General features: G+C 42.5%; 1 protein-coding gene across 1 annotated transcript; it reads right to left on the bottom strand.

Moving 5' to 3' along the window:
- Positions 1-18,383: 18,383 nt before the first annotated feature.
- Positions 18,384-67,999, bottom strand: PCDHAC2 (protocadherin alpha subfamily C, 2). Its single transcript, XM_077790692.1, has 5 exons — positions 65,483-67,999; positions 57,263-57,321; positions 55,067-55,155; positions 20,666-20,767; positions 18,384-20,227 (listed from the first exon to the last, which is right to left on the bottom strand). The coding sequence occupies exons 1-5, from the start codon at positions 67,997-67,999 to the stop codon at positions 20,157-20,159; spliced, it is 2,838 nt and encodes a 945-aa protein (XP_077646818.1). The 3' UTR covers positions 18,384-20,156.
- Between the last annotated feature and the right edge of the window lie 4,090 nt (positions 68,000-72,089).

Here is a 72,089-nt window from a genome sequence, read left to right as displayed (position 1 = left end):
CCACACCATTTCTCCTTGATTAACCCCTCTTTTTCTCAAATCTCATTTACTTGATGCCCACCATAGTGGTATCTATCATAGCCAGTGCCCAGACTAATATCAGGGAAAACTTCCCATTTGTCCAAAATGCCTTGATGTCTCAGTTGGCCCTTTGTAATATTTCTATAATCATTCCTTATTTCCCTCTACTTACGGAACCTTGTGTGCCCTTGTGTGTATGTCTGAAGAGCACCTACCTTTCCTACAGCTACTTATTTATGCACAGAGACTGAGTTTGTGCTGACTGGTGCCCCAGAAAGCAGAGAAGGACATCCTAAAGGAAGGCTTCAGCGAGTTAAAATTCAGATTCAACTCTTCCAGTTCTTAAACACAACTGAACTAGAGCGAAGCATCAAAGAGAAGGAGGATGTAGATTTCTTTAAGTAAGAACAAAACGCCCTTGAGCAACAAAGGGATGCAGAGTGAAGGAAGCATGAGCAGAAGAGAATGATTCCCACATGAGAGATGCTGGGAGCTGTGCAGCAAAAGGTGCTTTTTGTGCACAGCAGCATCCAATTCCACGGGCACCAGTGGGCTTGGCTCACCCCACTGTGCTGTCAGCCTGGCTTACACAGAATTTTAGTGACAGGAAATGTAGAGGGAAATCCCAGACTGCTGTGCCACAGAGAGATGGCACAGGAGGGGATTGCATCATGGGAAGTGGTTACCCAGTAAGTTTTTGATTCTTTACACATACATACAATTTTAAATACGTCTGCTGGCAACAGTGCTGACTGGGCTCTTGACAAAGAGGTAAATCAAATACAGCTTCTTCAAGGGTTAAACTCCTTAAAATCTCCATGGTTTAGCAGACAGCTTTGAAAAACCCTGTGTGAGTTAAGCTTGCACTGTGCATAATCCATCTCAATTCCCATGTTTGCTATAGTGAGCAACATCTATTTTTGGAGAAGATAAACAAGTATCTATTATCTCTTACTGCTCTTTCCCTTCATCTGGTTGCTTACCTGCTATCCACAATTTCAGTCTCCTCTTAGAACCCCCTCCTGCCCCGTCACTGAGGTTACTGCCCTGTTTTCTCTGTTCTCCTTCCATCCAAAAGGGAGTTGTTTCCACAAGCAAGACTTGGGATCTACATCCCAAACACATTTCTGCTGTAGCTCATGATGTTTGGCAGTTCTGCAAGAATTTGTCTTTTGGTGACATTGTCTGTCTGCATTTCAAATTCATTTTGTTCTTCAAATCTGGTCCACTCCTGACTAAAGAAAAGTGTGTCTCTTTTCACATTTAATTCTCCACCTCCAGTATGTTTCTTAACTGTCTGCTAATATTCCTCTGTTCCTCTTCTTCCACAAAACCTTTGTGAATCCTTGTGCCTGGCCTCATCTTCCTTTTCTCCAGTACACTTTCTTTTCTTCTTTTTTGTTGACCATGTAGGTCAACAGTCCTTTTAATGACCTTTTCCTCCAGCTCTGACTCCTTCCTTCTCCTCTCCTCAAACTGAAACTTAAATCTTATGTACTTGAATTTGCAAATGGATTTCAGAAGCAGCCTGGTTATATCCTAGAAATGCTGTGGATTAAATCACTACCATGCTGATAAACAACTGGCTCTGAAAAAAAACCCAAAAAACCAAATCCAGTGTTTAAACCATAGTTTCTGTCGATCTGGGATGACATTTCATGCATAGTCCTACGAACATCTGTCATGCATCTGACTCTAAAAAACTATTTTACTAGCACCTTGTATGATACTTCCATGCACACAAAATCTTGGCTGATGCCAAACTAGGACATGGAAATAGGGAAACTTTCTGGAATTGAAAATAGCCGTGTCAATTTGGAAAGGAGAGTTTGAAATAAGACAAAAAATTCATAATGACACATTCAAAAAGGTACAGTAAGGAAGAGCAGAACAAATAGAGCAAAATAAGGAATTAAATGAGTGAGCAGTACTGCAGAAAATATCTGGGGTTATAGTGGTTCACAGGCCATAAGATGACACTTCCAAAAAAGCAGAAAATCTCATTCTGGAGTATATTATCAGAAGTGCTGTGTGTAAGACAAGGGAGGTAATTATTCTGCTCTACTTGTTACTAGTGAGAGCTTGGTTCCTGCTGTGAGTACAACATTTAAAGAAGAAAGAACATAAAGAATATCCAACAGAGAGCAAGAAAAATGAGGTTTTTATCCAAAATTAAAGTCCTGAAGATTTGTTTAGATGATAAATAAGGAGGCTGGGGCAAGGTGAGAAGAATCTTCCAGTTTCTCAAAGGTTATTGCAGCAAAACCAGTGGTCCATTGTTCTCTGTGTCCTCTGGAGGAGGGCAAGAAGTAATCTGCATAATTTGCAGCAAAGAGGATTTACATTACACCCCAGAAACATTTGCCACTGCAAGGATACTTAAGCTCTGGAAGAGGCTAACTGGGGAGTTAGCATCCCTTAAGAACAGGTTTAGCTGGTGTGCCAGGGGTAGGATCTGCATGGATTTAAAGTTTCAAGTGAGGCAGGAAAACATTTGGTCATCTCTTGCATCTTCACAGTCACTGTTCATTTTATATTGCATCTCCACATCCTCTGTGTGCTTTGCCACTGGACCAGGCTGTGCTCTGACCTCACACTGATCAGCATTTTCACTGCACAGTTAGCAGGAATTCCTGGGAGAGGCCTGCTGAAGTGTTTGCTAAACTGCATCAAGATGTGTTCCAGCCATCTCTGATATAATTTGTTATTTACACACATACTGACAAGGTTCATTAGCAGCACTGTTTGATGACAACATTCTATTATGAACCAGAACAGAAACAAAAGTAAATTATTAGAGGACAGATCCTGCTAGAGCAGCCTGTGACTGTCAGCAGGTTGCTGCAGGATTTTTGACACTGGACTTGACTAATTTCTAAAATTCTTTTGTCAAGTAATACCCACAGAGTACACCATACCTGTATTTTGAAGTGCAATATTTTCCCTTTTGAAAAATTCAAAATATTGCTTTTAATTTGTAAACCTTAACTGGTGTTTCTTCCCTTGGAAATCCTCTTTTTCCCCATGTGACACTGAGTGAATTCCTGGTTCCTGAGCTGCTTTGACACACACAACCTTTCCAAATGGCAGAAACCCATTAGTCTGATATTTCCTTTTGGTGACCTGCATGTTGAATTCACTTCCTTCCTAGATATGACAAGACACAATGTTAGTCTCTCAACATACAATGTGGTTAGTGGGTTTAATTACACTGAGCCTAGGAGCTTTACATTTGCAGAAGAATAAGGTATTTCTAAGGACAGAAAGTTTGCTGGAATTTTACATTTAACAAACTTATAAAACTGTCCAGTGGTCCAAGTTAAGTGCTTTGAGTAAATTTAATTTAAATAAACATAAATTATATGCTTATACTGAGCTGTGATCATGACTTAACATGTTTAAATTTTCATAGTCTTCCACTTGTCTGCTTCTAGGACTTGTATTTTTTTCATGCCAGTAACAGAGCATTTCAAAATATATTACATGTTTTCTTTCTGAAGGATCAATGTTTTCTTTCTGAAGGATCAAAAATTGCTTGAGTTCCTTTCAAAACCCCAGTTCTTGCTTTTGTGCATTATTTTAGCAGGCAAGCAGTGATGCACACTGCAAGGTGAGAGACCTGTACCTCCAAAGAACACATGATCCAGCAACCAAAACACAAAAGCTGGGAGATAATAGGCAAGAAATAACATCCACAAATTATTATTGGGTAGAGATGAAAGACATCGGGATAGAGATGAAAGAAAATATTGTTAATGCAGACTAAAGATAGCTATTTATCACAAAACAGATCTATTTGGACAAAAACCCAACAAAATCCAAATTCCAAGAATTACGAAGTGAAGCAGCCTGAATGAAAGGTACATAAAACATTCTAGAACAACAGGCTGAACCAAACATAAGCCAGTTAAATTGCTGCAGCAGATAATGACTGAGGAGCTCAGAATTTTATCTCACTCCATTGCTTTAAGCTTGTGAGTAGAAATGCACCCCATCAGGTGCTTTCAAAGGCCTCAGATTTCCAGTAGGAGCAAAGGAAATAAAAATGCTTTTTCCCTACTACTGTAAAAAAACCAAACAGAACAACAACAGCAAAAAAACCACAACCACCCAGAAAAACCCCAACAAAAACTACAAAACCCCCAACCAGCAACAAAATAACACACAAAAAAAAGAAAACCCAAAAAAACCCAAACAAAAAACCAAAACCAAAACAAACAAACAAACAAAAAACAAACAAAAAACCCTTAGGAAACCCCTTTAAATTTTTTTTTCCTCTGCTCTGGGTCTAGGTAGGAAAGGATTGCTCCTTAATGCTGGACTAGCCAGGTAGCCAACTGCCAATCTCTTTATTACATTGAGGAACAACTGCTTCATTCCAACCCAATGTTTTCCACTTTCACCTGGTATTTAAAACTGTTAATTCAGAAAAAGCCACCAGAATCTCAGGCATAAGAGTGGAACATGTTGGGAAGTGTTCTCTGCACTCTCACGTGGTAACAGAGGCAGTTCCAGAGCATTTCCATGGTAGGAGCAGAAGAACACACCAGGATCAGCACAGGCCACAGTGGGTCTCCCCCAGGAGTCCTGGGAAAGGCAGACTGGAACTCTGCTCCAGGAACTGGAATTGCTCAGGGAATCCAAAGCCTGGTGACTGAGAAGGAAAGAGAAGGGGGAAGAAAATGTTTGACAGTATTTTTTGTCTTTTACTGCCTGTACCTTCATGTCATGCTTACCATAATTTACAGAATCACAGAATAATGAGGTTGGAAGAGACCTCTGAGATCATCAAGTCCAACCTATGCCCTAACATCACAACTAGACCATAGCACCAAGTGCAAAATCCAGTCTTTTTTTAAACATATCCAGAGATGGTGATTCCACCACCTCCCTAGGAAGACAATTCCAGTATTTTATTATTCTTTCAGTGAAAATTTTTTTCCTAATATCCAACCTAAACCTTCCCTGACATAGCTTGAGACTGTGTCCTCCTGTTCTGCCACTTTAGATTTGAAGCAAATAGAGGCACCTTGAACCATGTTTCTAATTTGTCTAACACCTTAGGGAGATGGTGGTGGAGCTGGAATACAAGCAAAAGGTACACAGCTATTTTTTTTTCCATTGAGTCAGCAACATGCAGCCAGTGTACACCACTTGTGTTTGTTCCACGCCTTTAATCTGTCTGCAGTCTCTAGAAGAACACATCCCCAGAGTCTTTAGTAGACCTTGAATTCGAGCAGTTGTCACTTTAAATTTGTTTCTTCCTCTGTCTGGGAGCTATTTTAGTGCAAATGCAAGCACACATGCTCTGAGCAGAGCTCCCAGGAGCAGCCACCATGACAGGTACACTCCCACATTTCTGTGTTGTCTTTCAACGCCTTGAAGCTGGTGGCAAATATTTTTGTTTTAGTGTATTTTTTGTCTTCTGTGTATTTTTTGGCCAGTTGTAGTGATCTTTTTCCCCACTGTTTCTAAAATCATCTTCGGTGGCATAAAGCCTTGGGTGCAGCAGCTTTGTAGAGTTTGGGGTGGTGTTGCACTCACAGCAGCCAAAATCTCCTGGGGAAGGGGCAACACAAGGACCTGCTCTAGGGATCAGACCTGTTTCAGGTCTTCTCCACTGCAATCTTCCATGCCTGCATCTCTTGAGGTCCAGCCTGTTCAGTCAGCAATTGCTTTTCAACCATGAGAAAAGGAAATCTCAGCTTCAGGAGTCACGCTGCCTCCTTGCTGGCTTTTTCATTGTTCCCTGAATCCCTACAACCAATTCTCCAGCTCTGCCTCTTTCTGTGCCAATTTGTGCTACATTATGAGAAAGTGACCTCTAGATGAGCCTGGATTTCATTCCATTAGTCATCCTGTCCCACTACTCCAAATAAATTGTGTTGTCATCATCCCTTGCTCCCCAGAATATTTATAGTTTTAGAATTAGGAAGCTAAAGAAACAAGGGAAGCTTTAAATTCCAAAAGTCAACCCCACTTGATTTGTCTGATGATAACAATAACCTTTTAATCTTTTCATCAACCTAGAAACCTGCATTTCTCCCACACTCAAACCATAATCTGCTGGGATTCAAACTGGGGAGCAGAGTAGGGTGTGGCAAGGCTCAGGGAGAAGGGAGGCTGGAAGCAATTTAACCAGGGAGAAAAAAACCCACAACTCATTTAACTTATTCACTTGGGACTTACTAATGACTAATCAATAACTACTTGACTGCAAAAACTGAACTGCTTGAAGAAGATTACAAATAACAACAAGTAATTTTGCTGGGCTTTCTTGCTCTGCCTAAATCAATATTTTAGTAGCTCTGCCCTGTGAAGAGACAGAAGAGGAATCTCTGGCTAGACAAGCTTCCAGGAGCAGACATCCCTAATAGCCAAAGGGTGAGATTCCCCTGTCAAAAAGGAAATGTTCGTGGTGCAGACTGTCATCTCGGATCTCATTGTCTGGGCTGTCTTGGCAAAGAGACAGAAATGGGCCTTTCAAGGGTCACCTCATCTCACTCACAGATAGGACAATGACTAGAATTTCAGAAGAATTTATTTCCCTCCAATGGATATGAAAGGAGACGTCAAGATTAGATCAGATGCAGATATCTGTGATGCAGACTTCTCAGATTAGGTGAGATGAGTCTCAGTAGACTTTGTAAATCTTGCCCACACACTCCCCATTTCTCCCATGTAACATGAAATACATAAGCACTAGATATTATATTAAATATTAGACATTTTAGCCTTTCTCTAATGAGAATAAAATTCCTTAGTAGATCCCTTACCATGCTGTAACTGAATACAACTGTACTAATTAGGGAAAAGAAGACTGCTGCCATAGGAACATTTAGAAGCCAGATAAAAGAAGGCAGCTTTAAATTCTAAAAAATCTACCCCATTTGACTTGTTAGATATTAACAATACGCACAGTGAATGTTTGTTGGTACTTAGTATTAATAACCATCACCACATAATCACACAGGTTATTTTAACAACATTATTCTAATTTAGCTGTAAATGCCAATGCCATGGAGAGGGTGTCATACAGGCAGGGCCAAGAGCTGCAGTTCTTGATGATCTCTCAGCCCATGAGGTAAAGATGATCAGTTCTGAGAAATAATTCCCCCTTCCTTTACAGCCCACAAATTCAATGTTTTCTCCTTTTATAAGTGTTTAATTTTCTAGACAGTTCTAAGCCTGCAGCATGCTGGGGATGGGTCTTCCTCAGTCTACTGAATGTGTCTTGGCCTGTGACTTGTTTCTTGGTTGGTGCTAGTATTTATGCGGTTTTTTATTATTTTTTAATCTCTTGATAAGCTGCTGCACTTGCTGCCCCCACCACCAGCTCACAGCAGCAGCAGTCCTTTCCCAATTTTTCAGGGTGTGTTTAATCACCAGTGTCTGATCAGCAATGATCAGTTTATTGCTGGGGGCTCTGCTTCAAAATGTGCCTGGGTTTTCAAAGCCTTCACTGCTGTCCTTGGTTTAAATTGTGGATTTAGCTGAAGCTCACACAAGGTTCTTTAGGAAGGATTGCAGCCTGGCACAATTCATATGAAGCCTGTGAGCTGTCCCTGGCAATGCCATTATTACTTTTACTGGGACACCAGGTACAAAAATGTTTATCCACTGTTTGATAGTTGTGCAGTATGAATGTCCCCGCATTTGAATTCAAAACAAAGTGGTATATAATTATATCCTGCCTATGGACTTCCTACTTCCAGGGGTGCAAAAGGTTTTCATTTTGGATATAAAATGTTTTGAAAGCTTCATCTTCTCTAGAAAGATCTATCAGTCTCAAGTGCCTTGTCCAAAATACAAGTACTCATTATACTAATGAAGAAACTGTAGCCTTATTTACAATTTAAAAACTTCATTCTTCAAGCTGCTTTGTTTGAATTAGTGGCTCTTACTCCACTTATTTTTCAGTGAGACTTCTATGTTTACTTTAAAAAGGAGCATAAAAAGTTCAGTGGAGATTAAACAAGACTGTTACAGAGAAAAGAGCCTCATCTGGAAAGTCTGCTAAGCCTTCAACAGCATAACTTCATACTTGTGATTTGGAGTAAAACTATTTATGACAGTTTGCAACACTGGGGACTAAGAAAACATGGATAACATTTCACATATTTGAAAACAAGGGATTTTCTTTTAGACTGAGTTTTAAAAAACAGCTAAGATTTTCTTGCCTGGTACTGTTCAGGAAAGAAAGAGCTCCAAAGTCAGCATTTAGACCAACATCCAGCTATGTGAGGTCCCTTCTTAGAAATGCCTTCCTAAAAATTTTCACAGGCAAAGAAAACAACAGATTTCTTGAAGGAAATAAATTTTGCATAGTAAGTATCATAACTAACACCAAATACTATTTGATTTTTTTCTGTATCAGAGAGCTGGTGATTTATTGATAACAATTCTCTGAGCCATTACTGGGAAAAAGTAAATTAGAATAAAAAGGCATAAAGAACAGAAAAGGCCAGTTCTCCTAACAAGTGAGAGAGCATCTTCTCCAAGGCAACATGGAAACTCTAAATACTTTTCCATCTGTTTCATCAGACTCCACTTAGTTTTCTAGACTTCTTAAGCAGACAGCTGCCAAAATTTGCCAGTTCTGGACAATTTCTCTAACAGAAATAACACCACTTCTTGTAGGGTCTGGTGTGGTCACTGCCCAGGCAGGCACATCCAAAGAACAAACACTTTTATTAACATTGCTCAGGTGGAAAAGGAATAGTGCCTGTAAAAGCCTTGAGTCTGCACGAGCCTTTTCTTACCCATATTCACAGTAAGCCATGATAATCTTATATTAGCAAGGGAAAAGAGTGGTCACAGTGACCTTGTTGGATGTGTTTGAGGAAGGATCCCAGCTATGAGGCTGCAGAAAAAAATGTCCTGTACTGACAGAAAAAAAAAGAAGTTTATGCAATAATCCAGTTTTTCCAAAACATGCCAGCAAAAACAAACTTGCCCCCAGCTTTTATTGTGGAATGCTACATTTAATTACTGTTAAAAACTAGAGGTTGTTGAAAGACCTTGTGCCATTTGCCCACTGCATGATCAAATTCCTGTTTTATTTCTGTTATTTCGTGTTTGTCCTTGTCACACAGAAGTGTGTCTCCATTTTGAGGGGTTGTCCTAAGTTGCCAGTCAGCCAGAGAAATGGGAACTGCCACATCTCAAAGAGCTGAAAAGGGTGAAATGAAACATTCATAGTTCAAAAATCAATGCCTTTAACTCTTTCATTTTTACAGAAAAGCTTCTTTATCTACAACTCTCTCCCACATTTTTTCTGTGCTAAAAGCTCCAATTATTCTCTAATAATTTTTGACATTTTCTCTGAGACTATTTTCTGAGAATAGGATAATCAGAGCTCTAGAGAAAAAAAAGAGAAAGTGTGTCATGTATGCAATTTCATATTAAAGGAAGAGTTCAGAAGAACTGTACTGATTATGTGAGCAATTGAAAAAGAAACCACTGCAAAATTTCTAGTCTTTTGCACTAGGGAACTGTGGAATGAGCTGCTAGAAAGTAGGATTTAGGACTCTGTTTGCTGCAGCATGTACATGGCCTTGGCAATTAGATTGGTGACATTTCCCTATCCTACACTAAACTGCAGTTGGCAGTGGCATTATTTTGATTATTACACGTCACTGTGGCCCAAGTAAAAGATTTAATCAGAGTCCAAGCTTCAGTACACCCCACTGTTAATAAAAGGGTGACTTTTATGAGATAAGCAACAGGCCCTGAGAAGCTGTGAGAACATTGAAGGGAATGAGAAATTGCTAGATAAGTATCTGTCAAAAATGACTGCAAGAAATGAGAACATTTCTGGACAGCTTTCTTATGTGCTGTGCATGGATTTTCATTAGTGATTGTTATTTTATCAAAGTATTGCCCCATAAGCTTAATCTAAAATGGCTCTTCTTCTTTGTTAAGTATAAAATAGCCCTTTGGTGTGATGACAGGCTGAGAAAATTGGGGCTGTTCAGCCTGGAGAAGAGAAGGATGCATGGCAGCCTTAGAGCAGCTCTCCAGTGTCAGAAGGGGCCTACAAAGAATCCAGAGAGGGACTTTTCATCAGGACCTGACAAGAAACAGTGGGTTCAAAGTGAAAGTGGGGAAATTTTGGTCAGATGTATGGAAGAAATTCCCCCCTGTGAGGGTGGCAGGCCCTGGCACAGGGTGCCCAGAGCAGCTGTGGATCCCTGGCAGTGCCCCAGGCCAGGCTTGCTGGGGCTTGGAGCAGCCTGGGATAGGGGAAGGCGTCCCTGCAATGGCAGGGATTTGGAACTGGATGGGTTTAAGGTCCCTTCCAACCCAAACCATTCTGTAATTCTGTTCTATGATTCTTCATCTTCATTCAAGTACAAGAATTGGCTCAGGTTCCTTCAGTGACCGAGTATTTTAACACCTCTTGGAGCTCTGGAGAGAGACCTGTGAAAGAGACTGAGCCACTTTGCTAAATTAGTGGGCAAAGAGCCTGAACTTTCTGTCAGGAAAAAGAAAAAAATACTGGAATGGTAAGTAAACAGTAAAAAGCAAAACCATGGTTTTGTGAAAAATGGGTCTTGTCAAATAAGTGCAATACCATTTTTAATTACTCATCGGCCTGATTTATATAGAAAAGTGTGTTAACAAAAACCCAACCAATTTCTGTGCCTCAGTTTTCCACAACAGTGATGATATATAATAAAGCTGTAATTGAATATCCTGAGTTGGATTGTACCCACAAAGGCCATTGAAAGATTCTGGCTACAAAATATCTTACAACAGATTGAATGTGACCAGCGTGAAGTTTTGGGATCTTCTTATGTCCTTAGGGGACTTCTCCTTCACCAAAGGCTGCTACATGAATAATGTGTAAGAAGATACAAAATTATTTAAGGAAAAACATGCAGATGGCACACACTATCAGGAATTGACACTTAGATCAACCACACAGAATAAACTCAACTAGTTTGGAAGGTGGAGAGCAACAGAGACACATCTACTTCATGACATCCAAAGGCATTATATGATCAAGAATGTAGGTCATGTGTCTGACTGGAGGAATCATATCCATAACAGCCACGGACTGAAAAGGGCTTTGGAGAGTCACTGAATGAATCCAGGGGAGCTTGTGCTGAGCTGGGACTGTCCTGGATGTGTAAGTGTTGCCACGGAAGGAAGGAGATGCTGCTTAGTGGAGATAGAGGATGTTTGACTTCTTGTTTTGTGTCAGCCACTGGCCACTCAAATTTACAAATGGCTAAAAATCCATGAGCCAGATGTAGCCAGAAAGGAGGGACATGGCATTTCAAAGCATTTTTATGAGTTTTCTGGAACAGAACTTGGGGTAGGTAGGTGGGTAGGAGAGCAGAAGAGAAGCCAACATGATGGGCTTAGACAGGAAGTGTTTGGACAGTTTTTTCATTTTAAATGTGTGTTTAGACATGGGTAGAAATCCAGTCTTGCTGAATAAGCCCAGTTCTGCCCTTTAGGAGAGCTGGAGCAGGGGAGGAGAAGGAAGCACATAGAAAATACAGGAAGATGTAATTTTCTCCATGCATTTAAAAAAGGCTGCAGGGCTTATGGATGAACTAACTTTCCAGAGCAGAGGAAATGACCTCATCCAGCTCCACAGCCAGGAGGAAACTTGGGATCTTTCAGGATGGGATGAACCAAATCATTATTTGCCCTGTGGGTGGGTAAGCATCAGGTCATCTATCCCATTTGCCACCATAATGCCATCATTGATTAGCTTTATGTATGGATTTTGGGACCAGCCTTATGCCTTTACACAGAGCAGATACCAGCAACCCAAAGCCCACTGGCACCTACAGCCAACAATAAAAATACTCATGGTGCAGTGTACATGTGTCCTTACCCACTGAGGTCAGGGAGCACCACCAAATGTCCCTGAGCTGTGGGAATCCAGGGCTTCCCTCTGGCTGCCCTGGGACCCTGGCAGGAGTCAGGAACCCCCCTGGACAGAGCCCCCAGAGACACTGGCTGTGATCTCTGTCCATGCAAAAGAGTTTTCAATCTTACAGGATCAATTACCAGCTCTGAGTGTTTAATATGAGTCATAATTAAGTGTGGCATGGGTGCAAAAGTAAAATTTTAGGATTCTAGATGAGGGGTCCAAAGGGGACAAGATGGAGGAAATTGGGTGTGCCTTGTCCTTTTTCTCCTTCTTCATGCCCTCCATGTCTCACTGTGGTGTTGGCATTTTTCTGTTGGTTCAGGCTGGGGACACACTGTCCAACGTAGGTGACAGATATTGGCACGTTCTTGTAAATCCAGCCCAGGGAGTTTCTGGTATTTAATGTTTGTAACATCCCACTGAGGGCAGAGCCCCACACGCTACCCTGCAGGACAGAGCTGGGCAGGGCAGCAGAACATGTGAGAGATAAACAGAATAAACAACCTTGGAACCAGCACAGACCAATTATGGCTTCTGCTTTGGCAGAGGGGCAGAAAGACAGAGACTTTCTACAATCTGGGAATCACCAATACCTCATATTCTGACACGTGGGGCCTGCAGCCCCTGTGAGTGCTCATGGCACAATGGAACATCTGGGCTGCACACACACCTGCACTCTGCCTGTGACCTAGTTCTTATCTCACACAGCTGCATGGCTCTGGCAGCCACGGTGGCAGCAGAGCTTCACCACATAACTCATTTATTAGAGGGGTTTTGATCTGGAAGTTAATCAATGCAGAACTAACTGCACCATCAATATTGATCAGGCTGGGAAGGCTTTGGCATTACAGCACTGCAATATCCTGTTCTGCTTTGCAGGAGCCTGTGTGCACATCAATGACTGAACCTACCCGGCCTGGCAGGGTCACAGGAGCCCAGCAGGGCACAGGAAGGGCCTGGGCTAAGGTGCTTCATAGGAATTCTAATCATTTTCTTAGATACTAAAAGAAAGGAGCAATATAACTCACAGATCAGCAGCTCCTGCCATAGGCCCAACAGCATATTTGACGGCTTTAAAGATGATAAGGGCTGTGCATTTGTGAAAGCCTGCTTGACCCAGGGGGCCATTAGCGAGCTCTGTAAGCAGACCAGCCACTCCCTGTGACTGAAAGTAAGTGCATTGAGTGACCTGGACTGACCTGTCACACCTCCAATCTCTGGTACCTTCTAATGTTGTGAAAGAATTCAGTCACATAACCCTTTTATCACTTTCTAGCTAATATATATCTCTTTGCTGGTGCTGCTGCTCAGAATCTGACTCAATGTGGCCAGCTGAGACCTACTCTTGTGCATTTGAAGGGAGCCTGAGGATAAAATAAAACTGGTTTCACCTTTTTGTGTCATTTGTTCCTTGAGAACAGAAGGAGGTATTTGTGCCTGCCATTTTCAGTGCAGTCACCGTTTGGGGTAAGATGCAGCTCATCTTCAGGATTGTAGCTATATTGTGACTGCACTAAAGTAGATTAACAAGAGATTGTTACATGTGGCTTTGGAAAGATTAAGGTAGCTTTGGTGATGCTTGGTGGCTGCTTATACTTGTACAAAGAACTTTCTGAGTCTACAAGTAGCTGGACTAACACAATTTACACACCCTTAGGGTTTGGCAGATCCTCCTTATTGTGTAAACACCCATCAGGAGCTTTGTGGATCATTTCCTCACATGTCAGTACCTAAGTGTTGCATAATCCCCTTTTAAGCATGTAAGAAGACAAGCAGATTTTAGGCTAGTTTTTTTCATTATTTTAGGTTTGTCTCTTATCTAGCATACTCCTCAGGAAACTTCTATACTGAAGGAGAAAGGTGAGAGCAAGTTCAGCAAGGATAAGCCCCTTATCCTGTGCTGGATGAAACTGCTCACAGCTGGGGTTCAGAGCATCTGGGAAGAGCCAGGCTGAAAAAGCTGCTCTAGACAGGTCCTGAGCCTCTTGTGCTAGCCCATGGAACAAGATTCTGGGTCTTCAGTGAGCCTAAGGCTGTTTGCAGCACAGGTGATGATGAGGAAGTTGGACATCAGCCAGTAAAGGCTTGAACAGCGTCGATAATTCGATAATTCGGGGGTAGAAGTGGGAACATATGGAAGACCTTAAGTCCTAGAGTATAGAGTTGGTTTGATTTGTAATTGCTCAGCACATCACTCCACTGAGAGACTTCAGGCTTCTTTAAACACCCACAGAAGGAAGTTCTTCAAGGTAGGGAGTGATTCATGCCTCCCTCAATGGGGGCTAAGACACACTGGGGCCTTGCTTAGGATATTTTCAGTCTAGCTTCCCCCAGAACCACACACATTGCTCCCACTGAGTCTGCACTAAGCAGAATTTGAGCCACTGGAAAGCTGAAGGATTTATCTAACAGGAAAACTATTACAGGATTAAAAGTCTAGGCTGGCTGTGATTGATGTGTTTGAACAATTACTACATCTTGTCAGCCTTGTTGTGCAGCACCATTCCTGTAATTAATGGGCAAGGACTTTCTAATTCTCCTCAGTGCAGCTCAAGTGGTGCCAAGACACTCGAGGTGTCCGTAAAATATTGCCAAAGGAGCTGGAACGGGGCTGCCAGGGCCAGTTGTGTTACCCCACCTCAGTGCTGAAGCCTGAAATCACATCTAATGCCCCAGCAGTGATGCACCCCACACTGCTGAGCTCCAGGGAGCCCTTCAGGGCCTCACACTTGCTTCAGGTTCAGGCATGACTCCTGGGATGGCACCTTGGTGACATGGCCACACTTCAGCGAGCACTGTGCCCCACAGGTGTCCCCAACACCCCATTTATGTGCCTGTTGCCATGGTGTGCCTGGAGGAGAACCTTTCCCACCTGGAAGCATAAATGGGATTTTCTTTTCAGGATTCCTGGGACACAGACTTAGGGCTGCTCTATTTGGTATGAAGGCCAGCTTAGTATTTCTGCTCTTCTGTCAAGGTTTTAAAATCTGGTTTTCAAGCCTAGCATGTCTGTTTTGTAATGTGCTTCAGACATCAGTTCCTAAATGTGGATGAGTCACCTGCAGACAACAGTGACACAGCTCTGGGCACCACTGCCAGGCAAACATTTTTCATATTTTCAAGCTGTGTGGTGTTCTGAGAGATGTTTACTTCACCACATCTCTGTCATCTTTTGATGTTAATACCTGTGTCAGAGTGATTTCATGGAGGCTGTCCTGGGTTATGAAAGGGAATCCATGGTGCAGTGTAAGATATGCTCTTCTCACCACAGAGATAATTCTGTGGTACTTCATGCTGAAGGATTTCATTCATTAGTTCTCTAAGCCAGCCTAAGGCACCTGAATTACAAATATTCTAGAAGTAGGTACCTAATGTCACCATATCAGAATCACTTTGAAAAAAATCAGATTTTCATGATACCTAAGCAGTATCATCACTGACAGTGGGCATTGAAGTTTTCTGTACAACAATATAACCATGTCCCAGATTTTTATATATACAGTCATAGAATGGTTTGGGTTGGAAGGAACCTTAAGTATGATCTAGTTCCACCCCTCTGTTATGGGCAAGGACACATTCCACTAGACCAGATTGCTCCAAACCCCACCCAGCCTACGCCAGGGCCTCCCCACCCTCACAGGGAAGGTTTTTTCTTTAACATATAATCTAAACTGACAATCTCTTAGTTTGAAGCTATTTCCCTTGTCCTGTCACTCCAGACCCTTGGAAATTCTTTCTCTCCATCTTTCTTGCCAGCTCCCTTCAGGCCCTGCAGGGCCACCCTGAGCTCAGCCCAAAGCTTCTCCTCTCCAGGTGAACAATCCCAGCTGTGCCAGCCTTTCCTGCCAGCAGAGCTGCTCCATCCTCTGCTCATCCTGGAGCCTCCTCTGGCCTGGCTCCAGCAGCTCCAGCTCCTCCTGTGCTGGGACAGGGCTGGGGCAGCTCTGCAGCTGGGGGCTCACCTGAGCACAGGGGCACAATCCCCTCCCTTGGTGGCCACACCCTGGGATGAGCCCAGGACAGGGCTGTCTGGAAATGCTTGGATAAACACACCCCCACCCTGCAAATGCAGAGCAGTGACACTGGATCCTCCAGGGATCCCTCTGGGGACTCAGAGAGAGGAGAATGAACCCGGGAGAGTAGAGAGCACAGCATCTCTGTGTGCAGAGCTAATGGAAAATTAATGTATATGCTATCAATATTGATTCCATAGCATGCTAGTTAAAGCTGCACAAGGTCAGTTCAGTGTGATAAAGCATTTATTCTGTTAGAGCTGTGCTCTGCATTCTCTGTCTGCTCAGTTTTGGTGCAGCCAAGCCAGGCACTCAGGCATGTGTGAGCCTAATTCTGATTCCAGCCACCACATGAAGCCCTTCACATCCAGGATTTATTACTGCTGTGCTTGGAGCCCTCAGCTCTGCTTTTCTGAGCAGCTATTTGCTTCACGCAGATTCAGCTGTGGGTGATACCAAAGCATTGTCAGCTGTACATTCTTTTCTCCTTCAGAGACTTGTAAAGGAAGAAACCAAAGGATTTCAGGGTACACTCACTTCCCAAAAACAGACTTTTGATTAAAGTGATGTTTCTGCATATTTACAGGAGCCTTAACAGAACACAGGGCTCTTGGCACTGTCTTGAAAAGGTGTGGAAGAACAGTCAGTAGTTTCCAAGCAATCAAATAACAACAAAACTGAGGAACCTGCTCCTTCTTTAGGACTCAAATGAGGAAAATGGCTCAGCTCCTTCCTTAATATTTGTCTTACACAGGATCCACAAAACTGCTGCTAGGAGAGAATTGGATTTGGAAGGAAAATTGTACCTGGTTTATTTTACCCAGTTGTAAAGCAGATCTTGAATGAGTGAAGTAGAAGCAGAAATGACAGGAGATTCTAAAAGGTATCAAAACTACCTGCAATTAATTTAGTGACTGATCTTCTTATATGATATTTGGGAAAGGCATTTTAGGTTCTGTGTTCTTCCTCTGATGTGAGAAGACTGGAAAACTTTTAATCAGATCCCCTTGTATGATGTGCAATGAGCCATGGACTGAGCAGAAAGAAACTGCACAAGACTAAGTCTTAGAAGCCTAATGTAAAATGAGATTATTTTTAATGACAGGATGTAATAAATATACAACATAGCTCAGGTTTATTGTTATAAAAGCCCAATAGTTTTCATCACTGATCTTGTATGCATAGAAACCAGACTTCCAAAGACAAAATGCTCACGGAGAATATATATGGATTCTGAAAGACATAAATTGTTCAAGTGGTAAAAAGCCCCAAAACTGTAATTTCCTTGTTAGCAAAGTCTGCAGTGTATTTTGTCGTGCTCATTTCATTGTCAGCAGGAGGATTAAAGAATTTTTTTCTTAATTTGTGCTGTTATTGGCCACCTCTAGTTCTCAATTTCTATTGTTGTGTGGCTAAAACAGTAACCCCAAAACTGTGGTGGAATCCTGCCCCCACCTACCCCTGGTCCTCCAAACTCTTGCCAAGGGTTTCTCCTCCTGGACACCCAAAATCAAGGATGTCAATGGTATAATTTGTATATTAGTTATGAAATAGCCAAATTTCACTGTAGACATCTCAGCATTGCAGTTGTCCCAGCGGGTCCAAGTACAGAAAAATCTTTATAAAATCTGGTGAGGTGCATGATTCAGTATTCAGAAAACACAGTGAGTGTGTGGGATGTATACCCTCCTAGTGCAACCCAGCCTCTTTTCAAACAATTCCAGCAAGAGCTCCTCCTCTCCTCTGAGAGTTCTTTCTCTGTTCTGTCAGCTTTCCAGACTGGAATGATTATCATCATTGATAATCATGCTGGAATGATTATCTTCAGATTGTTTTGTCTCCCCAGGCATGCAAGCACATAGAAAGTACCTGCAACAAAGGCAGCATTGGTAAATGTAATTTTGTGTTAAGACCAACAAATTGGAGACATACTGCAGCTTTTGGTTCATTCTAATAGATGCAAGCCTTGGAAAACCAGTTGTGTATGGCCACTGATGAAAAATGAATGAGTCAGACTGGCTTGCATAGGGGAAAATGCAAGCACTCAAAAGAAAAACCAATATTCAATTAAAATCTAAAAATAATCAAGTGTAAAAGATTCCTGTAAGAATTAAATCTTCTTGCTGAATTTTTGCCAGAGGCATTGAGAGAACTATTTTATGATGAATACATAACAAGAGTATTCTCTGAGTGTTTAAACTACCACTGTAACTACAGCTGATGAACGTTTTGGGAGCTGTTGGATTAGTCACCAAATAAAAATAAACACCTAAATGTACTTGCATAGCACATTTGCATAAAAGAACAGTTCCGTCTCCAAAGCTTAAGTTTTTTTTTTTCTCTTGTCTAGCCTTTAAAAGTGAATCAAGGATTCTCTTTCTTAAGTAGCACCTTTTTATTGCCAGTAAGACAAGACTGGTAACAAAAGAAGACTCTAAATAGACCACATGAGGCCATTGGTGGTTCATGCTTTGAGATATGGATTCTTTTATTAGAGCTTTGCTGTGATGTTTTAAGATTTGCTGCAGGTTCTTAAAAATGAATAGGGATTGTTCTACTCTGAACTGTCAGCAGTTTGGAAACTTAAAACATCCAGGACATGTCTCAAGAAATCCAGTTGTTCTCTTTGATCCTAGATTAAAGGGCCTTTGGAAATTTCAGAGCTATGTAGTTTCTTACACAGTTCCAATTAACACGACACTTGAGCTTTATTCTGTGAATGTACAATAATGTAGAAAACTCCTTGGAATTCCCTCATCAGCTATATTCTATTTAAAAATACATGTATTGGTTTTATTCAACATCCTCAACCACATTCAATACTCCATTTATACCCTTAAGTTTAGTAATTCACAGAACTTCAGCTTCACAGATTCTTACCAATAAATCCCAAAATGCATGCATGGCTTGGTTTAAGAAAGATATTTTACTTGTGTTTCATACACAAAAAAACTGATAATCAACAGTGGCTTAAAAAATTAACACTACTCCACTTTTCCACAAGTGTACAAAAAAGAAATAATGAATTTACATTCAACGGTAAAGCTTAAAGTCCACTCTAATAATAGTTGCATTGACATTCACATACACAAGCACAGAATAAATATTTCAGGATTCTTATAAGAGCATACAGCATACATACAGTACTTTAATTTTACATAAGGAGTGTTAGTAGGGTCAGAAATTCATAATCTCATAGAAAAGTAAAACTAAAATCAGAAAAGGTCATGTGGGAGGTAACACCAAGGTACTGCACAGAGCTAGCAGGTTAATAAATCCATCTGTGTGAGGAGTTTGCTTCTGCTTCTTCATATTAGAACAGTTTGTTTGCAAAAGTGTATTCAAAGTGCAGAATAATGCAAAAAAAAAAAAAAAAAAAGAGAAGATATTCTTGTATTTATTAATACATGCAAGAGGCAGCCCCCAAGTCACCCGACAGAATAAAGCTGTTATTGGCAAGTGGCCGATATAATACAGATGTTTCAGGCAATTTTTCTAAAGCACTTTAATAGCAGCAATTGTAATTTATAATGGCTCTAGATTTGACTTCTGTTTGGGTTAAAGGGCATCATATTTCTTTAACATTTACAGCTATATTTCTTTATAAATAAATATCTCAAATAACAAATAGCATAGTTAATGTTACTTTTTTCTCTCTTTTGCATAAGTGTCGTGGAAAAACTCTGACCTTTTCAGAGACATTATGTGCAAAATAATGTGGAAATAGGGACACACAGCATCACAGTTACATTCCTGGGATGTCAGCTCAGCCCTTCTTACTCTCTGAGGGCTAGCCTTACCAGGGTAATGCAGGGCTTTAAGAGACAATTTTTCCAATGGCTTGCTTGGTAAAGAGATAGAATTTATGGTGTCTTAAAGAGCTGTAAATGTGAGGTTTCATTTGAAGCAGTGTGTACAATACGTCATGTATAGGAGTCAGTATTTCCACACAGTGACTTCTCAGGATTTGACAAGTCTGCTCATCTCCTTTAAGACATTTTCTCCCCAGCCTGAACATCTTTGAACATTTGTGTTCATTAGGTGTTTCCTCTGTTGCATATTTACCAGCTCTTCTTGCATTTTATAATCTGATCTCATATCACCTAGCTGACATCTGCACACAAATATTTCCAATCAGATAGAGGGTGCAAAACATTAAAACTTTTAAACCTATCCTGTAAGTGTCATCAAGACAGGAGCACAGGAACCACAGTGCAGAGTCCAACCTCTCACTGGCTGTACTGTGAAGATTCTCCTTTTCGGCGTAGGAGAAAGGAAACTTGTGTCTGCTTTTTAGATTCTGAAAACAAGCCAGAGTGGAGAAAAAGAGTTAACACCAGACTTAATAAAGCTTTTAAGACAAAACCTGTTAAGCAATTTAGACAGACACTGAATTTCCTGCTGATTTTCTCAAGTCTGTACATACAGGAAATTTGTTAACAGTAGGAAGAAGTTGGGATTTGCTACATAGGAGAAATCTGCCATTATTACAAAAACTGGCTAAGAGGGTTTTTTTCAGTATAACTCCCTCACTGGTCACTGTTCTCAGTGGTGCTGTTGCCCTTTTCTTTTTTCTCCTGAGTCTTGTTTCCCTTCTTCTTTTTCTTCTTTTTCTTGGTTTCTTCTTTCTTGCCAAAGGTTATGAAGTCACTTTTGTCAATTTGGCTGTTTGGTGGCTCCTGCCGGATGGAGATGATTGCAGGAGATCCTGGGATAATGAATTTGTCTGGCAACTCACCAGGACCACCTTGTTTGGAATTGCCCGGTCCAAATTTAAAGGTCCAGCTGTTGCTGTTCACACCAGCTCCCACTGGGGGGGACACCTCTCCCGCCTCAGGTTCTGAAAAAGTCAAAACAGCAAGAAAAGCTTAAAGCATCTTTAAACACAGGCACTCAGTGAGCAGCAGCTTTCTGTTTGAAAGGCTTCAGCCTACAGTGACTCTCGCTTGCCTGGCTGCTCTTCTGGGGGTTATCCACTGGTTCCTGTCCAGTCTGCTCAGTGTTTGCATGCACTGACCCCCTCCTCGTGCTGTTGGGTGCAACAGGCTCTGGATCCCATTTTGTTCTTTTGGATTTGAAGTGTTTGGAGTAAGAGATCACTGGGATGCAGCCCATTGTAGTGTTTTATAGCAAGAAACGCAAGCACGTGCATTGCATGGCAAAAGGGAATGTTTGAGGGTGTTGAGCCTTTTGGGACAGGGTTAGAAGAGTGGCCAGAGCAGGGGGTGACAGCCTTGGCATTATGCACATCCAGGTGGGTATTTTAGCAAACCATCCTGTGATGGATGTGTCCAGGAATCCTTGTGCAGGGAAAGAAGGGACAGTGTCAAGAGGGTGGAATGGAGTGAGGCTCTGCTCAGTGGTGCCGAGCAACAGGACAAGAGGGGAATCCAGGAATGGATGCTCAGGAAGTTCCACCTGAACACAGGGAAGAACTTCTTTCCTGTGCAGTGACTGAGCACTGAATAGATTGCCCAGAGAGGCTGTGGGGTTCCCCTCACTGCAGATATTCCAGAACCATCTGGATGCTGTGTGCTCTGCTTGAACAGGGAGGTTGGGCCAGATGAGCCACTGTGGTCCCTTCCAAGCTGACCCATTATGTGACTCTGAGCTGGTGCATCCCAGAGAGGAGCCTGAGGCCAACCAGCATGTGTGTTTGTGTGTAGGTATGGATGCACTGTGGCTGAGCAGCAGACACAGCCCCAGAGCAAAACCAGAAAGAACTGAATTGCCTGGGCAGAGACACTGCAGGGCTGCTTTCATCAGGGAGCACAGTCTGGACTCAGAAATATTCATGGTCTTCACAGAATCATAGAATACCCTGATATTCTCTCCAGATCACAGTGTTTTATACAAGCAAATATAAAGTGGAGTCCTAGCCCCAGTTTTAGGCTTGCAGGATGAAGTAAGTTTTAACTTTGTTTCCATTATTTTGATTAGATTGAGTTAATCAGATTGAAATGTCTGCCTATGTTGCTCTGACAAGGACAAATTTCTAGCAAAATAAAATGCTACAGAATTAGGTTTTCCTGTGAGAGAAAGACTTAAGACTTTGTTGTTTTCTTTCCTTTTATACTTTGAACATTTGTTGTAATTTACATAACTGCCAATTTTGAATAGGAACAGCATATCTATTTTAATGTATCATGGTAAGTATTTTAACAACTGTGATCAGGGGATAGCTCACTGATGCTAAAGCCCTCAAATCAGATGAAAATTTTCATATCTACACCCTATAAGTGCAGTAACAAAACATGGGACTCTCACCCTTGTAAGACTCTTAGCCACACACAAATCCTCACAATAGCACACAAACAATTCCAATACCACTGATCTGATTAAATCTCAGCATCATGAGAGATGTCCACCTGAAGAGGCAAAGATGTTTATGGTAAAGAAGGAGGGGGAACTGTGCTGGAAAAGCATTTCAGAGGGATTCCATGTCCCTTGGAAGAAGAGACAAGGACACTGGATGGGGGAGAAGAAAAGGAGAAGTCCAAGGTTTCCTGCTGGTTAAAGAGAAAACAAAGCAGACATTCTAGAGGGAGATCCCCAATGTTTTGCCAGCAAACCCCTGGTACTGGCTGCTCTGTATCCCTGCAGCTGTAATGAAGAATGCTGTATTAACTTCAGCAGCTCCTGTATTTCTTAGTCTTTAATGATTCTTCATCTTCTCTTAGGTTGCTTGTACAATTTTCTATTTTATGAAACAAATAGTGTGTGGTGCATGCAGACATAAGGCTCTGCTTTTAGGTTCAAAAGCTGAAAAGACACATTTTGCTGCCTGATAAACTTTCTACTGCCTGGCAGCAAAACAAGGCTGGGAAGTAGGATTCCTGTTTTAAGCTTTTCTGTAGTGATGCAGCAGGTCCATGTACAAAGCCCAAGAAATGTGTGTGCAAAACACATCAGAACCATCTCTGAAACCATCTGTGTGAGAGGTTTGGCACATGAAATCTTTGGCATCTCTCAACCTCCACGGCACATGGACATGACAGGGCTGCTTTTACAATGTGATATTTAATCAAGAACTAGAAGACACTGTGCACATCTTTTCACCCTAAGTTTGTATTTAATGATGAAGAAGCTTTGACTTTCTGTTCTTTCCAGGAGCTGCTGACATTGTTTTAGTGACTTCAACCTCTTGAGTCTCAAATAGTTCTTCTGAAGTTATTATTAATGTAAAAATCCCTCTGTTTTATCAGTTGTAGCTTTTCTGTACATTTCCTATGGTCCTAAGTATCAGCTTTTGACTTTTTACATGTTTCCTGTAAGTAACAACTATATCCTAGACAGCTCTTTCGTAATAAATGCATTAATATGAACCAGCTTTCATTTCTGCTTAATAAATTGTTTTGTTCAGGTATCTTTTATACCACTTTTGTTTCTCTGAGATGATAAACTACAAAGGTGGAAAATGTGTGTCTTGGCCTTTTTCCAAATTATTAATCAATTGTCTTTCTGCTGCAATAGAAAATGTGAGCTTTCACGTTGCACATAATAAATTAAGCCCCATTTGACAAATAAATCCTCTCTTTCTCCCAACAAACCTGGACAATATGCATTCCAAACACTGGCCCAGACCCAATGCTCTTTTTCTGTTCCTGGTAGGAAAAAGACAGCTGAAGGTGACCTCAAATCATGTTTGACCCAGCCTTGCTCTGGCTGGGGAGAACCCTGTAGCAAAGAATAGCAGAAACATTACTTTGAAGAGTAGAGGGTGAGAACTCTGTGGGCTGCAGGGCCACCACAGCACAGCTGGAGCTGCAGTGCATGGCTGGGTCACTTTGATGTGATCATAGAAACATAAAATCATAGGATGGCCTGTGTTGGAAGGGACCCCAAATTTTGTCGGAATCTGTGGTATTGATGATTCTGAGATTGTAGAAAGACTCTGTCTGTCAGCCCCCTGCCAAAGCAGAAGCCATAATTGGTCTGTGCTGGTTCCAAGGTTGTTTATTCTGTTTATCTCTCACATGTTCTGCTGCCCTGCCCAGCTCTGTCCTGCAGGGCAGCGTGTGGGGCTCTGCCCTCAGTGGGATGTGACAAACATTAAATACCAGAAACTCCCTGGGCTGCATTTACAATCACGTGCCAATATCTGTCACCTACGTTGGACAGTGTGTCCCCAGCCTGAACCAACAGAAAAATGCCAACACCACAGTGAAACATGGAGGGCATGAAGAAGGAGAAAAAGGACAAGGCACACCCAATTTCCTCCATCTTGTCCCCTTTGGACCCCTCATCTAGAATCCTAAAATTTTACTTTTGCACCCGTGCCACACTTAATTATTACTCATATCAAACACTCAGAGCTGGTAATTGATCCTGTAAGATTGAAAACTCTTTTCCATGGACAGAGATCACAGCCAGTGTCTCTGGGGGCTCTGTCCAGGGGGGTTCCTGACTCCTGCCAGGGTCCCAGACCTGCCAGAGCAGCCAGAGGGAAGCTCTGGATTCACACAAAATTTCACCCAGTTCCAACCCCCTGCTATGGGCAGGGATACCTTCCTCTAGACCAGGAGGCTCCAAGCCCCATCCAGCCTGGCTTTAAACACTTCCAGGGATGGGGCAGGCACAGCTTCTCTGGGCAGCCTGTGCCAGGGCCTCACCACTTACCTTACATTCTTCCTCATAACTGATCTCAACCTGCTCTCTGTGGGTCTGAAACCATTTCCCTTGTCCTGTCACTCCAGGCCCTTCTAAACAGTCTCTCTCCATCTTGTGCACTCCCTTCAGGGGCTGGAAGAGGCTGTCAGGTCACCCTGAAGCTTCTTTTCTTCAGGCTGAGTAATCCCAATTCTCTCAGCCTTTCCTGGACAGGTGCTCCAGGCCTCTGATCAATTTATTAGGCTGAACACAGGACGTGGGACAATGACAGTGACTTGTTATCCATTTGACCACCCAAATACAGTAACATGCAGGAATCCAGGGTATCCCTGAGGTAAAGAATCTCCTGTGTGAAATCTCCTGCCAGACTAATGGGGTGCACATCCACACCTGCACTACTGAAATCTAATTCAGAGCAGGAAAACGACCCTTTAATCTGCTTCTGACTTAGCAAATCAACTCACCAGAAGTCAGTAACATTTGTCACAAAAAAATCTGACTTCATGCATCCAAACACAACAAACCCATCCCACCTACCCTGGAATCAGGATTCTGTCAGACTTTGGGGGTTTGCCTGCATTTATGTCTGGTTTTGTCCCAGCCCATGAATATGTTGTCCATACCAACTAAGCATTTTAATACTCCTTAATACTCACCAAGCCAAAGAAAACTAATTATCCTTACAGCTGTGTGGAGAGCTTGCATACAAAACCACAGAGACACAGAGAATCTAATGAGTTAATAACCATAATTTCCTACAAGTGGGGCTTCTCCAGTCCTCAGGAAATGTCTCTTCTGCATGATTTACCTGAGAACATGTGTGTTTATCTGTATTGGCAGGCTGGAAGGTCACAGTTCAGCTGTACAGACAAAGTCATATTTTTAGGCATTTCAGATCAAAGATAAATGTCATTTACTACCTACTTTCCAAGGCTTCCTTAAACATCTCTTCTGTTTCTTATCAGCAGGAATTCAACAACAAAAGATTTCTACTTATATGTCATTTTACATTTAATGGGATTAGTTGTACTTCTCTTGCATATTTTCTGCATCTTTAATTGAATGCTTCAAATTTGTTTATTAAACTTAGAGGAAAATCTAAGTAAAACAAAACCCCTGGTTATATTTATAGCACTTAATTTAAAACATTATACTTCTTTTCTTCCTACAGCTAGAGAGGGGAGTTGCCAGAGTTCATACATTAAAGCCCAGAATCTGGTCATTTCCTGGGGTAATTTTTGGGATTACTTTGGACCTTTTCCTTTATTTTCAAGGAATACTTTAGACTTCACATTCAATGACCAAATAATTAAATTTTTAAATGCTTGCATGCAGCAGAACCCAAAATCTAGGCTGCACCTGCAGGTCCTGATGTTTCTTTGCCTGTGTGTCTGCAAGCTAAAACAGGAGATGAACTTTTCACCCCATCCCTTTCCTACTCTCACCGAAATACAAATGTCTCAGAAGACTTTAAATGGAACCCAGAGCAGCAGAGACTCTGCAGTTGAGTAGGTCACATATTTAGCTGGCATGAAAGGACTTCTAGGCTGTCTTTCCAAATACTTCTTTTTTCCATCCCGTGACTGCTGTCTGAAGTGCGCAGGCAGACTTACACAGAAAAAAGAACCTCCATATCCTCAAATCACCCATGTGAAAGCTGGAGGGAATTGGATATGGTGCAGAGCTAATGCTTTTTCTCTTCCAGAGGCATTTAATGGTCATGTATTGTAGCCCTCTACCTCTCACAGGACTTGAAAAACACAAAAACCCTGGTCAACAGGCACTGGTTCAACAAGTTCTAATTGTTCTGAAACCCCTTATTTCCTACACAGTGTCAGATATAGAGGGTCATGTCTGCCCAGAGCAGCTGTGGCAGTGCCCAAGGTCAGGCTGGACAGGGCTTGGAGCAGCTGGGACAGTGGCAGGTGTCCCTGCCCATGGCAGGGGTTGGCACTGGATGAACTTTAAGGCCCCTTCCAATCCAAACCATTTCAGGATTCTATGTGGATGTCACAGTCTCCAGGATTCCAGAAAGGGAGCAGGCTGCAGGTGAGCTGTGTCCCCTCACTGATGCTCACTTGCAGGCTCCAGGCAGTCCTGGTCTCAGCACACAGGCTTTTCAGGGGTACCCATGCACTCTGAAGGAGGACTGGACAATGACAAGTAACCAGGTTCCTAAAATTTAACCTGTAGGTACCTACATTTCTTTTTCTTAGAGAGTTAGACACCCCTTTCCTAAATTCAGACACCAGAATTGTAGGCATCCAATCAACCATGTCTAATTGAATTCATGCTATAGTCTATAAACAGACAGGCACCGAAATTCAAACCACCTGCTTTAAATGCTTGTTTTAAGACGTATTGAATTGGTGACCGTATCCCTCTCCTTGGAGCCTTTCTTGCTTTCTACAGCTCCCTGACAGGAGGTTGTAGCCAGGTCGGGATCAGCCTCTTCTCTCTGGCAACCAGTGGCAAGACAAGAGGACATGACCCCAAGCTGCACCAGGAGAGATTCGGGTTGGACATTAGGAAGAATTTCTCCACAAAAAAGGTTGTCAAGCATTGGGAGGAGCTGCTCAGAAAGGTGTGGAGTCACCATTCCTGGTGGTGTTCAAGAAATGACTGAACATGGCACTCAGTGCTCTGGTCTGGTTGACACGGTGTGATCAGTCAAAGGTTGGACGTGATGATCTTGCAGGTGTTTTCCAACTTAAATGATTCTGTTGAAAAAGATCCAAATTTTCTTTGTTCCTCTCCTCGCTCTGCTGGAGACAGCTAACTTTGGGTAGCTAGTGAAAAAGGAGCTGAATTCTACCCTCAGGAGCCAGGTAAGTAGCACCATGGCTCAGCGGGTGTTGTACTAATGACCATGCCAGAGCATTTCAGAAAAAAGAAGTTTGGAACTAATCTCTTTGATGGTGGCAGCCACAAAAAAAATCCTGTGCAACTGTTTGCAACTTCCTCAGCCCTAATCCTTTCATGGGATTTTCACTTAGGTAGGCAGTGGCATCTTCTGTCCAAAAATGCCTGAGAGAGCACAGTCATGTTCTTAAGGCTGCCCCATTTCCCCCTTCAAAAGCCACATTTTAGTTATGACAGCAATGCCACCAGTACAGCTCAGAACCTCTGGTGCAGAACTCTGAAGCACAGGTCTGTCACTGAGATTTAAGGTGCTGTCTTTTCACATGTGGGATTTGCAAATTCACTCAGTTGAAGGGCTGGCTTTCACCAGCCTGTAAAACCATCCAAGCTGAAAGGTAATGCTGAGCGATGGGTACAAACAGTCTGAAATTGAGATGTCTCATCCATTTGGGGCAAAATGTCTGCTCACAGAACATATCATCACTCAGCCCAGGAATCAATATCCCACCAGGTTTGGGCTATCCCATCAGGCCTGCAGTTTCTATCTCACTGACATTTTTCTCACTTTTGGGGAGGCCACATGGTTTTCCCCTGACCCTGCATAGCCCCACAGCTCCAATCTGGTGTTTACTGAGAACAGGTGGTGCTCACTTCCCATAATGCGAGCTGCCCATGTATCCTGAGTGTCATGAACATCCTCTCCACCTCCTATGCCTCTGCTGCTTTCTTAAAGAACCTTTGTCAGAAGAGGGCTAACTCATGTTAGAACAGATGTGCCCCTGCTCAAGGGGGAGAAGAGGAAAGCATTTCTGTGCAGCTCTGTCTCCCTGCAGAGACATCTTTGTCTGTGTGACATGCTCAGCCAAGACAGCAGCTTGTTTTCACTCTGTTCCACCCCTCCCCACTTTGTCCCTGTCTTTAAAAATTTGGTAGCTCATGAAATCAGAAAATAGAAAAGCTTTCAATCAAAAGTTCTATTAATATTAAATTTAAAGGAGATATTTTCCAATGTTCTTTTTCTAACCAGCACGACATGGGGGCTGAAGCCACTGTAGGACTTGGAATACCCCATCATTAATCACAGCCCTTTCTGTCCGCAGGTCAAAGTAGCAAAACACATTAATTAAATGAATTTGTTTAAAACTGAGATCAGGCAATAAGCAGGAAGCAAATTGCAGGGAAAGCTAGTCATTAACCTGATTTCCCTCTTCCCTGCCTCCTCCACTGATGCTGTACTGACTGCAGCTTCTGCCTCTGGCAGGCTTAATGAATATTCACCATGATAAAGAGTCTGAAACAGCACATCCAATGCAAACAGCATGCACTGAAAAACCCTCTCTGTGTCATTTGGAGGCTCTCTGCGGACATTCTGGCTTTTCTGATCATCCCTAAGCCTTTTTGGGATTAAAAAGTCCATTTAATCTTTCTCTTTTTTTCTGAAAAACAAAACAAACCAAGAACTCAAACCCACAAAAAAAGAAAGCGAATAAAAACCAATCATCAGCATGATAAAATGACAGAAATAGAACTGAAAGACAGAAAACCTCTTCAATCAGAACAAAACTGAACCAGTTTAACTAACACTCCGCCAAACAATCCCAGACATCATGAATGAGTTTGTCAAACTGGAGTATTAAACAAAAACCCAAATTATTCTGTCTGCCCTCTCATCTCTGACCTGTTCTGCATTAATGAATCTGGAGGAATGAACAAAATGGAAACTTCTCCCCACCAGGAGCCTGGAGCTTTAATCCAGCACTTGGGTTCAAAGTCAGTATCATAGACAGGGTAATCCCAGCATCCATTTTGGGAGATTTGTAACCCCCCCACTGCTCCAACATCCAGGCATGAAGCAGGGGTGGGCACGGAGGTCACTTCCACCTCACTCTCAGGTTACTGCCCATGATGACACTGACAATTAATTTAAATAGAGATTATTTACCTCATTATAAAAACCAATCTTACATGGCTGTGTATTAAAGGAATTGTCTCAGCTATCAAATAGCTCTGCCAGCATACTCTGAGATATGTAAAAGCATAATTTGATTTGCTGGCTACCACAGCCTGCTGTGGCCAGAGCACAGCTCAGGGTAAATTGCTTCCTGCAGCTGCTGAAGGAGCAAACAGAGCACAGGATTTGCAGCCCCTCTCAGTCTTCTTTGGCTTAAAGATGCTTTTCTTCCCATAAAAATATTGACTTTTTCAAGTAATATCCTTCTACTGCTGTACTTGTGCCCAGTCCTGTTCCCACAGGTAGAATTTTACCTCTTTCCTCCTCAAACTGAGGGTTAATGTGCTGCACCCCTGGCACTGCATGTGCACACATCCAGGATGCTCCTTATCATCTTTTGAGCTCTAATCAAATGTTGGACCTGGGGGATGCAGCATTGAATGTCTGTGTGGCACAAAGAGGTGATTAGAAAGATATTACTCTTGCAATATAAGAAAAAGTATTTTGGGAGTGTATTCCCCCATGTCTGCAGGCTCACAGTGTCTGTTTTTAAGAGTTCACAGCTGAAAACAGACCCCCCCCCACCCCGCAGAAAAAAAAATCCAAACTCAAACCAACCAACCAAAAAAACCCCAAATTATTTTCATCTTATAAATGTGGTTTTAGTACAGTGTGGGCAGTTACAGCACCAGCCATTCTGCCTTGTTTTAATGCAAACAGTGAGGTAAAGAGCAGTGAATAGTGCAGGAAAATTGAAATTGGAGCTGGGGGGCAGCTCTGCCCTTCAGTACCTGGGCAGGGTGTGGCATTGGCTGAGGACAATGTGTCCCTGAAGATCTGTGGTGTGTTGGTCTCGATACCACAAGGAAAGGCTTTTCTTTGCTTTCAAGACAAAGCAGGTGCTATGTAGCCTGAATGTCCTAATTAAATGTCCTTACATGCCCTAAACTGAAAGACTAGAGCAGCAAGCAGCTACCCAGACCTCTGCTGAAGGCTGATTTTAGGAGTGCTTGGCAACACATCCCGAAAAGGTGGACTTTGAGTCAGATCTTTAAAAATGTTTGAGCTTTGTGGCTCACATATTTTATATGTGACCAGGAGTGGGGATGGCACTCTAACCATTTTCAGGAGGCTGCTGCTGTGGGTGGGGTTTGCCTTTGTTATATAAGGCCATGAAATATTGTAAAGAGAGCAAAAGTCACTGCAGAAGACAAAGCCCTGAATGTCAGGAGGACAGAACATGTGCACTGCTTAATCTACATTATAGAAAGCCAATTCTGCTTACTATCTTCTGTCAAATTTAAATTTAAAAAAATGTTTTATTCTAACATACAAGCCCTTTTATGTGAGAGACAACAGGCTCACGGAGCATCATAAATCCTGCTGTGGAGGTGAAAAGGAGGAAGCATTTCCTGGCTGCTGCTGGAGCCTGTGACAGTGCCCTGCAGGCAGCCAGCCCCCTCCTCCCCTCCTCTCCGAGCTGCTGAACTGCAGCCAAAGCACAGACTGCATTTCCAGGCATCTCCTGCCACTGGAGGCCACTCTGCCTCTGTGGGGTGATACAGGATCCACCTGGGCTCCTGTCCACAGCCACCTTCTGCCTCAGTGCCTGTCTCAAAGCCTGGCTGGGACTGATCCCCAAAGAAGGAAAATTTTCCTAAAGGGAAGACAGGATTGAATGTTCTAGTATTGGATTTCTATTTTCAAGGGCACTGAGTGGCAGGACAAAGGGGAATGGCTTCAAACTGACAGATAATAGGTTTAGATTAGATATAAGATAAAAATCCTTTACTGGGAGGGTGGGCAGGCCCTGGCACAGGTGCCCAGAGCAGCTGTGGCTGCCCCTGGATCCCTGGCAGTGCCCAGGGCCAGGCTGGATGGAGCCCTGGACAGCCTGGGATACTGGAAGGTGGCCCTGCCCAGGGCAGGGGGTTGGAAACAAGATCTTTAAGGTCCTTTCCAACCCAGGCCATTCCATGATTTTGTGATTCTATGTTTTCCTGGACAGGCTTTGATTGTTTTGGGTTTTTTTGTGTCCATCTTGGAGAGTGAACACTGCTAAGAGAATTGACTTCAATTCTGTCCCTCCCTCCTGCTTCCCCTCAAGAAAACTTTATCAATTACCAACCTTTACAGCTCTGAAAAGCTTCCACAGGTACCCTTACCTGAGCACAGCCCACATTACTGCAGGTGCACAAACAGCAGAACCCAGCACAGCTCCCAAAACCAAGTGGGGCAGGCAAGAGAGAATCCCCTCTATTTAACTGAGCACAATTAATAGAAAGACAGTAACTATGGAAACTTGAAGCATCAATTTTAGCCTTTCAAGGCAGAATCTAATTTTAACCAACTAATTGGGTGCTTGAAGTGGTAGTGAAAGAAAAAGGGACACATTTTTGTCAGTGCTCTTAGAGGCATCTATTTTAAACATGAATGAATGTGTGAGCTTCACCACTTACAGAGGACAGGATAGTAATGGAGCAGGGACACATGAGAAATGGTCTTAGAGGTAATTTTTTCTTACTTTCTTCATCATCTTTAGCTTACAGACTTCAACCATTCCTCTTAGGCTCTCACCCCAGTATCCCAAAGCATTCCAATCTCCAGGCCAGATGATTATAGGGTAAAGCTTTCTGTTTGGATATTCTTTAAAAAACTCCCAGACACACAAAGCTTCAGACAGTGGGAAATGCATCTTCTTGTCTCTCAAAGGCTGGAGATGGCTCTGAACCTCAGAGTTGACACTGTTCCCTGGCTTCCTCTGGCTCTGATCTCAAATAAAGGGATAATTTTACCAGTACTTTAGGGATGAAACCTGAAACTGGCCTTTTCTCTGTCTATGAAGGGGAAGAAAGGGTACTATTAATGTTTAATTTAGTTTGATTTTGTTATCCCCAACTGATTTCATAATATTAAAAGTAAACTATGCCATACAGGTACATAAAATTAATTTAGACCTACAAATCCTTTAGCTGACCTACTTTGCTTAGTTTATCACTAAACCTCTGCAAACTTCTCCTCTGAAAGCCAATTAACCAAATACTAACCAATGCCTATTTTGAATCTCTCCAACGTGGCTGTTGGCCAGCAACCTGCCCATAAGACATCTGTCACTGTAATACCCTCCACAAAATGGGGCTGTAAAACTCAAGACATCAAAAACCTCAGAACAGACTCTGGCAGTCACAGCCCTCTTTCCCTTCCACAATAAATATGTCACATCAGCAGCTTCCTATCATCTCCTGTTAGGATCACATCCCATTATTATTCCTTTTTACTGATATGGGATGAATGGAGCTAATAATATTCCACATCAGTTAAAAAGGAATCTTAATTAAATGAGATGAGTAAGTGCTAATACAATATGATAAGCCCTCTGGATAAGCATGCTACATAATTTCTCTCTTTTCCAGACTCCTTTAAACATTCTTTGAGAAGAAAATGGAGGTGACCTTGCAAAGGCTCCCCACATCCCTTCTCCTACTGCAGCAATAGTTTTGGTCTCTCAACTGCTTGCAAGGCCCACATTTGGAGGGTTTTTTCCCAGGTAGTAGATAAATTCAGCTGTTATGATCACTGAGAGTCACCTGGGCCTCTAACTCTTTAAAGCAGATTTTTTGGTGCTGGTGAGATAAATCTGCTCTGGAAGGCTGGACCTCCTGGATCATGGAGCCAAAACTTCTGTTTGTCTTCTGCTGCAGCTAAAGGTGTCCTCTCAAAACTGAGCCAAAAGATGAATTAGGTTTTCAAAGGATTTTTATAGGTATAATTCTGCATGCAGATCTATCAAATATCAAACCCCAGCCCTGGATGGTTGTTAAAACCCCATTTAAAAGTGTTAATGAACCTCCTAACTTGTTCAGTTATTCTGCTTGGTCACACAAACTGAAATCACAAACTGCTAGGTGACATGTTGTAAAGGCCACATAATGCTGAAACAAAATAAACTTTACAAAAGATAACTTGGAGAGGGGATTATACACAGCTAGGGAATATTAAGGTGTGTTTACCTAAGTAAAGCTAAGATCAAATTTGGCAGCTGCTTGAAATGGATGGCAGCACATTGCAAAAGGCACTTTAAGAGTTGCAGCTGCCTTTGTGATTTCTCTCAGACTGCAATTCCTTAAATATTCATCAGATGGTGAGTCTTAATTCTGGGAGGCTCTTTGAAGTCTAACACACAAAAAGTGGGTAGAGGTATCTCACTTGATCACTTTAACCACTTCAGAACAGGCCACTCATAACCCCAGTGTATGAGTTGGTAAATTATATGCTTTGTATTTCAATGTTTTGATTTTAGTTTTATAGCCCCAGTCATGTTTAGGCCAAGAATTGTTCCCTCATTGGAACAGTTGGAGAAATGGCTCAGACTTGTCCTTCCATATAAAATGATGCTTTACCTGACACTCAGGAACTGCTCATTTGTTAATGAACTCTCTTTCAAGAAAGGCTCAAATAGTTGTAGTAAAACATACAAAACTTATTTCATATTCCTGCCATTTCAGTTTTCTGAAGGAAATATTAAAAATTGAAGAACTGGCTTGAAACGAACAGGAAGATCAAATCTGGGAAATTAATTATTACACATAAATTGTAATGGATGTAAAACGTGTATCTGAGAGCAAAGAAGGGGAAATTAACTTTGTTTCCACATTATTGCTTAATGGAGGCTGACTCTGGAAAAAATCCTACCCTAATTAAATAGGAGAATTTTTTTTACTTGTGATCCCTTTAAATGAATAGGCAGGGGAAAAAATCAAGGACAGCCTGTATCTGGATTGATAGCATAGTTATTCTCCTTCCAGGAAATGTGTCATATGCTCAGGTAACTAGGACAAGTTGTCAAAGAATAGAAACATTTAAAAGATCTTAGTGTGCATAAAGGCTAAAAGGTGATGTTATTGCTTCTTGAATCCCTCACTTCAAAGGGAATTTTAATTTGCCATCTGGTGGAATCCACATGTAGAATATTATAAAATTATTTCAACACTGAATTAAACTTTACACTTTCATTTTCCTGCTGTAATTGTGTGTATTATACATGTCCATGTTAATATAAAACTGGGTCATTTGTTTTGAGTTTCTGCAATTCTTGAGGTGGTGACTGCCTTCTAGATTTTACACATCAGAGTCCACTTTCCCGGTGTCTTTTTCAGTCCCACCACTACCAGGTCAAATAATGGAGAAAAAATCTTCTTAAATTATCAATTCTGTATGGGGAAGTAGCTGAGCAGGTGCTGTCACAGAATTTTGAGGAGTGAAATGGAGCTCTGGAGACCATCCAGTCCAACCCCCCTGCCAAGGCAGGGGCACCTGGTGCAGTGACACAGGAACGTGTCCAGGTGGGCTTGGAACATCTCCAGAGAAGGAGATTCCCTGACCTCCACGGGCAGCCTGTTCCACTGTTCTGCCACCTCAGTGTGACACAGTTCTTTCTCACGTTGAGCTGGAGCTTTTTGTGTTTTAGCTTGTGGCCATTGCTCCTTGTCCTGTCACTGGGCAGCTCCGAAAAGAGCCTGGCACCATCCTCTGACACCCCCTGGAGATATTTATGTGCATGAATGAGATTCCCTCTCAGTCTTCTCTTCTCCAGACTAAACAGGCCCAACTTCTGTGGTCTCCCCTTATAAAAGTGATGCTCCAGACCTCTCATCATCTTTGTGGCCTCCACTGGACCCTCTCCAGTGACTCCCTGCCTTTCCTGGACTCACCTTTGGTGTATGAGTTGGTAACTGCTCACTGCAAAGGTGTGAGACCAGCATGTGTCAGAAGGGGAGCACAAAGTGAAAAATGCTTCATCCTCAGACTGTTCCATGAAAGGGGATCTTTTTCAGCAATTTCAATATACTCCTTACTGGAAATGGAAAAAAAAAAACAAACCGGGCAACTCCTGCAGCCAAATGCCAGTTGTGTGGACAGCAGCAAGAGCTGCCATTCATTAATCCTGATGTGCCTTGCCCCCCTAAGCACTAGGTGTGAGTGGCTGCAACCTTAAATTGCTTCATATGCTCTCGATGATCCACAACTGCAGCACCAAACATCACTTAAATGTATTCCCTTGACACCAGGCTTGAAGAAGAAATAGCTTGGGGTGGCCAGAGGAAACACAGACCACGACAACAAGGAGAAAAAAGCTCTATTTTTATCTCTTCCTGCTGACACATGGAGCAGCACACACTTCATTCAAGCACACACACAGCTGCTCAGTGGCTGGAATTTCTGCAGCAGCTCTGAGGCTCGAGGAAGTGCAGTCAAAGCAGATATTCTCTGTACCGAGGAGGAAAGACAGCAAAAGGATGCTTTGAAATGCTCTGGCTGATCTAGCTCATTCTACTCACCAGGGAGGCACACAATTTGATATTCAAAAACATGTGTGCGCATTTCCTGAAACTAGCACGAATATTGAATACCTCTTCTTGCAAAAACAAGATAATCATGCCTGCAGATCTTCCACAAGCAGCTATGGACCATTTTTGCCTCAGCAATCATCCAATTTGCATCTCTAGAGAAACAACTCGGTGAACAGGCAAAGAGATTTTTATTTCTGTGCTTGAGCAGATCTGCCAATTGCTTAAAGCTTAAAGTGTCAGTCTTCAGGCAGGGACAATACCTGGAGAGAGGACAAATATTTAGGCTCAAGAGCAAATACGGGAGAGAGACTCTTCATCAGGAACTGTAGTGACAGGGCAAGGGGGAATGGATTCAAGCTGAAATAGGGGAAACTTAGGTTATAGGAGAAAATCTTCCCTGTGAGGTTGGGCATGCCCTGGCACAGGGTGAGAAGCTGTGGCTTCCCCTGGATCCCTGACAGTGCCCAAGGCCAGGCTGGACAGGGTTTGGAGCAGCCTGGGACAGTGGGAGGTGTCCCTGCCATGGCAGGGGGGTGAAACAAAATTATCTTTAAGGTCCCTTCTAACCCAAACCATTCTGTGTTTCTAGGCTTCTGCTGATATGGGCCATACACCTTTTAGTATCTGAAAGAATCAATTAACAAAAAATAATTATGATGATGGCTTTACTGTTTCTTTTTTTCTTTTTTTTTCTTTCTTTTTTTTGCAAGGCTTTCCCTTGGCACATGCTTTTTAGAGATACAAAAACAACTTTAAAAAAGAAGTGAGAGGGAAAGCCAACAATATGTCAACAAAACAACTGTTTGCAGCTACTGAAAATATTGTGTTAATTGCTCAGCTGCTCTCTTCAGGGCCTCAGACTTCCACCAAAATATACCAAGTGGTGTAAGGGGGGTGGCTTCTCCCTTACTGTGGAAGCTCAGATAAACTCATTAATCCATGGACATAGCAGGAAAATTCTGTTTCTCCTTCCAGCCAAAATCTCCTCTGTACAAATACATCTGCAACTGCACCCAAACCTGCAGAGCTTTAAGGCAAAGCCCACTCCTACCCCTCTATAAATAAGTCAGGAATCAGTTCATACTCCTCCCAAATTTCCTTCCCACTCCTGCCTGCAGCTTTGATTTCATGCTTCTCTTCAGAAGCCAGAGTGAATCACCCATTTCCTGCCTCCTAATCCTCACTCTATCACAAAGCTCTGCAGGTTTTCTGCTGCTCCTCCAGGTATTTCTGCTTTGGGCTCAGTAAGAAAAGTTACATTAGGCTAGAAAAATGCTGAGCAGGTGGCACTACCATTGTCTAACATACAGAGAAAGGAATCAAGCTTGTTCCCTCATGGTTGTTGTATTTTAAACACAATTAAATAATGAAGGAGCATAAATTACAGCCTGGATTTTCTCACATAGTTTTTTTCTCCCCATATGGGGCAGAAAACTCCATGTGAGGTTTTAGTGTCTCCAGTCTTTTCCATGTGAAATTATGTCGTAGCCATCCAACTTTGACAGGTCACTTTATTTAAATATCAGTAGTTTTGTGAGAAGCTCAGGTTTCACATGGGAATAAAGAAACCCCAAACCTTAAAATGTGAATTTTGGCTGTTAACACACCAGAAAACAAACAAAGTCACTTGAGGCTTAAGTTTTGAATGTTTGGATTGGCAGCATGGGACTGACCCAATGCAATTTCATGGTCTGTTTATCCATGCTGTTCTCTACACCATCATGCATTTTATAACAGGTGCTTTCCCTTACCCAGGCATCTGTGACAAACAGAACATGCTGCAGAGAAAGCAACTGCCCTCATAAATCTAATTCCAGTCAATGAAGAGCTCGTGTCTGAGAATCACAGAACTGCATAATCAATAATCATGGTCTGCAAGACAGCAAAAAAATATCTTCTGATGGCTTCCTCCAAAGCTGTGCACCAGATTCTGGATTCTTTTTCAGTATTTCAGGATTATGCAGCTTCCCTAAAGGCTGTGTGGACCAACACTGTTATCCTGCATAACTCTATCTGGCACTTGACCTGAATATGTTTCTCCCGATTAGGCAGTGACATTCTCATCTGGAAACTCTGTTTGTACATTCAAATTGTTGTCTCAGCATAAAGGTGTGCTGGAGTTATTCTGAAAACCCAGATGTGTGACACTGTCTGTATTTCAAAAACTGTAGTTATTAGCATGATTTGGAAGCTTTCACTCCCAGATTCCAGAATCAGCTGCACCTGATTTCTCCCAGCACACGTGTTATGAAGTGATGAGTCTCTGTCAGCTGAGAAAAAAAGACTTATTAACACCTAAATAAGAATTAGCCAGTGGCTACTAGCCTGGATTCTTCCAGATCACAGATGAAGTAGGTCTGCAAAGGAGCTAGAATTTCTGCCCAGCACTTCTTCTGTGCAGCTAACAGGAGACCTCACTGCAAGGTGCAACAATTTGTTCCCTTTCACAAATACTAAATTGACCTCAACACCCAAAAATCCCACTTACCTTAATCCATGTTGTATATTTGTCATATTTGCTATGAGAATTGCACAGCCTCAGATCACATCTTCTGTATGGAAAAAAAAAACCCTGCAACAGCTGCCACTTTGCAGATCAAATAAAGGCCATTCAAACCAAAATCATCTCCTGTCTCCTCACTTTCCCAGGGAAAATAGGACTTTGTATACACACCAGAAAGCCAAAAACTCAGCATATGGCAGGGCAGAAAGCAAGCTCTGCCCCACAAGAACAATTATTTGCCAGTTCCAAGAGTATCTGAGCTGACCTTAAGTATTAATCTAACACAGGATGTGAGTAGTTGTGTTTCCAAAAGTCACAAAATGTTCAGAGAAATTAATACCACACATTTAACACAGCTCCACTTTTTACCAGGAATTACTCTGAAGTGCAAAATGGCCATTCTCTCATTTTGTGCATGCTACATGCTGGCTGCTAGAGTTTTTGAAGGCTCAAAAGCTGCTCCAGCATTACATAATCACAGAATTAAACAAAATCAAATCTATAATCTCCATGGCTTTAGAAAAAGCTGGGCAAGGGGGGGAAGTAAGAAAAAAATAATCACAACTCTAATGATGTATAAAAAATCAGTTGAATTTTTAAAAAAATTGGATGATGTTTAACTACTGAGCTCTGTACATGGGATTGGTAATAATTACTTTTCAAGAATCTTCTCAAGTATAATGCTCTGCACAGCTCAAAGGAAAGGTTATTGCCATGAACTCAAAATGGTAGAGCAAATATTTAATTACTGTTTAATTCAACTCCCAGGCTGCACCTCAACAGTAGAGTCCAATGCAATCTTGCTCCCTTTAGCCAGAATCCATTAGCATATTACCTAAATCCCAAATAGTAGTATCAAAGACTGAGAAAATGTTTGGGAAAAAAAGATTATTTGGCTTTCTAGGCACTGCATATCATTTTGGAAAGACATCAACTAAGTTGGGTGATTGAGATTTAAAAAGATTTAAAGATACAGATAATCAGGGTCTTCAATTAAAAGTCTTCTCCTCACCACAACCTCAGCATTCTAGTTTTTTAACAGGAGCAGGTGCAGGTCAGAGGATGACTGGTCAGCCCATGCAAGGAGAGGACAATCACTTAACTTTCCATGGAAAGCACTGGATAAACATTCATGGAAGATTTTCCCTCATTTCCAGGACTCCAGCTGGCTACACACCCCCTACTCCCACTTCTAGGGTATGAGATGAGGATTTTTCTCTGGACTTGCTATCTTTCCAAATAAAAGGTAGTTCAGTGACATTGGTGCTATTTAGATGTCTAGTTCCTCTATTGTCTGCATGTATCAACACATTTTTTTTCAAGCCCTAATGCCCTTAAGCACTTACTCCCAGAAATGCCTCCTAAAGGCTGAGGCAGAGACAGACAGACAGTTCTGTCTGGCAGAACAGAGTCCTGCCACCACAGTCAGGAAATCCTGCCCTGGGCAGGTCACTATGCTCTCAGATGGTGGAAATAGCTGACATTATTATCAGTGGGCTGCCAGTGATGATTCCCAGCTTACCCACAAATTTTACAATAATTATTTAGTTGTGGATTTGCTTTCTACTGTAATGAAGATAACACTTCCCTTTCTTCTCACACTCTGTTCTTTCTACAGTGCTATTACTGCATGATGGCCATTGCATTTCAGTAGTTTCATGAACAGTGGGCTCTGTTTCGACTTCAACTTGCTCTTAGAAACATCCTTAGAGGGTGTGGGAAGGGGAGAAGAACACAAATGAGTTCTCCCTTCTCTCTTGTGAATATGCTCAGGCAACACTGCAGCCACATGCAAGAGTGACTCTGCCTACTGGGATGAAATCCAAATAACAGAGTCTCCTGGTGCTGGGCTTCTTCCCCTCAGCCTGCAATTGCCCAGCAGCCATTAAACATTAATCCAGCATTGGTTCTCCAATCTGGCACTGCTGCCCATCAGCATTGCTGATCACATTGCAGCTGGCAGCACAGCCCATCTGCAGTGGAGCTGGTCACTGATCAGGCTGCCCAGATGGCAGCTGAGTGCCCGGCAGCTCTTTGTGGTGAGGATCTGCTGAGGCTCTCTGGGTCTGCAAAATCATGCCATGGGTGTCATCTTCATCCTACATTTCCACGTTACCACGTGGATTCTTGTACCTGGCTTAAGACTGGATGGCTGCTGTATCCAGACTTGGAGTAAATATTTTTTTTCCATACCCAGATCACTGCTGGTCTTTCCCAGCAAAGAGCAAAGGGTATAGTCATGGGTCTGGGTATTTTCACTTCCAGCTGCAAAACAGCATTTCCAGTAGTGATGATCAAACTACTCAAATAACAGTGAAAAAGGAACTTGGTGAACATATTTTAGCTGATCTCTTTAATTACCTGCTCAAGGAAATGACAAATTAAATGTAACACATCACTTCTCTCCACAAGAATTTGCTTGAGCTCACAAGTTCATGTGAACAACTGGGATGCTATCATTGTCACTAAAGGAGACTAAAGGTCAACCAAAAACTCATCTTTTTTTTTCCTGATTTTTAGTTTCTTACTTGTTTAACTTGTTACAGCATAGCTGTAACTAATCTGTATTTCATCTGTAATTTCTAAATTTGATGTATTGAGTACTACAGTTCTATATTCTTCAAGCAGATTTCTAGTCAACATTCTAGTTCATAAAGACACTTCAGACCCAACAAATTTTAGAAGAAATAATATTTTCAGGGGGTTATTATACTTCTCAAACCCCTTATCAGTTACTTCATTATTCTTAGACATAGTAGCTCTTTCATTGTTTGTGTTTTACTTACTCAGATAATGAAAGTCCTTATCTTTCTTTGCTTTTCATCATCTGTTCTGATCAACTCTACAACAGGATCAGTTGTTCTTTTCTCTTTCTGCCTTGTTTTCACAAGTCTGATTCTCTACAATCACAACAATCCTTTGTTCTGAACATGCAGTCCCACCCATTTAGTCTGTGGTATCCCTAAATCCCTTTTGTGCCAGTTTGAGCTCTCAGCAGCAGCTAATTGAGTTGAAAATCGAGCCTCCCTCCACAAGCCTCTTCAGGCAGAGTGGTTCCCTGAACCAGCTAATTCTGTATCAGAGGAGATTTGATAGAGCACTGGAATATATGGCAAGAACTAACAGAAAAAGCAAAATAAAAAAAAACCTCCCAAATTTCATGCAATAGCCTGGATTAGCAGGGACCTTAAATCTCATCTCATTCCAAACCTGTGCCATGGGCAGGGACATCTCCACTACACCGGGCTGCTCTGAGCCCCATCAACACTTCCAGGAAGAGACCTACACATGTCAAAGCTGATAGGGAACTACATAAAGCCACTCATTTAGTACACATAATCTCCCTGAGATGCATGCAAGCTCTTCCTAAAGTTGAAACACAGCTCTTTCTAAAAATTAAAATTACTTGCAGATAGGACTACAGACATCAGGACAGAAATCAGCTTCCTAATGCTTTCTTCAAACTGGTTTGTGCAGCTTCCACTGAGGAAGGAAAAAAAAGAAGAAGAAAAGCAGTAAAAATCTGTCATGCTCATGATATCTGTGCATTACAGACTAGGGATTTGTATTTTGGTTTCCTAGCAACTCTGAAGGCCAATTCAGCAGTGATTTTATACTGAGCACCAGTTACAGGGTTGCTTCAGCTCTTCTCACAGAGACACTTCAGAATCTTTAACTGCCTCCTTCTCTCCTTTAATGCACAGGTAAAGTGCAATTGTAGGTGACTGGTGGATTAGTAACACCTACCTTTTACTTTTACCTACATTCCATCCTCTGGTGATCTTTTATTCCACATGAAAAAAATGATGAAGAGCTCTTAAGCTAGTGTTAAATCAAATTGGTCAGGGGAAATGAACAAATGGAAAGGAGAATCTGCAGATTAAAATGAAGCTATCATCAAAGAAGATCAAAGCCAGAGCTGACTTCACATCACAGCTATGGAGGACCCAGATGCAGTTTCTGCAATGTCTGTTACAAAAACTTGCCATCTTTGAATGGGAGAAAAGCCAGGCAAGAAGAACGGGATAAATTCTAGACCTTGATGAGCACTAAGCTTTTAAAACTATATCTGGCATATAATTGCAAAATTCATAAAAATGCATCAAGAATAAACACTGGGAGCATCAGTATTTATGGCTGGGATTGTGTTTTCCACTGAGAACAGCTCCAAAGTTGGCAGAAATGCTCCAAGCTTTCCATCACGCTGTCTGGCCAAGATGCCTCGGAGAAGATGGGGAGCTGACCTGCATGGATTCAGCCTGCACAGCCCACTGGCCTCCCTGCTGGGGCTGCCAATTAGTTTCAGCTGTGAGAGTGTTTTCTGCGATGTGGCAAGTTGCCACTGGGGAACTGGATTAAGATCACCAGATTACTTTGCCTGTCAGCCCAGAAGTAAAGCAGTTCTCTTTTCCATTTGCTTCTGGGTAGGTTCAGCTGCAGTTTGAAAGCCTGTGCAGCAGGATGGATGCACTGATTTACAGCATGGACCAACAGAAATGTGCTTTGTTCTCCTCCAGACTTCTCTGCTGAAAATAGTTTTACTGCCTAACTGCACCTGCTCTCTTCAGAGGGGAAAAGGCAGGGACCCAGAGCAGTCACCAGCATGTGTGCTCCTTGAGAAACTCTGTCACCTTTCTTGCCCCACAGAAAATCAGTTCAATTAAAAGCAAAAGGTGATGCTCCTCACGGTGCTTTATTTCTTCTAACTGAGGTCTGGGAATAAATGAAGCAGATAATCTGACACTAATGTTATTAATTTATTTTAATTCTTTGCTTTGCAGCTACACATGTGGGAGACTCTGCTACCTACTTAGCATAAATTTGCAGCAAGATAATAATCTACTGAGAACAGGTAATTTTCCCAGTGAAGAGATGGCATTATTCATGGCAACTAGAGAGAGCAAATCACCTGGAAACCGAATCAGCAGGGTGCTGCTGGCCCACTCCTCTTGCTGATAGTCTGTGCATGCTGCAGTCACAGGGTTTTAAAGAATTTATCCTCTACATGTGACTGAAGACATTTGACTCCAGGCATTTGGCAGGGACACTGTTACCATGAGAGTCTGTCTGCTTATATTGTCAGAGATGACAACAGGAGAGGTCTGAAATGGTGCAGCCTGGACAATTCAGCTGCTGTAGGTATTAGTTATGACCACTTCACCCCCACTATGGGTGGGCAAGTTGATTTACCACTAAAATGACAGTCCCTTGCTCCTGGGAGCATAAATCACAAATGCAGCACAAGGGAGTGAAAATCAGAGAGCAGGAGGGAGGAAAATGTAATTTGCAAATCCTGAGATGTGTTTAATGTGTAGTGTTCCTTGGTAAAGAAAATTCCAGTTTGGATTATGGTTCTTAAAAGCAAAATCATAAGGTCTACAGGCAGAGTTTGAAGGAAAGTTTGGGGAGATATAGTTTGTTCTTAATTTTTCAGTATTATGATAATACGTTTATTATTTATTTTGCCACTTTTCACTCACAGACTTTGGTCAAAGCATTTAATTTTATTCTGTCTTACAACATTCTTCCTTTAAACTCAGCTACCACATTCAAATTATTATGTGGAACAAAAATATCAGAAAATTTAATCAAAGGGACTAAAGAAGGCTCATGGCTTTCCTGATTATTTATAAGCATAGTCTGTGTTCTGGATTTTCAAGTGTCTCTCAATGCATTAAAAATCTGCATATGAAAAAAATGCTGAAATGACTTGAAGATCAGAGCTTGCATCTTGGAAATAACTGTTTATTTTTTCAAAGTTTGAATAATTTCACCAGAATAAGCTATGCAAAGGCTCAGGCACTAGGCCAAGGAGGTGTGGTTACAGGATAAGAAGGCATAACTTCAGGAAAATCCCTTGGCCAGCTCAAGTAACCATAGGGACAAACACAGAGAGGGAAGGGCAGAGGACTTCTCTTGCCCTTAATTGTCTAAGTGAGCCTAAGGAGATTAGCTGCACAATTAGGATCTAATTAGTGCCACTCCCAGCCAGGACAGCAGCCTGTTTTCCATGTGCTTCAGTGACCTATAAATGGAGTTTGAACTCCCTGTGCAGCCCCTCAAACCCCACCTCACTCCGTGCTACAGGACAGCACCCACACCACCACAGAGTCTGGGAATCCACGGGCACAGCATTTGCTTGGCAGCAAACAAATCTTGATTTTTTTAAAACTCCTTTTCAGTACATCCCAAAAAGAAGTCATGCAAGACAGGCATGAGCTAGAACTGGGATACAAACAGCAAATTGTAGAAGGGCTTGGAGTGGAATAGACCTTAAAGCTCATCCAGTGCCACCCCCTGCCATGGGCAGGGACACCTTCCACCATCCCAGGCTGCTCCAAGCCCCATCCAGCCTGGCCTGGGACACTGCCAGGGATCCAGGGGCAGCCACAGCTGCTCTGGGCACCCTGTGCCAGGGCCTCAGCACCCTCTCAGGGAAGAATTTCTTCTTAACATCCAACCTAAACCTATTCTCTAAGTTTGAAGCCAATCCCCCCTTGTCCTGTCACTCCACACTCATCCTTTTGAAGCACTTGTCCTCTTCCTAGTAACCAACTCAAGAAAAAGATTAAAAAAATTAATTTCATCATATTCAAACCACTCTCAGTCAGTTCTGTTCTAGCTCCAGCCTCCAGAGCTTTTTTGTGGGATGACCTGCTGCTGTTCACTGGTTTGTTCTGGTCACCTTGTGGTATCTGACCCCAGCCCTGCATGCTGAGTGGGGACACCCAGCCTGCACCGAGTCTCCTGTGTTCTCTGAACCTGTTTTATCCACCTGTGCAGACACAAGCAGCACACTCTTTTTCTCAGCATAAACACATAGGAACAATTTCCACAAGACCACAAAGGGTTTCTGGTGTGGCTTTTTTCCCTTCCTAATCAACCCATTTATTTTGCTAGTTGCGTGCATGCTAAGAGGGGATGCTTTTAGGGATGGCTGACTGTAATTATATAAGACAAGAGCAGAGAAGCTGCATTCAGACTCATTTCCTCCACAGCCAGAGCCTTGATTTTCTGAGAATTAAATCCTCATAATGAAGGGGAAGCCTTTGTGTGCTGCTATTGCTGTTTTACATCTCTCATTGCACCCTGTGAGTGCACTCAAGTAATGACTGAATGATTTCAGGGTTTAGCTCTTGGAGTAAAATCAGCATCTCCAGGTCAATGTTACATAAATAGACAGAATGTGTGCTGGTAAAGCATGCACATATTGCTTTTTCTGCCTTGTGCAGCCCTGTTCTGGAGTCTCAGCAAAACCAGGGCACAGCCAACAGATCAGAGAGGTTCACAAGAGAGAAACATCATTATAGAATCAGGGAATGGCTTGGCTTGGAAGGGGCCTTAAAGACCATCTCATTCCAACCCCTCTGCCATGGGAAGGGACACCTTCCACTCTCCCAGGTTGCTCCAAGCTCCATTCAACCTGCCCTTGAACACTTCCAAGGATGGGGATTCCCAATTTCCCTGGGCAACTTGTGCCAGGACCTCACCACCCTCAAAGGAAAAAATTTCTTCCTAATATGTAATCTAAACCTGTTCTGTCATTGTGAAGCCATTCCCCCTTGTCACTCTGGCAGAAAGTCTCTCTCCAGTGGCCCAGAGAACAGGCAGCAGCCTCTGCTGCCTCTTTAAAAGCAGGGCTTGGGAGCTGCTAAAGGTCAGACCTCACAGGCAAAGGGCCTGTGAGCACTGCAGTGAAAGAGGAATAACTGCAGTGCTCGGGAGGTCCTGGGCTCTGCACGGCTCAGCAGTGGGGAGGGAGCAGGGAAGGAGAGCCCAGAGCAGACTCACAGTGCTGTTATTCATTCCCTCCTGCAGTCAGAGCATTTTGGGCCAGGTGGATGCTGCTCACCATCCCCACAGAGCACTCTGTGATGAGATAATTTTAATTTTCCTGGTTTTCCTCTTTTTAAGCCAGGATAATGAACATGTCCTTTCCCTTGTGTTCCCAGACTTTGTCTGCCCTGCTCATGTCAGTGGCAAGTTCCTTGAGGCAAGGCTTGTCTTTTGCTGTTTGTGTGGGCTTGGTGCAGCAACATCTGACCTGAGAGGCACTGCCACACTCCAGCATGAACAACAGATGCTGAAGCAATGCCTGGTTACAAAAATAAACACATGAAAAATACATTTATGACCCTTGTGTACAGCAAAGTGCTGCACACAGGCAGACATCCATTAAGAGAAGATTCAATATCACAGAGTGGTCTGGATTCCCTCAACCTCTTGTCTTCCACCACTTGCAATATAAATACATTCCAGACCAGAATTTCTTAGGATTACTTAGAAACATCCTTATTTTATCCATCTATTTTCTATCAGATAGTGAATTGTATATTGCAAGAGATAACAGGGTTAAACTTCATCTAAGATGATAAATATCATAGGTTGTTTTAACATTTACTTGAGTATATTTTCTTTTAAAAAAATCTAAATAGAATAACATTAAGTCCACAGCAGTAGAGAAAGAAATAAAAAACAACCCCCAAACCATGCACACAGAAGTGAGGCACAACAGGGAAAAAAATAAAGCAGCTATAAGCTCAAGTGGAAACAATTTGATTACCATCAATTCCCTGAAGTACTGAACAGATAAACACTCATTTACTTTATAAGTTCTGACAAGATCACAACCCAAGGTAGTTCAGCGGCAAGGGAGTGATTTTTCTATTTATTTATTGAAACTGCTGAGAAAATAATAAAGACAGGAATCAAAATCCATGTCTTCTGTGTAGCTACAAAATATTACCAGTAGGCAGACAAGGCAAACTCACTGGTATTATTATGAAGATCACAAAGACCAATATGCCTAAAGCAACAGACAGTGAAAAAGTTGTTTAGATTTGAAATTCCAACTTTATTATCTTTATAAAATAATTTCCTATCAGATGTCTAAGAACTAATCCCATGTTCTGGCAAATGTTATATTTGCCTCCACCCCGCTTTTATTTTTTGGCTCAGTTATGAGAAATATTTTTATTTTTTAAGTGCAAATTTAGCCTCCATTTTGAGGAAGGAAAAAGATTATTACAGAAAAAGATGAAAAAGAGACAAGGACTTATTGCTATTAAACTTTCTCCCAGTGCTTAAATATAGACATTATAGCCAGATAAACTGCTTACGTAAAATCTCTTGATCACTTCTTAAAATGATGAAGTCTGGAGCTGCAGCAGCTTTTGCTCACAGTTTCAGAAGACTTTCTTCATATTGTTCAGTCACAGAAAACCTCTAGCCTTTTGCCCCCTTTACTCTTGTTTCATTGCTGGTTTTAGGAATTTTGCAGGTCCCCTGAGTTATTTACATCTCAGCTGGAGCTATCAGTCCTGCCTTTAGGAAACCTGCACTGAAACAACCACCCCATGTGGGATCAGAAATTGGACTTGATCTCCCCTTAGGAAAATTCAACAACTGGCTCCAGTCCTAATCCAAAAGGAAGGGAGCACACACACAGGGGCAGGACTAAATGATGAGATGCACAGATGCATTCTGGGCCTAATGAGAAAGGGAAATTCTTCTCACAAATATTTGCAGCAGGTGAAATCAAGAATTTGCTATAGTAGATGAAGACATAAACTCTTCCAAGGCCATTCTCTTTGACAGCCAAAATTAACACAAAGTCTTATTCATGTATATGAAGTCAAAGAGACCACACAATTTAGAAGTTTCCAGCATTAGCCTTTTCCAAATTCTGATGATCCTATCCTTTTTTCCTTACACTGAGCCTTCAAGGACTAAGGTATTAAATCTCTCATCCATGTCATCTCATTTACGTGGTACACCCTGCTGAAAAATAATGGACCCCTTGATAAAGATTACAAACACTATTTCAGGTCAGTCATGAGGGTTTTGCAGCTAAGAGGAAAATAAATTAACAGAAAGTAAATTTAACTTTAGCCAAGTCATCACTGCAGTTTCTGTATAATATCATCTATCATCCCCTCCTCTCTTTGCTCACTCAGCTGAGCAGAAATCTAAACTAACCTATTAATTTAACCTATTAATTTACCCAGTCCTGTCTCCAAATATTGAAAGTCCAAAGTGCTGTTCAGCCACAGTTTGGATGGGGTGAGGCAGATGAGTTCCTGGCCATAACAGTAATCAGCTTTTAAAAAATAATGATCTGTATGTCAAGCTGTCATAAAACTATGTATTTTGAACATGTTCTTTTGAAGAAGTCCTTTTGATTTCAAAATGCTTTTCTTCAGTCCAAGTAGCATTTGAAATTCTCAGTCCTCTCCAGCTTCCATCAGACTGTCAAAATGAGAAGCATTTATCCCTGAAAATTCTTAGTTCAGTATGAAATATTGAAAAGGTGATGTGGGGCCAAGCTGGTGACCTATATTTCAACATTCCTGAAATAATAATACAGAGGGGAGACAGTGGAGAGATGAGCAGGAAGAAACCAAAGTCATTAGATGAAAGGAAAAAACAAAAAAAATAGAGGGAAAGAGGTACATACTTGGTAAACCAGATAGGTAAGAAGAAAGGAGTGAAAATGGAATAAACAGAAGCGGAAAGCCAAAAAGCAGGGAGGGTGCAGAGAATGCCCTGGGAATAAAATGTTCTGGGAGCAGGGGCAAAACTGAAGACTTTACATCATGTAGAAGGTCTCAGCAACTGGCTGGAATTGACTTGGGAATTCAATGACCAAAATCTAAACAGAAAATAAAAGAAAGGGATTTAGCCTTATGTAGCCCTGGCAGATTATTTCTATTTCAGTTTCAGCAGTGCACTGCAGCCACACAAGCAAGCTGGCATGATTTCCTTCCTCAGACCCCACTGAGCTGATAGATACTGCAGCTTCAAATAATTACTTTAGTGTGCTTTAAGGGCATGATTTTTTCCATGATTCAAGAGGCTGTGAACCAAATCTCTGTGATACTTTCCTAGAAATTCTTAGGAGCTGCATAGGACCTTCATTTTGGGAATTTATTAAATCACTGTTTTGAAGACTAATTTTAATGAGAAACATAAATAATTAGGCTGTACGGTATTCCCCCTCTTCTGTTCTTTAAAATATTACATATTTTATCACAGTGTTCCTTAGACCACTAAAGATGTGAATTTTAGGGCTGATATTTGGCTTTCTATATATTTGTGGTTTTGAAGGTTGGAATTCTGAAATTCCATAGAAAATTGGTTATTAATTTTAAAAATAGAGATAGTCTGTAGATATGCACAGCTGCATTTTCTAACTCCTTGCATTTTGAACAGCTGCAGCATTCTGTTTCTGAGAACAGAACCTGGTTCTGTATTCAGGGTTGCTAATTAGCTATTATCTTTTATAGCTTTAATCAATGAACTGCTAAAGCCAAGCCAGAGCAGTGGTGTTATTTGTAAATTAACCTTTAACAGTCTCAAAGAAACAGCACTTTCAGTTCTGCACATTCTTTGCAGTGACTGCTTGATGAGTTTTAATCACACCCTTTTTCTGTAGGTGAGGAAAGTAATTTGAAGGAGAATAGAAATTCACTGACATTTCAGGAAGAAACTGTCCTCTACTTACAGCCACAGTGTAAAGCTGCATTACATGAAATATGTTAAAACTTAGGTCTCATCACTCTCTGAGTTATTTTCTGAGGCTCTTTCTCTTTAAACTGGATTTTAGAAGAATAATTCAGTGGCCGAGAGCTTTGTGACAGTACTGCAGGGCTCTTAAAAGCCTGCCTGATTTCAAGACCAGTGTCTCTCCTAACTCAATCCCCCCAAAAACACTTTCCATTCCTTCTGTGCTGCTGTTACATGGACTCAAAGATCAATGTCAAATGGTTATTCCATGAACAGAACAACTGCAGTGCAGCTCTCTGCCCCACTCATCACAACCTCTCACCCAAGCCCAGGGTGCCAATCTTCTTTCCAGTACCTGTGCTCAGTATTCAAAACCAACACTGCCATTCCCAAGGCTATCTGCCTCCTGCAGACCTTCTAGCATCTCTTCCAACTCTACCAGATCCCCTGTGCTCATCTTTCTATACCAGATTTTTACTGCTGTGATGTGAGAAATGGAAAGATAGAAACTCCCACAGACACTGAAGGGTTTGATCTGCAGCCTTGGGAGAAACTTGGATTGATGTAAAAATAAAATACACAGATATTAAGCAGAAAAATCATAAACTTATGTTCCTATAGTTGTAAGTAAGAATGTGCCTTAAGAAAAAAAATGTATTAATAAGATGGTGAAGGGTTTCTAATGTAGGGGTGTGGTTCTGTAGAGTAAGCTAAGAGTTTAGATGTTGTAACAGAAGCATAGATAGCAGCCTATTGAATAAAAGTATCCACAGTGCAGCAAAATTAAGTAAAGGTGATAGGTTAGAAAAGCAAAATAAACTTTATGGCAACTGTCCATTGGATTAGAAAGTTCTATATTGTCTTGTAATGAAGAACTTGTGACTACTTTGAGCTATGGCCAACTGCTTCCTCTCTTAAATCTCACAACCTCTGAGGCTGATGTTTATCTGAGCAAGAAATTGGTTTTAGACCAACTGTGGTCCCATTAAACAATAGTGTTCCCTCTCATGCCCTTAGGTTTCTCTGCTCAGATCTCTTCTTCTCTTGCACTATCATCCCAAATCTCATCTGGGCCCTTCTCACAGTTGCATTGGAATGAAGTATCTCTTTCAGATATAATGTTCATATTGAGGTTGGATTTACTTGCTTGACATTCAAATTAGTCTGTGAAACAGAGAATTGGGAATGCCACAACTAACAGTGGATAATTATAATGATTTCTTTCCCTACCAAGGCATTCTTGGACATTTTTCTTAAAATCCACACAAGAACCCCTGTCCTTTTTTCACAGTTTTCCCATAGTCATTCTGTTCACAACACCCTACCCCAAACCAACAGGACAAAATTCACTAGGATGACTGACTTCACTTTTCAGGAAATTTTGCTTATTCAACATATTTACAGTCGGTTCACATTTAATTTTCTGAATTCATAACTTATTCTGCATATCATGCCCCATCAACGGACCTTGTCTGCATTCCAGGTGATTGCAGCAGGAACCTTCCTCTGAGAGCAACACAAACTGATCCCAGAGGAGCTGTAGTTCCCAGTGTAAGCCCAGGACAGTCTAGGGGTATGTGGACAAGGAATATCCCTAGCTAGCATGGCACATGTGAGAAGGCCACAGGCAGGAATTAAGAAACATCAGGAAAAACAGAATAAAAACCAGGAAAGCTGTGAGACACACAAATCTCAGAGGACAAGTGATGAAAGATTCAGATTTGAGGTGATGAGATGCAAGAAGCTTTGTATAAAGGGACTTTATTTATCTTCTTGTTCCACCTGCCTGCCATGGGACACCTTTCACTGTCCCAGGTTGCTCCAAGCCCTGTCCAGCCTGGCCTTGGGCACTGCCAGGGATCCAGGGGCAGCCACAGCTGCTCTGGGCACCTGTGCCAGGGCCTGCCCACCCTGCCAGGGAGGAATTTCTTCCTGCAGTGCTCCCAGTCACTCCATGATGCTCTGTCTGCTCTCCTTGGGAGAGCCCAGGCAGTGCAGACAGGTTAAAATAATTGCATTGCATCCAAATCTGGGGCCTCAGAGCAGGAAGGGCATTGACCTATTGGAGCTTTAAAAAACAGCATTACCACCTCTCCTCCCTGGCTAATTCCCTGAGAAAAGGAAAAGAAATAGTAGAAGTATTTAGAAGAATGTTGCCACAGCAAAATCAGAAGTACAAAATGAGTGTATTTTAGAATGGCATTTGCCTAGGCAATCCTAATTCTGTCTCTTGTGCATATTTATAAGGGTAGACACTGAAATCCTAATTTCCTGAAAGTCCATGGGCTATTTGACATGGACTTCAGAGATGCCAGTATTTCACCCACAGCTTCACCTACACTCTTACATATTTCAGATGCAGATTTTATTATGAGATCCTTTCCTCTTTTACAGAGCTGTCTGAATAGAAGTATTTTCTTTTCCCTTCTCTACATATGATGTGTGGCCCAGTGCCTTATTTACGACACAGGATTTGAAATTTCTCATGACTCTTTTTCATCACAAATCCTAATTTTAATCCTGAATCTTACATGTTCTGTGAAAGCATCTTTAGACTGTTTTTGTCTAGCAAAAATGCATTTTGAAGCATTTGCATTACACCACTTCTGTTTTGTAGATTTGAACCAGCAGCACAGAGATAAACACAGATTTGTCTAATGCCTACTAACTCTAAGCTCTGAATTATTCATAAGTCTGATTTATTCAGAGATCTTCAGTGTTTTATGTCTAGAGCAAAATTTCCGTTCATCTTAGTTTCTGTTATGAGCTCTCACCATTTTTGCCAATCAAGCTCCATTTATTCTGAGTTAGTTATCAAAAAAACAGAATTCACTTACATTAGTGGTCATCTAAAGTCTGATAGAATTGCCAAGCCTGCCAAAGGACATAGAGCAGAAACCAGCAATGTGTCTTCATTCCCTGATCTCACTATCTAGCATGTGGGGGACTAAAAAGATGCCCCAGAGAGCTAAACTCAAAGCCAGAGGGAGTTTGAACCTTCTTGTCCCACCTCACCCACAAATCTCTCAGCTGCAAACCTACAACTGTTTGGACTTGTGCCTAAGAAGATGCAAACACAATTTGAAAAATGCCACATCCAGATTCACCATTCTTTGCATGGATGAAATATTCAGTGAAGTCAACAGGCATGCTGTCAGTCAAATAAAAATCAGATTTTGCTTGGGTAACACATATTTGCTGAAAAACATGTGAAGATGTTGGAGTTCAGCTATATATTAGGAATTAAGGATTTACTGATTTAACACTTGACTTGTTATTACAGGTCTTGAACCTAAACCAAAAAAGGAAAGAAGCACAGAAAGAGATATCTGTGGGAAACTAGGCAGGATTCTAAAGCTGTGGTAGTAATTTGCTAAATATGTGGTGTAGTGATGCTACAAAAGCTGACACAACCTTTAATCATGAGACTGCTCCATGAAACACCTGTTTGCTAATAAGGATCAGGGACATCTAAAGCTTTTGGTGACAAAGAAAGGAGAAGAATATTATCTGAATCCTGCTACAAAAAAAGAAAAAGTCTAAGAATGTAATATAAGCATCACTAATCCCTTGGGAGAGGACAAAGACAAAACAAAATAATCTTTTTTGTGCTGGGATGCATTCATCACACAAGTGCCTCACAAGTCATGGAAGGAAGCAGCAATAAGAGCCAAGGATTGCTGCTGCTCAGAAAAAGAGATCTTCAGGTTCTCAAAGCAAGTCTAAAAGGAGAAGACCCAAAATAGAACAGCAAGCAGGACTCCAGACAGGGGAACAGGGCTCTGGGACCCAAATGCCACTGGACCTCCTCAGATGACAGAACCATCGTACCTTTGCACTTAAAATTCTGGTGCTTGGAAATTGGCAGCACCAGCATGAAAACATCTGGGAGAATGTTTATATCCATGTTGGCAAAGCACTGAGTGCTCAGTCAAGGATGATCAGTGCAGCCAAAAGCCTGAGGGAAGCCTTTGCAAAGGTTGGAGTGTTCTTGTGGTGACATTTTCAAATGCAAGCTCAACAGTCACACCCCCTTCATATTCTGCAAAGGCTGTGTGCTCCTGCAAAGCCTGCAGCAGAAGGAAGGGCACACAAACCCCAGCTGATCACTCATGTTTGCAGAAACAGATTTGGGAATTAATTTGATATGCAAGACCAGTGCAGGTTTTGCAGGGCACCATTAATTTGTGGATGTTGTAACTTGATTGCAAACCCTTAGGTTGTTCCTCAGCCCTTTATCCAGGTGAAATTCACATTTAAATAGAAAGAAAGGTTTGCATCAAAAAGGTTAAATTAAGTAATTATAATTTTTGCTGCTGGAGTCCCCACTGCCCAGCATTTGAGCTGCCTCTGTGATATGGGCATCACTCCTCAAGTCCATTCCTGACTGAGTGCTCACAGAGTTGCCATGCAGGGCTCACCACCCTACACAGGGCATCCACTGAGTTTGCACTTTAGTTTGTACTGGCTGAAAACAGTGACTGACTGCTCCTCTGTGTCACTATATTATTCCTGCTCCAAAATCAAAAGTAAGAATATATTTTTTTGTCTGCACTGCGAAACATCCAGATGGGTTTTTTTCCTAAACTCCATGAGAACCTTCTGCCAGTTCTTCTTCACTGCTGTGAAGTCATCAGTCAGTGACAGGGAAAATGAAGCTACGTTCTAAACCATGCTTTTTGTAATTTTATTTTGACAAATAACAGTTTCCATCATCATGTATTAGTGAATGAAAATAGCTAGAAAAAATTTAGGTCTGATTTCACCATAGAAAACTAAAATGAGAAGAGACATTCAAAGAGACTTACTGGCTTTGTAAAAATAACAAAGGGAAAACTGATAAGCTCCTAGCCCAGTTTTACAGTTCTTTTGAAATGGAGGGCACACCAGCCCTGAATACATACACCTGAATGCACACATCAGAACTGAAGCATTATTCCATTATCCCATTACACAAACCAGTAACCTCTAAAAGCAGGGTGAAAGCTGGGATCAGGGACTCTTATCTCCAGCGCTCATCTGAGACTGAGCAAAGAAAAAGATGTATTTTATGCTCTATTGTTCCACTCTATTTCGATTCCACAGAATAATTTACAAGAACTTTATATCCAGATCACAGAATATTCTGAGTTGGAAGGGACCCACAAGGATCATCAAGTACTACTCCAAAGGGAATGGCTCATTTCTCATACAGGGACTGAACCCACAACTTTGGGGTTCTTAGCACCATGCTCTGAGCTCATCTGAGGGTCTTCCCTCAGGGGTATAAAACAGAGGAAAATGTAAATAGCAGCATTAGGAGGTCTACTGCAGTTAGCATCAGATCATCACAGATACTCTGGATTCTCACATCCTTACCTGCTGTAGCACTGGAGACTGTTGGCCACTGCTGATCAGGCCCTGCAGCTCCTCCACGCAGGACTCCTGCCTCCTCCATATGCACAGCACTGGGTAAGCAAATATCACAGTTGGGTTATACAGCTCCCTTCTGCCCTGCACTTCACAGCATTTCCCTTCCCTGCTACTTTTTAAAATTCACAGCTATTTCTCACTGTGCAGCTACTCCTACAGCATTGCAGGATGTTGGCAGCATGAGAAGCAGCTGTTTTGACTTGCAAAAAATACCTTTGATTATTTACTAAAACCCAGTCGTGGAACAACTCACAAAACAAACACACCTGCAGGACACTTTGCTCTCATTGACTGGGAGTCACTAACAAGGAAGTGACACATCTTTGCTATTAGGATGTAGAACATTAGGCAAATGATTAAAAAGTTGGATTTAGTTCTGAGCTTCTGTCATTATGCCATTTTAAAAAATCCCACCTTCCTGGGTTACTGCACATTTCTCATGAGCAATTCCAGAAGAGAGATGCATTTTCTCAAATGCAAAAACTAATACAGCAAATTTTACAGTGTCACATCATGAGCACTGGGCATCAAAAGCACCAATTTGCACCTTACATGGAAGGAAAAGAAAAAACCTTCTAGTTTTAATACAAAACCAAGCATGATGTTTATATGCTGTTCCTTAAGAGAAACAGGATTCTGTGACTGTGTCCCTGCCTCTGCTCACTGACTTCACACACCCTTTCACACTTCCAGCTGAACTTAAGGGCCAGTTTCATCCAAATGTGGCAGATATTAAGGGTACCAAATTTGTACAAGTTTTATGAAAAATCAGCATTTAATGAAAACCAGCAACTGGGCAGGGCACACAGGCTCAGAACCTGAGATTTCAGGTAAGGACAGGGGCTGAGCAGAGGAACATGTACAATTTCCCAGAAGGGCCCCATTAGTCTTGTGGGATTAAAAAAGCTCTTACTTTTCATTAATTGTTCAAGTAGCTTCAGATAACAACTTGTACTTTGTATAGAAAAGAATGTGGATCCAAAAGAGCATGCCTGACTCAGGACCAGCAGATAAAGTGCTCAGGTAGGCAGAATTCCTTCTTCAGGATCCTGCTCCCCAGAGTGTTCACTGATTTTGCAGTTATGGATTACAAAATAATTGAAAGTCACAGCAGGAATATAAAAGAGAGAAAACAGCTTGCCCAGGAGGCCACAAAGTTGAGCTTCCTCTGTCTTCCGTTGCTTTTAGTCCTTGAGGTTTAGATTCCTTTTTACACAGCATCTCAAAGTCAGTTGGGAGTCATTGTGTCCTCACTCACATGAAGCACAGTGTGACTCTGAATTTAGGACTTCAGCCTCATAAAAACTCTTGGATAAAGGTACAGCACCACTGCACCAACAATTCTGAGAAACCCCTACAATCCTGCACTTTGTGATGCCACCAGGAATGACTGCAACCTCAGAACTGCCTCTACACCTGTACAGGAATCTTATTAATCACATCAGATTACACCTGAACATAGAACCAATTTTCTAGGCTGCTCAGGGAGAGTAAAAATACTGTTTGATTTAGGCTCTATAGATGCAATTTTAGTATAATTCTCTTTATCCAAGCGTACTGAGTAGAAAATTATAGCAGAGACTGCTTGCAGTATTAGGCAGCAGATTTTCAAAGATGTCTAAAGAGATTTGGACAAAAGCCTCACTTTTCCTTCTTTGAAAATCCATCTTATATCTTCAAAAAGTCCTTTCAACTGTATTAATCTTCTTGATTGCACCATGTGGTTAATAAACCTGCTGCAGGAGCAGCTACTTTTATGGTAATGAGAAACAAGAAGATGGAAATGCAGACTGACTATTGAAACATCAGCACTGATGATTACAGGGAGCTTTAAAATAAACAAAAAACATATAATGACAATTAAATGATTCAATAATTGGAACAATTATGCCTTGACAGTCGATGGATACAAAAGCAGAAGGTAAAAAGAAAGAACAGCACAGCTCCACAGCAGTGCAACAGCAGCATAAGATGCAAGTCAGATGGAATCTGTAGCACGTGGAGATTGGAAGTGACAACAGCAGAACTCAGGTGCTTTCCATCTCAGCACAGATATCATCAGTCTGTGGCATCAGAGGAAACTCCATCCTTTTCACAGAGGAAAGGATAAATTTCCCCTCTCTGGAGAAACACCACACATACCTTTGCATTCCTGCCCTCAGGGATGCAGAGTAGCGCCAGTCCGGATTGGGGTGTTTTGGCTGTAGAAACAAAAGCCCAGGACAATGCTGTTAGTGGCAGTAAAACATTCTCACAGGCATCTGCATCTGGCTAATTTTGTCAGAAAAACCTATATGGATTATAGTCAATTTTTGTGAATTGCCAAATCTTCCTAAAAATCGAAAGAAACTTTGAAATGGGCACACAGGGAGTGTCTGTGCAATAAACTTGTCTGCACGCCAAAACCTGTGGCTAGAGATGATCTCTGTGGAACAACTTTTAATGCTGCAAACTGATGGAAAGTTATTTCATACATTCATCAACATTTTGGGCATAGGATAAAAAAAAACCAACATCAAAAATCCAGAAAATACATTGTTTGTTTACCTGATAAGGTGAGGAAACTCAAACTCCTGCACTGAATATTATCTGCCTGAGGGTGTAGAAATGTGAGGGGACATGGGGCAGTGAGGTTTCTGCTGGGATTCAATGTACTGCAGAGGACTGCAATGGATGGTATCAGATTTGCAGACTGCAGCAAGTCTTTTATTAAGGACAGACATGTCCATAATACCAAAACCTATTAGATTCTCCATATTCATGAGAGGGCATAAAAGGTAGAAAGGGAAAATAGCCAGCAATACCCTTTGACCAACCAACCTCAGCATATGCTGATGTGCTGCAGCATGACTTGCTAAAGAAGAAGATAATTAAGAAATCCTCTGTTGATCAAAAATTGCTCCAGAAAATAGTTTTCACAATGTCAGGGGACTGTCACTGTAATTTTCATCTACATCCTACGAGTGCAAGCTCAGGTCCCTTAAAATTAAGCCCTGAGGACATACCAAGGTTATTTCTCAGGATACTAAAACATTATTCTGTAGGTGATAGTGTAGTGAGTGCTTAAGTTCAGGCACTGGAATCCAAAGACAGAACTTATATCCAAAAACATAATGGACTACATTCATTCCTGATGTGTCTTGCACAGTGCCAATCACACAAATAATAAATGACAGTAATGGTTTAATTCTCTTCAAATTATTGGAGGCAGATCAGGAATGAATTTGACCCCATTACTTGAAAGAGAAAAAGAAAGTGTTGAATGTTCTGAATTATTTAAAGCCAACTCCGTCTTTCCTCTTGAGGTTTGGCATATGCTTTTCCCTGGATCAATAGGTTTTATTCAAACAAAAATGGAGCAATTACAACTTACAGTATTGCTCTATCACCACACTTCCCAAGTCCAGCATCACTCAAGGCTGAGATGCTCTTGGATGATGCACATGCAAGTATTCTTTATGGTCTGAGTTACACCAAAGGGAGGAGGAGGCTGTTTGCAGCCACACATTAAACATTTGTGCTAGCAATTTCCTTCCCATTTAGCCCCCTGTTCTCTGTCATGCTCAGGTTCTGCTGAGTTTAGCAGAAAGGGGTTTGACAAGAAGCCCATTATGCATGGTTCTAGTCTTTTCTGATTAATTCCATTTTGGCCCAGTCCCAGGGATGTCAAAGCAACTCTAAAGTCAACCACATAGTAACAATCAATGGAAGAGGATAGAGAACAACACACACTGATCACTTCCTCTCCCGAGTTTGCCTTTCTTGAGTATGAAGGGTGCTGACACCAGAAGATTTGTCTTTTCTTCTGCTGGGGCTTGTTGTTTTTGGTTTTTTTTAATAGCAGGGAAACTGCTGGACTTTTGTTCTATTTTGCAATTTGACAGCTGGAGGTTATTAACTTGTACAGGCTTGTAGGCAATGTGAGGTGGAGGAATCTTACCACAGTCCCAGGCAAAACACAGAAGAAGTGGGATTACAGGAAAGCACTGAAAGAGTTTGACATTAGTTGGGTAGGAGTGAGAAAAGAGGAAAATGACCACTCACTCACAGTACATAGATTTTTGGGTTTTAGATGAGAGCTTTCCAACTCTTGAGTAGAAGACAAAAATCTATGTTCTGTTTGCAGTGGGACATCAGATCTTAAATAGGTGATGGTGACAGAAGAAACTCATTAGTTAGAAATTAAACATTTTTTCTCTTCACATGCCCGGACCAAGACTCCTCATGTCAATAAAAGAGAAATTAAGAGACTGGTTTTTTCAAGGGTTACTGTCCAGAAGCTCTGGCATCTTGTGGCTATTCCCAAACAGTTCTCTCCTTGCTATGACTCCTTGGGTAGGGCTGCACTGCTGTTCCCAGGGGAGCAGAAGAAGGAAGGAGGGAACAGGATGAACAAAATGTACTCTACAGGTGGAACTATTGCCACAGTTGACCGTCAGAGGCTGGGGGTATTTTTAACTATGGAAAAAAAATCAATATCTGTGACTTCTTTTTAAAGTCATTGGAGGAAGAACCAGAGCACAAGGCAGTTGGGCAGCAGCCTGCCTTTGTGCAGACCTATTTTCACCCACTTTTACCATGTGCTTGCTGCTTGACTGGGTATTTTCAGAGCTCAGCAAGAGGCACATTTATCCCACACTTGTGTTACCACAGGTCAGCGTCCAGCAACTGACAAAATCAGTGGAATTTCTATTTTGTCAGCATTACTGGCTTCTCCTTTTGTTCTCCTACAGACTGTAATTCTTTCAGTTTCCCTGGCCATAAGAGAAAAGTTGTTTCAATACATCTCTAAATGAGACTGGACTAGAAAAGCAATAAAGTATGACCAGTAACAGAAGTTGAGCACAGCAGAAGCAGCAAACATATTCACTAATATCTCTCCCCAGCTCAGCTGCAGTGCTGCTTCTCAGAAATCCATGAGGAATCCACAGTCCACAGGCTTGGCTTGGTTTATATCTCTGGTTAAGAACAGTCCACTTTCACCAGATCTGTCCCCAAAAGCTGCCAGGACAGCATCTCAGAGCAGAGCTGGCTCCCCAGGCAGCCCCAGGGCTGCACAGCAGCTCTCAGTGGGCTGCTCTGCAAAGCCCTGTCCCAGATTTGGGTGGGAGATGTGCAGTGTGTCCCAAACCAGCCCCACCAGGACAAGGCACAGCTTTGAGTGCAGAGAGGGAGCACAGAGAGGAACACAGGCTCTGAAGGGGCCCGGGTGCTTCCCAGTTGTAAATCCCCACATTCTCACTATGTCACACAATGCTGATGAAGACAATATTGCTCCTTTTGCCTCCTCAGCTCATTACAAGACTCTGTTTATCACAATCCAGCACATTCTACTAGATTGAAGTTAATTTTAGCTTGCCACTTCCCTCAGAGATTTTGGAAAGCCTCATAGCAAGTCCAGCAGCCCTGTCAGTAGGTGAAAGAAATCCCACGATCCAGCACAGAAGGAATCACCCATTCCCATTTTCCCCGTCAGTTGATTTTTCTGATTCAGCTACAGCACATCACCATTAGAGTGTGAGACAAGTCAAAATCTATCCAGGTGTCTGTGGAAGGGGTTGCCACTGCACCTCATGCCATCAGTTTGCTCCTGCTGCTTCTTCCAGGCACCAGGCTCACATCCTGCCAGCCACATAACCACAGACATCAGTGGTGCTGGTCATAAACAACCAACCCCACTGGGAAGTCTGAAAATGTGAATGTACAATGTACACCAGAGCCATCTTAGGAGCAAGAAAGCTCCTGCAAAATGTCCCACAGTTGTTTTCAGCTGTGTTAACTGAAGAATTGTTTAATTGGTTTGTGGAGAATAAATGTAGTTGAAAATGTATTGTTACAAACATTTTCCTCAGCTCTCTTTTTTACCTAATACAGTAAGAATTTCTCCCTGGTTTTTTTAGAATATTGCCCTAATCCCATATTCAATGGATGAATGCAAACACTACCTTTCACATCAGTGCTTGCTAGAACAAAACCTGCTTGAGGTAGAGAAGCATGAATCAAATATTTACAAACAGTTACCAGATGCTGAGACCCATAAAAACATCCTGCTTCACTCTGATTTCCACACAAATGCACAACAGAATGACATAAGGTATATTTATCAAATGGATCTGCTTTGAAGCATTAATAAAAGCCTTTTAGAACCCCTAACCACATAAAGGTCTGCTTATTTTCCAGTCAGACAATGCTGACAGGTATGAGGAAACAGAGGCTTCTATTCCTGCTTTCCTTCTGTAAATGTTTAGAATTAACTTGATGTGGAGAAGAAACTATTTAAAAATGTGTTTATCATTCAAGAAATCAAAAAGGAAACTGGAAAAAGGTGTAATTGAAAAGCACAAAGTCTGGGAATGTTCATTTGCATTCCTAACTCTGAGCAAACTGAGGTGAGGGAACAGACAAGTGCTTCTGTACAGTACATTTAATGAATTCCAAGAGGAGGAAAACACCTCTGCTTAATGTTGGATGCAGATTTCTGCTGGCACAGCAGAAGCCTCAAACCCAGGGCCTGGCTGGCCTGAAATGTGCTTTGAGCACAGTCCCTGCTGAGCTGAGCAGCCTCAGACACTGCCATTAAACAAAAGAGCAAACATTTATAGTTAACCTTTTCAATGTCAGCAGGGCTGGAGAATTTCTTAAAGGCTTAAGTTCTTGAACTGGGATTGTAAGACATTCCACCATTAATACCTTTAAATCCTCTGAGAGAAATCTCCTGGACAGACTGCTACAAACAGTGCTGTGGGGTTACTAGGTTTAGACACTTCAAAACATGCTTGCATTTAAAACTGTATCAAAATGTGTTCAACTCAAGTGTTGCTTTCTTTTTTCCATGTGTTTAGCAAAGTGGTTCTGAAGTGAAAAATACAGATAAAGAGACAGAAGCAGAGCAAACAGCTGTAAAACTCCAATGGATCTCCTGGGTCTTACCACCATCAGAGTGCAGTTCTTTTCACTTTCTTTAAAAGTGTCCATAGAGTAACACACTTTATTTCTGACCAACACATGAAACACCATATTTTTTCATCCACATGTGTCACCACACAAAAAAGGGCACAAGGAAATGTATAATACAAAAGAGTTTAGCTCTATCAAGTATCCCAACTGCCCACTCCTCATTAAGAATGTGCCACGCTGCCTTTTGGGACAGAAAACTCCTGTTAAAACATTTTGGTTTGATTGTTACTTCCTGCAATGAAGGAAAAGGCTGTCATGAGATGCAAGACACAAGAAATGAGCTTAACTGCACAGGATGTAAGAACAAAACAGGAAAGATGAAAAGAAAAACCAAGGACCAGACACTACCCAGACATTGTTCAGCATCTTCACAGGAATTTGAGGAAACAGACTCCAGATTAAAGCACTGAAACCCTTCCTGAAAATGACAGATCATCACTGCAGCAGTGCCCAGTAACAAAATCACAACTTCTTACATTTCTTCATAGGGTGTGCACCCCTCTTTCAAAAGACAGGAGTCCAGGCTGCCCATAACACAGACAGCACCAGAAATGAAGCCACACTATTTTTTTATCCCTTTATTTTGCCTACACTGCCTGCCTGGTCCCTCTGCAGTAGTTATCTGATGAGAGAGCAATATCCATTAACCCCGCACTGCTGCCCTTATCAGCAGCCTCCTGGCAGCAATAACCATGTCCAAGACTTGCTGTGCAGCTGCATTAGTACATTCCCTCTTTTACAAAACACCCTTGCTCTGAGTCACACTTATCAAGCCATAAAGGACTGAGCAGGTAAGCAGGATGAGCACAGAAGCAGCAGATATCTTGCAGAAACAAGCCTCCATTCCACCAGCACAACACTGGCAGTAAAAAAGGAATAGCCACGCAGGAGTCAGAACTTCACCAGGTACAAAAAAGCCCCTATTTAACCTTATTGTACTTGTTTGCACTTCTACTGTATCCTTCTAAAGGCCCAATAAATTCAGTCACAACTTAGTGTAATTATTAGCATCTTTGACCTTACCAGTAAATATGAAAGGAACTAAGACTTATTGCCCTAAATGTTACTGAGATTAATCCCAAATAAATTGGAAATATTTTTCCTCTTACTGTATAAACAACATTTTTAAAATATTGGCCACTGTAAAACCTTAGGTATGATTATCTGTGCATAGCAAACCCATTCACCTGGTCCCATCCTCATCAATGAACAACCAGTAGAAAGCCAATCTCCAAAAACTGTGTGGAAGAAAAAAAAAAGAAAGTACTTGTTCACATTATCTAAAAGTAACACACAGATCAGAGACTGACTTTGTAAATTGGTGCAAGGACAACACTGCCTTGCTATGCCTCAAAAGTGAAGGCACGGGCTCTTAAAGGCTGATTCAAAGTTCATTTTAACTAAAAAGAGAAGCACAGTTCTCTGAAAATCTAATAATACAAAGATCATTATCCTTAAAATGTAGAATTCCGTGTTGCTAAGCAATTGATGGCATCTTCAGTGCAAACGCTGAGCTTGAAACAGGAGAAAGATGTGACTTTCAGTGTGTAATTAGCTAGGAACCAGTAATTAGTGAGTGCCATTACATTCAGCCATTTCCTCATGTGCACATGGCCTTGATACATCTTCACAGAATGTCCTACCACAGGACAGGTAAAGAAGCAGAAAGAAAAGAACCTGTGATGAGTAAAACTTGTCAGAACTTCACCTCTGTTTAAATCATACAGAACAAGTTGAATAATTGATTCCCCTTTTGGAGGACAGCTCTACACAGGCAGCACTCACTGTTGGTTCTATACATTTCTCTGCTTTTGTACTCCAAGTTTGGGCTGGCTTTGCTGCCACTGCCTGATCTCTGCTGGTAATCAAAACTTGCCAATTCCTTGCATTCAATGGAGTGAGTCTCAAAATGTGATAGGAATCTCTTTGTTAAACTGATTTCCTACTTGTCTTGCATCCAAAGTGAAGTGCTTTTCAGTTAGTGCTTTTCTTCTTGCATACCTCCCACCCCAAAAATCAGCTATGAAGTGTGTGTTTCACTCTTTGATTCCTCAGCATACATCCTTATAGAGTATATCTCATATTCCCTCCTATAGCAAACACATTCCAGGCATTTTATTACTCAGAAAAATGTTAAGATACAAAAACTGCAGAGAAACAGAAAATGTACTTCCCCTGTACCCTGCCACTGTGATTTACAGATTTGCATTAATTTTAAATGGATTAATGTTGAATGGATGATGATTACTCACTAAAAGCATTTTTATGGAAGACTTGCTGGCCCTTAAGATATGGGCATCTTTGTTCAACAAAAAACAGTTGCTAAAGATGCTAACATTTTCATATGTGAAAAAGTAGAAATAAATAAATAAATGAGTGCTATTTCTCTGGCAAGAATATACAAGGCAGGCTCCTTTCCCTGACTTTCCCCTGTCTGGGGCATGGCATTCATTAATGCACAAACTGATCTTACACCTGCCACAGTTATGGGATACAAACAACACACAGTAATGGCAATATTTTCCTTTTGTGCACCAGAATTAGTCTCTCCTGTGAGTGCTGCTGAGTTTAGTCCCAACATGTGTAAAAAGGAAACTGCACAGATCATGCAAACCACACACCAACTGCAGGCTTCCTGCACGCCAGAATAAAGCAACCATTAATTCTCCACTGTGGGAAAACATTGCAAAGGTTAATACATGGCTGGTCAAACCACAGGTATTAAATAATTTTCAATAGCAACCCAGCAGGCTCGAAGTTGTCACTCTCTAACTTAATGATGGTGACTTGCTGTAATTGTCTGCAAGATGTCAGTGAGTTGTCAGAGGCTAAAAAGCATAAAATGAAGCAGTGGGTAGAACAAACATTATCAGAGGAGGGACTGCAGTTTTTCGACAACTAAAATGTGCTCACATTAGCAAGATCCTTGCAATAATACACTTTTCTAAATTCAACAGATTTACTGAGGTAGGAAGATGGCAAAGCAGCAAACACCCATAACTGCCATAAGGTAACCTTTTGATTTCAAGGCTCATCACTGATTATTTTTTCTCCTGCAATATGAGTTTTTCCATCAAAACTGTAAGATGGATATGTCATTCCTTTGCACTCTGTAGCAGCAGGCAATTTTAGACAGGGAAGGATGCAATACTCAGTGCAGCATTTGCTGCAAAAATGAGGTGAATCTCGAACAACAGACGCATATACTGAACTTACCAACTGCACCCTGAAAGTCTCAGTATTTACCTAGAAACAAAATGCATGGCATAGATTAGATTCATTATAACCAAATTTCAGAGCTGAGTGTCAGCAAGCCCCTAAGGGAATATGCTTCATCTGAGTTTTCCAGCTGGAACCTCTGCCTGAGTACAGATTTGCTCAGACCATTTACCAAGGTAGCCTCACCTCATTAGGAGTAATGGAGTCATTTCTAAGTATGATCAGGTTTTGTGCACTCTGCCCACTTTGTCCTGTCAGATGCCTCTCAGTCACCACTGCAGAGGGACCAGTAGTTCCTGTTGGGCCACAGGTATTGTAAAACATGAAAGTGTCACTTCCTGAGCCTGCAGTCAGGCAGGCTTTATAGCAGTAGGTCTTAGTGAGAGACCCATTGCCCCTCACTTCAATGAAATGGGGCTGGACTTTTAAACCTTGGGGCAATCTAGCATCAATGTTGTTGTTGGCCTGCTTGTACAATTCAGCAGGGCTCCGTTCTCTGACCGTACAGCACCCTGCACAGCAGGAGCTCCCATACAGACTGTATCTGTAGCACTTGATGATAGAAAGCCCAATGATTGTGAAAAGGAAAACGAAGGAGACGGCGCTCAAAGCGATAATGAGATAAAGAGTGACCTCTGAGTAATTGCTTGGGCTTTTAAAGTGTCTTCTTCTATCAGGGATGATTTTGGAAACTCTGTCCACCACAGCAATAGTGATGGCTACTGAAGAGGACATCGACGGCTCTCCATTGTCTCTCACCTCCACCGTCAGGTTGAAAGTAGGTGTGCTGTCCTCCCCCAGCTTGCGAGTAGTCCTAATCTCCCCAGTATGGAGCTCTATCCTGAACAAACCCGGATCTGAGGTTTGCACCAGGTAGAAGAACAACCAGGCATTTTGTCCTGAGTCCCCATCAATGGCTATAATTTTGGTTACCAAATATCCAGCATATGCCGAGCGTGGGATCATCTCCAGGGCTGCGGAAGTGTTGGTTGAGGTAGGATACAGAATCTGTGGAGCGTGGTCATTCTCATCCACCACGTAGATGTAGACAGTGACAGTGCTGCTCAGTGGTGGGATCCCAGCATCCTGAGCCTGGACAATCACCTGGAACTCCCTCAGTGTCTCATAGTCAAAGGACCTGACAGCATACATGTTGCCACTGTCAGATTTAATGGAGACATAGGAAGCAACTGGTAGCCCTTCAATCTCTCCATCGAGTAGAGAATAGGACACATAGGCATTTTTGGCGACATCTGGGTCAGTGGCTTTTATAGTGCACAGGAAGGCTCCAAGGGGGTTGTTCTCAGGGATGTAAACTGAGTACACAGGCTCCTCGAAGCGTGGAGGATTGTCATTAATGTCAGAAATCTCCACATGGATCACCTTCTGAGAGGACAGAGGGGGGCTCCCAGAATCGGTAGCAGTGACTGTGATGTTGTAGGCTGCTGCTTTCTCGTGGTCCAGTTTGCCCTGGGTGACCAAGGTGTAGGAGTTCTTGAAGGAGTTGAGAGTGAAGGGGAGGCCGGGGGGAATGCGCAGGCTCACCTGCTTGTTCAGCCCTGAGTCCTGATCAGTGACACTCATCAGGGCCACCACAGTTCCTGACCTTGCATCCTCTGGTACTGGGCTGTACAGGGAGGTCAGCTGCACTTCAGGAGCATTATCATTGACATCCACAATGTTGACCAGCACCTTGCAGTGCCCAGCCATAGAGACGGGGCCCTGATCAGTGGCTTGTACATAGATCTCATAGGAGGATGCCTCCTCATAGTCCAAAGTGCCATTAACCCGCACCTCCCCTGAATGTGGGTCCACGCTAAAGAGCTGTCTCACCTTCTGGGGGGTGTAGCTGCCGAAGGAGTAGATCACATCCCCGTTAGAGCCCTCATCCGGGTCTGAGGCATTGAATTTGACCACTAGCGTGCCAGGCAGGGAGTTCTCCAGAAGGCTCACGGTGTAGGTGGAGCGGTCAAAGGCAGGAGGGTTGTCATTGGTATCCACAACTCGCACAGAGATCTGGGCTGTGCCGGATTTGGGGGGATCCCCACCATCCACAGCAGTCAGCACCAGCTGCTGCAGGGCACTCTGCTCCCGGTCCAGTGGCTGCTGCAGCACCAGTTCCAGGAGTTTGCTGCCGCTCTGGAAGCCTTTAAGATCCAGGGCAAAGTGGCGATTGGGGCTGAGCAGATAGTTCTGCACAGAGTTGGTGCCCACATCGGGGTCCTGGGCACTCTCGATGTGGAAACGGGCCCCGGGCACGGCAGACTCACTGATCTCCAGCCGGTAATCCTGGCGGGGGAACCGCGGCGCGTTGTCATTGATGTCCAGCACCTCCACCTCCACGTTGTGCACCTCGATGGGCTGCTCGATGACCAGCTCCAGGCTGAGGAAGCAGGAGGGGCTCAGCTCGCAGAGCGCCTCGCGGTCCATGCGCTCCCGCACCAGCAGCGCCCCGCGGCCCAGCTCCAACTCCAGGTACTGCCGGCCGCTGCCCGAGGTGATCCGCGCTCCCCTGGCCGCCAGCCGCCGCGGATCCACGCCCAGGTCGCTCGCCACGCTGCCCACGAAGGCGCCGTGCGGCAGCTCCTCCCGCACCGAGTAGCGGAGCGGCCCGCCCGCCGCCCGCCCGGCGCACAGCCCCAGCAGCAGCAGCGGGCCCAGCACCGCCGCCCCGCCGCGGCTCCGCCGAGCGGCCGCCGCCATGGCCGGGGCGGGGGGTGGCTACGGCAGCAGCCGGAGCCCGGAGCCGCCGAGCCCGGCCCCGGCCCGGCCTCACTCCCCGCCGCCGCCCGGCCGCCTCATGCAAGCGGCGAGCAGCAGCCGCCGGCCGCCTCCGGCCCCGCCGCCGCCCGGTCCATGCTCGCCGGCTGCGCGAAGCGGCGGCTCCGACCTCTCTCCCTCCGGCGGCTCTCAGGAGGATGAGGAGGAGGAAGGAGGAGGGACCGGGACTTGCCGGATCCGCTTTCTCGTGCTCCAGCTGCTGCGCGGGAGGAGGCGGGGGTGGACGCTAAGCCGCGGCTGGCGCCGGTTCAGCACCTGGGCCGGGAACAGCGGCACGGCGGGCGCCGCCCCCGCCCCGCCCGCGCCCACGTGTTGCGGCCCCGCGGAGCTCCGGGACCCCGGCGCCGGTGGCCGCCGAGCCCGGAGGGGCGCGGCTCCCGTGCCGTCCCCGCCGCTCCTCGTCCCCGCCCCGGCTTCGCTGCTGAAGCTTTGGGGGCGCGGGGAGGCGGCTGGGGGAGCTGACAACTGCATTCGCTTGTGGACCTGCTGCTGCTGCTGCAGCGCTGAAGAACATCCGCTTGAGAGGGTTAAATCAGCGCAGAGCTCCGAAAAAAAATGGGCTTCCAGCCAGGTCTGGTGCCGTTTGTGTACTGCTGCAGTGGGTTTGACGACCTCTTTCTTGGAGACCTGCCCCTCTGCTCCCTCGGAGATTCATCCTTGCTGCAGCACCATCCCCCTGCCCAACCTCTATGGGCACCCCTGAGCTGCTTCCCACCTCCGCTCGACTGAGAGAATTCTGCAAGTCACACCCATGAGTTATGAGCATTTAAGGTGAGCCTCAGTTTCTCACCCAATGCAATACACAGGTTCAAGGTGATCAGGTGCAGCTGCAGAGAAGGTGGAACTTGATCTGTTTTCCAGTTACAGCTTTTTCCTCTTCTCCCCTTGTGACAGAGGACTGACAAAAAACAGTCATGAAATTGAACAAACTCAGCAGTGGGGGTGGAGATGCTGCACCTGCAATGAGTTTTACCCCAATGTCAAAAGTCCCAGCAAAGACAATAAACTTAAACTGCCTAAGTCACTAAAGTGAGAGATATAATGAGACAAACCATAGGCTACAGTCCTCCAGGTAGGTGCAGCTATGTTGCACCTACTACCCAATGCAGAAACTGTTTCTCTACGACTATTTCTTTCCCTATTGAGTTGTTGGGTTTTTTTTCCCTTTTCCCCCACAAAGTCTTTTGGAATATCCAAAAAACCTTCTCTAGGTTGGGCTGGTCTATCAACATTCAGCTAAAACCTCTTTCATTGTCCTTTGTTGGCCTGGGCACCCCTCACCATGAGAACATTACAAATCTCTAATGTTTTTACTCAAACATATCTGATGCACAAACCTCAGAGCAAACTGCCCTCACTGACTCAGCACCACTAAGAACTGCTACCAATCTATCAGCTTCTATCTGTGGCCACCTCTACCAGAAGAGACAACATTTACCCCATTTTGGCTGATGGTTCCTTTATTCTCAGCCCATCTTTGTGACTCAAATATTTGCCCTCACATTTATTCTGATGTGCCTAGTATCCCAGTATCTGCAATTACTGCTGTCAAACCACCTGTCCTGATTTAGGGCAAATTTCGGAGAGAAACTCTGAAGAAGGTGTCCAGTCACCCCAGGACACCACTGAACCCTGTTTATATTGGCCTGTGCAGACCAATAAGAGCAGCTAGAGATGCCAAGTGCCTAGAACAACTGGAAAATTGCCCATTTCAACCAGTTGCCAGGAGCCAAACACTTAGGAAAAAATTAACTTCAAGTTTTTGGCTAAGTATCCACCTTCAAGATCACAGTATCCACAGATTCAGAACAAAATACCTTGACAGTCTCACCACAAAAAAAAAAGAAAAAAGTGTCAAACAACAAAAGCCCCACCAACCAAAATAGAAGAACCCCCCACCTGTCAAAGAACCCAATACCCTGCTGCATACAATAAAAATAAAAATTAGAGCTGTACTAACATGCATGGACTATACAGCCATGTTTCAAACCAACTTGCAGCCATCATGTAAGACAGAAGCTTGAAGAGAGACACCCTCAGTTTTCCAAAAATCACATAGTGACTTCTCCAGACAGTCCAGAGATCATCTCTGCCCCACGCCTCCAGGTGTTCACCCACAGAGTCCTCTAACAGATATACAGAACAACAATAAAAGGCCAAAAGCCCCAGCAGCACTGGCAACATGGAAGGCCCTGCCTTAAAGAATATGGTCATGAAAACCCTCCAGGAAATGGGAATGCCCATGCCTGGGAGGTGGAGGAAGATAAATCTCATCTCTGTAGGCAACAGCTTTCTACCACAAGCTGATTTTACTCTTTGTGAATGAAACACATCGATCACACATGCAGGGGGGTTAATACCAGGGGGGTTAATCTTTCACAGTGTCTCTGGGCCTCGGTGAAATACCTGTGATAGACACCCAGGCTCTGCTCTATTGTATTTCAACAAGGAAGGGCTGATGCACCCCCTAATCCTGGCCCACCTCACTGCTCACACATTACCTTGCTTCATCTTTTCTCACACCCTTTGTCTCAGTGGGCAGCTAAGACTGTGCAGAGCCAAAGGTTTGTAAAACACCATAGAACGTAAAACTGAACAGAGATAATACATAATATTCCATAATATTTTCATTCCCATCAAACTTGTCTCTAACCTCAGGTTCTTAGAAAATTTTTCTCCTACTTTTAGGATTGTAAAATCTAGGATTGCCTGGCCTCTTGCATTTTTTGTAAGTTTTATAGAACCAATAAAATATTACTCTGATAATCATTGTATAAATTGATACGATAGCTTGGCTTATTTGGAGTAGCACTGCACAAATGTCACAGTCTTTCTTAAAAAGCTTGCTTTATGGAGTTAATGCTGACTACAGAGTGAATAAGTGATATACCAAAATGTGTGCTGTTCTGATTAAATGTTCCCCAGGTCCTTTTAAATCTCTATAAAATTCATCAATGGTCATAATAATTTTAGATATTTCTATCAGCTTCAGTGTTAATGCTGAGTCAGTCCTGCAGGTTGTGACTTTAATTCAGGAAAAACTTCAATTGAGAAAACACTTTAGGATCTGTCTGTAGTAATATTGATTTTTCTAATAACAGACAAAAATTGAAACACAAAAAAAATGTAATTTCAGTTTCAATTGAATCAAGGTTTAGAGGCTACCTGGTTTTCTTTTTTTCCCCAGAGTTTTCCTTTTCAGTAATTTCTTGAAATTTTATCTAAAATTAAAATTTTGAAACATCTTCAAACCTCACTGAAGAAAAATGTGCCCATTGAGTTCAGAACAATGCACATGAGCAAGAGAATCAGAATTCATCTCTGCAGCAAAAGCAGCTGATAAACCTGATAGCCTCTGGAGTGATTGGGTACTGCCTGTCTGCAGTATCTATATACACAGGCCTCTGCTATTTGCTGACATACAGAAACTGCACTGCTTTAATTAGCTTGGCTAAATTAAATAGCACAAGTACAAACATACAGGTGGAGCAAAGAATACTGATTTTATCACATCCTGCACAAGAAAATCAAGTATATCTCAAGACAGTTATACATTGATACGTATATACCCCAGCAGGCATTGTAATACAACTATTTCAGTATGGAAAATCCTCATATTTCTCTGCAAGTCTTTCCTGAAACTGTTCTACATATAGATATTCCTGAATTAGTAGCAGCCTGATGCAGTGCCACAGAAATATGTCTGTGCAGATTTTTCTCTTGGAAATGACAATTATATACAGATACACTTCTGTAGGTATGTAGGCCCTTGAAAAGTTCATCCATTTCAATCACACTTATACGAGGAATTTTTTTTCCTATAAAGTTGTAACAAGGTTCTCATAAACTTGCTTGGACAGCACTAAATTTCTGTTGAATTTGTTTCACTGCAGAACACTAGGTAAAGTCCCTCCTCTGGCTGTTTCTGAGCCTCATGTAGCAAAAGGAGAGAGAAACACATACTAGAGACCAGGCAAATGTGAATGTACAACATGTAAACTGAACAACTCCA

Source organism: Lonchura striata, unplaced genomic scaffold, assembly GCF_046129695.1.
Source record: "Lonchura striata isolate bLonStr1 unplaced genomic scaffold, bLonStr1.mat Scaffold_227, whole genome shotgun sequence".
Classification (NCBI taxonomy): domain Eukaryota; kingdom Metazoa; phylum Chordata; class Aves; order Passeriformes; family Estrildidae; genus Lonchura; species Lonchura striata.
This window is presented reverse-complemented; position numbering and strand designations above follow the sequence as displayed.

Bases quoted from the DNA above. Each gene is read 5' to 3' on its own strand.
- PCDHAC2 (XM_077790692.1), bottom strand. From the start codon at position 67,999: ATGGCGGCGGCCGCTCGGCGGAGCCGCGGCGGGGCGGCGGTGCTGGGC. The intron at 55,156-57,262 runs GTATGTGTGGTG...TTGCTTACCCAG, and splicing joins CTGAGGGCAGGAATGCAAAG to TGCTGTGCATATGGAGGAGG. The intron at 20,228-20,665 runs GTGAGTTGCCAG...GCTTGTTTTCAG, and splicing joins TTCCAAACAAGGTGGTCCTG to AATCTAAAAAGCAGACACAA.